We start from the raw sequence: 62,048 nt of genomic DNA on the forward strand, positions 1-62,048 counted from the left end.
GAGAGCGGGCCCAGTTGCAAACTGCTCGAAAACTTACCTCCCCGCGGGATTTAAAGGATGAGTTATGCCAAAGGCTGCTTTACCCGTCCCGAGGAGGAGTGCGGATCCAACCCCCACAGCAGTCCTAATACTTACCCTGACCTCCACTTTAAACGAAGAGTGGGTTCAGCGCTAGCCTGATCCAAATCTTACCTTTCCCTGCATTATCAAAGAGCGGGAGCGGGTTCAGTCTCAAACTGCCCAAACAAATTACCTCCCCGCGGGGTAATAAGGACGAATTGAGCCAATGGCAACTAGTTCCCTCCCGCAGAGGATTGCGGGTCTAGCCTTTCTGCTACCTGAATACTTACCCCGACCCCCATCGCGACGAAAGAGTGGACCAGGCCCACGGCCGCCTAAAGAAGTTACCTCCTTAGGGAATCCAAGGGGTGGGTTTGACTTGAGGCATCTCGATCTCTCCCTAAGTGAGTGCGAGCCTAGTCTTTCGGCTACTTGACATGAACAAAGTCTCCAAAGATGAAATGTCAAACAAGAGGCTACACGATGTCAACGAGTAGGTGCGGGTTCAGTCTCAAACTTCTAGAACAAATGACCTCCCTGCGGGGTAACTGGGTGAGTTGAGTTGAGTCCACTCGAACTCTCTCGCGGAGGAGAGCGGGTCCAACCTCTCTATTGCCCTAACAAGCCGGCCCATGGCCACCCAAAGTAATTACCTCCTCAGGGATTAAAGGGACATGTCGGTGTAAGGTGTCCTGACTTCTCCCCGATGGAGAACGGGCCATGTCCTTCGACCGCCCAAATATTGAACCAAGCAATGCAGACATCAATAACTCGGCAAAAGTGATAGCAAAATCGTGTCATTGGCCAAGGGGCCCAAGTTTGCGAAGTAGAACTCCTACAAAGCTAAAGGATAAAATAATGATGACATTCTTATCTTCCAACCAAGGATTAAATACACAATGCTAAAGGATGGGAGCGGGTCCCGTTCCAAACTACCCGGACAACCTACCTCCGCGCGGACCAAGGAGACAGGTCGAGCCAGAGGCTGCTTTGTCTCCCCACGATAGAGAGCGGGATCAGCCCTAAGGCTACCTGAATAATTTATCTCAGTCATCATTGCAACAAAGAGTAGCCCGATCTATTTACATCCAACTCTGCAGCCACGGTGCCACTCCAGGGGCATAAAGGCGAGTTAGCGAAATGCTACCCGGCCTCTCCCCCGAGGAGATAATCAGAGTCTCCCTAGCACAACTTAACTCGTAAGGGGATTTCCATCCTCCCAAGCCTACGACAATGGACGAAGGCAAACGAACACTAACAACACCTCTCTTCTTCTCTTTTAGATACATGCCAAAATAAAGCACAACAGCGCAAAAATGAGGAACTGGAGGACTAGGTGGGATAAAGCGCATCCAAGAGGTAGACGACAAAAAGGATGAAATCGGCGTAAGGAAAAAGAGGAGAGACGTCAAATAAAGTCACTAAAGGCACCAAGAGGAGGACTAGCTAACATGGGCAAATGAAGGCAGTGCATATTGACAAGTAGTCAGCTAGCGGAGTAGTCAAGAATAGGTTAGGCGCTCGCGGGGTGGACTGTAAGCTCCGTGCAACTGCCATCCCCCTGGCTAACGCCAAGCCCATAATTTCCTGGGGCAAAACTCCCCAAGCCGGCTATGAAAAAAAAGGAGAAGGAAAAGCATAGAAAGAAACATCGAAGAAGAGCAAAATGACAAAAGGGAAACATCGTAAAGCAGTCCAGCACAATAAAAATATGAAACAATTTCATTAATCAAAACTTGTATACAAGCCACAGGGCGACAGTGCATAGGTATATACATTTACTAAAAGGGAAAGAAGAGCAAAATAAAAGAGCAGTAGTGGCACCAAGAAGCTTGGGCATGGTGACATCAGGGATCTTGACAGGAGACCTCGGCATCGGAAGCACCAACCTCAAGAACATCGAGATCAAGATCACCAGGCACGAAAGCAGCAGGCTCGGGCACGGCCGTGAAGACAGGACCTGTAAAAGCATCGGGGATCTCTTTCCTCCTCAACTTGTGGCTGAACGTGAAAGCCTCTTCGTCAACGACGATCTGGGTAAGATTAAGGTCCCACAAATATTTCTCGAGAGTACGCGAACATAGCTGCGGTCTCTCCAGGATGTGGTCCCACATCAACCTAAGACCCTCAGCACACCCGTGCCCTGGACCAACTTTAGCTGCCTTTCAAGGAGGGAGGCGACCTCTTGTACCTAGGACAGGTTGCCCTGAAGATCTGTAACAAGTTGCTCCATCTGCTGGCCATCTTCCGATGACAGTTAAGCTTCTCATTTTTCCTGCTCTCCACCTCCAAGGCAAGACGTACCCTCCTCAACTCTTGCTTTAGCTGCTGCCTCTCTTCCCTCTCGCTGCGAGCACACCAGAGGGCGGTCTAGGTCATCGCGCGAAGGTCCTGGTTTTCCTGCTCAACGGCCTTTTCCCTGTCCACAATAAAGGCCACTAGCTGAAAGGAACCCTGACGACAAGAGAGCCAACATGGAACGGTCAATAAAGGGAATCTAGAAAATAGCGAAGGGAAGGAAAAAGATGGAAAAGAAGTCGCCGAACCTCATAGAAAAAGCCGGACAAACACTTGGCGACCTGGCTAATAGCTTCCACACTGCACCCCCCATTTCTAGCAGGGCCAAAGGGGGGATAACTTCTACCGAACCCTCAGCATCAGACACTTGTGCAGCCACCTTAGTTTGATGAACCCCATCAACAACCTCTTATACACGCATTCTCGCTTGGCAAGGAAGGATTCCTGCACGAACCACCCAAACCTGAGCTTACTAGAACATCCAGAAGGAGATCGCCTTCTGCTGGGCGCTCTGCCTGGGTCAGCAATCTTCACACTGACCCCCCGAACCTGTGCCGACTACAACATGCAAAAGGAGACCACCTTTCACTTGATGCTCCACCTCCGCGACATGGTTAGGGGATGTAGCGGTCGCCACCCTCTCAATTGACGTGTCCAAGCCTCAAAACAACTCAAGATCCTCCCCACCTGCCGCAGAGCTAGAACCCCCGAGTAAACCTCTACCTCGCCTTCAAAGGAGTGACTGCCGACAGCACAACGAGCTGAAGAAGGGGAATCTCGACTGTAAAAACTCCCAGGAGTAAGGCGTTAATTTCACCCGTTTCTGGGAGCACATCACAAGCATCAATTGGTGGGGGTAGCACTACAGGAACCTCAGCCAAAGGACCTTTCATCGGTGTGTCCAAGGACTCTAAGGAAAAAGGTCCTATCGACACCTCCAGGCTAGAAGGACAGCGAGACGCCTCCACTGGCATCACCAAGACGGTGGGACAATGGACCTCAGGCGTAGTTGTTGTCGGCCCTTGCCCCCTTCAAGCGAGGTTTCTTCCCCTTACCCGATTGGGAAGAATTGAAGGGGTGCTTTTGGGCTACCCGGGGCAGGGAAACGGTCACCCTGTCATCAAAAGGCAAGTGACTGAGGGGAGCCAAAGAAAACCTTGTGCTCTCCTCGGAAAGAAGGGATTCTAAGAAGACGTTGTTGGGGTTCTTCTTCACCCATTCCCTAACGACGTCGATACGCCACTACTCGACGAGGGTGGCCGTCGAGTGCACCACCTTATCCTCAGAAACCCTACCCCAGTCACTTCAAATCAGGAGTTTGCGATGGTTCACCTCACCCACCAGGAACTCCCATCTGCAACCAGACACGAAAATGAACTTTAGTGACCAGTTCTTCACCTTATGGTACTGCAACTCTAGTTTGACAAGGGCATGCATCACCCTGAAGCTGCAAACGTTCCCCTTCTGCTGCAACACCTTGTGAGTGAGGAGGAACTCACGGCCAGTGAAGTTAGCTTGCTCTAGGTCTAACTCCAGCAAGGAACATCGCCAGATGATGCTGTAGCAAATCAAGAGCCTCCAAATGTTCGGGTGAAGCTAAGATATGGCTAGACCAAGATGATCTAGCAAATCGCGAATGGGGCGAGGGAAAGGAAGCCTCAAGCCACACGAAAACATGGAAGGAAAGAGGGAGACTCGAGAAGAGTGACCCTCAACGTCAGCGGCACCTTCATAAGGGCCAGAGATCTTGAACAACACCGATTCTGGCACCTGGTAAGCACGGGGCAGAGATGCTAGTGTTGTTGCTTTAACGTTGGAATGCCAACTACTACCCTAGAGTGTCTCCCCCACCGGAAGCCATGGGTTGGGTGGACTTCTCAGAGGTCATTGACAAAGAGGTAGAATATAGTAAAGAAAGGAGAATAAGTGAAAATGATGAGGAGTTGGGAGAACAAGGATGATAGGAAGATTAAAGTGCGGTGAAAGGAAAGAAGACCCTAGTCCAAATCACGTTTATTTAGGAGGAAGGCAGCAGTTAATCTCCCACACCATGTGGCAGAAGGGAGAGGTATGAGACGCTTCAAATCTCGAAAAATACGCACCACGAAGCGACGTGAAGGCGAAGAGTCGCCTAACGCCCTTGACACTGATACAACTGAAAAGACACCATCAAATTTATCAGGAAATGCGCCAACAAAAGTGGAAAGGAAATGATATCAGGATAGCCAAGCAACAGGAAACCATCTCAAACGTCAGAGTCGTGTACACGTCAGCAGAGGGACCCCGACCTTAATGACAAGGTGGGTCTTAGATTAAAATAATTCTCAATGTATGAGTCCGATGAAAATTAGCGAGGTAACTGTAAGGGGGTTTTCTACCCTCTCTCTTGGGCTTGAGAAGGGCAACTAAGGGGAAAAGAAGTAAAGGCCCAGCCCAAAACAAGTAGACTCTTCGGCCTGGCCCACTGGTGGACTCCCCTGGACGCAACCTCCATGAGGGAACGTACTGTAGGGGAATGAGACTCACCGACCTGAAGACCCCTCGAACTTTGTCCAGCCCTTGAGTGCTTGTCCACGTAATGGGCGGAAAGTAAGGGGTCCCTTGATCCTCTAACATGGAAGGCATCGACAGACCACCAAGGACGCCAGCAGGGTGAGGCAAATCGGAGAATCGGGCCACATTAATGGCACTACTACCTGAGCTACAAGCCACATTAATGACACCGTCGTAGAGCCATGTCGAATTAAAGGACTCGGATAAAAGGAACAGTACGAAGGACACAGACTCCATGGGGGTAGACACAATCTGTGCCCCCCAGACTCTTGGTATAAATAGCAACTCTCAGGTACGAGAAACTCTCTTTGATCCCTAAACTCTCTTACTTATTTACAAACTTTCAAGAAACTTACTAACTTTGGCATCGAAGACTCCCTGGCCCCAAGGCCATCCTCTCACAGTAAACCTGTCCCAAAGGCGTATGAAACACGACATTAACACTATCATTATGTATCCTCAACAACCCTCCCTTCACTAATGAGATATTGTAAATTCATCGACTTTATGAACTTTTAAAAGCAACCTAAGTCCAACTTAATTAGAACTCATCGTCAAAAGGATTACTCCGAAAACCATTCCCTCAATCGGTTGTTCATGTTGCAGAATTCTATAACTCAAACTAGAAAATCAAACTTAAAAGAGTAATAAATAGCAAAAGTTCAATGCGTCATCACATCTAAAACCAAAAAACCATCTCAGATTAGTACATCTACTATTCATATTGCAAAATTCTATTTAGAAACTAGAAAATAATGCTTAAAAGAGTTATAAATAGCACAAGTTGAATTAATCATAAAACTTCAACCCAAGAAATTTGGGTGCTAAGTACATCTATTGTTCATTGCTAGAACTATACACTCGAATTTTGGTGATTAGTACATACATTTTAGGTTGAACTTTTTTATACACCCAAAATCAAAATCAATAAATGTAATCCACCAATATACTGGTACATCCAAAATATTATACAACATTACAATTTCAAGTTACAATTATGTTTTGCTAATAGTGATTCTAGTCCACCATTCCAACCCAGTACAAGTTCCATCGTCATACAAAATACTTGCATGGTACATTCACAATAGTCAAGTCTGTGTCTATAGCCAAAATTAAATATTCCACCATTCCAACCAACACATTTAGCCACCATCATTGTGCTACTGTATGTACAATCTCAAAATAAACTTTGTCAAAATGCAAAATCCACTGATCTGTTATATATTATGTATACAACCACAAAACACCACTTCAAATGTTTTGCTCCACTATTTGCCAAAAGAAACTTGACTACACCAAAATGAAGTCTCATTCATGCATTACTATAATCCCAAACCTGCATGAGAAGTGGTTAAATAATTAGTTCATTATTTTTGGCTTAATTATAGCTAATTATTGGAAAGAAATATGCTGGAATGGTGATACTTACTTATGTCAACATTTACATCTTCACTTGTAGGAGAAACATCATGGTCCAAAAGATTATAGGTGTTATGTGGCAGCTAACAAGCAAAAATAAGCATTGTTATGAACCTCCGAATTGCAATTGATATGATGGAATTGATAAGGTCATGATCTAGCAACATACTTGAATTGATTGGGCTATTGAAAGCATATGAAAATCAAGTGCAGTACTTGAGTTTGAAAAAACTTCGAGCTCCATACTTGTAGACAATGTCCTTTGACTTGTTCTCTAAGAAGGCATATATCATATAGTATTATGGTACATTCTATGTACAATATAAATACAAAAGAAATATTTATTTCTATTTCAAGACAACAAACCTCATTTTGACCCATCGATTTTGTCTTCTTTGATTTCTTCCTCATGACCACTTTCTCTACTATAGATTTTTTTTCTTCTAGATGGTGGCATCCCCTTCCCCTGTATTGCAAGAGGGCTAAGCAATTTACCACTATCCATGGAAACATTTACTAGCTCAGGAGAACGATGCCATGACGGTCTATTTCTATCACGCTTTGACCCATGCTGAACTCATTCTAGCCTTAACTTATCCAATTGCCCTATTAACTTCAAGCAATCTTCGTCACAATTTGATGTAGTCGAGACAATTTCAGCAAAAGACTTCGTCAATCTATCATATCTTTGCCCATTGGGGATACTAGTCACGTCATCGTAGCTACTTCGAACAAGTGTGTACTTACACTTTATATTTTTCCTCCACCTGTCAAATATATATTTTGAATGCAACACATCTTTATTCAGCCAAGTCAACACATGTAAGGAATGTCTACACAAAGTACCCTTAAACTCAAATAAGTTACAAGTACATTTTACTTCAAATTCATCATCATTGAAGTACACTAAAAAATTTACCCTTTTAATGAACCTGCCATTCACTTTGAGTTCGTCAGCTACGTGGTATGTAGAAAGTGCACCATCACATCTCACGAGAACTGGGCAGCAATATAATAGACCCCTAAACTCCTCATGGACTTCTTTAAATTTTGCAGTTATGTAGGCTGCTTGAAATTGCCTCTCAATGGAATAGTGGCTTATGCATGGGATCTATGGGTGAAATGAGCTAAAGTCAGTTGCGGTCTCATTCTCAACTTTTCAACTCAAGCATTTTCATATTGATTAATGAATTGCTTCAATGTCATCTTCAAATTAATGTAGTCATCGAAAAATGCGTTCATACTCTCACTATGTTGTGAACTAGACATGCCTGCCCAAAAGCTATTTTTCACGAAGGCTGGTACCCATAAATGCCACTCAGAATATAGCCACTCTAACCATGCATTCTCTTGTAGCTCATGTGTCTCAAGCAACTGTTGCCAACATTCTTCAAATTCACTATTGCTCAAAGTATCATAAACTCACTTTTAAAGGTCCATTTTATTGGCCTCATACTAGGAATATGCTCCGAGCTTCTCGAGAAGTTTCTTCATGATATGCCATAAGCAAAATATGTGGTTGGATGATGGAAATACATTCGCAATCGCATTTTGCATTGCTTTTTCTTGGTTTGTGATGATTGCATCTGGAGCTCGATCGTTCATGCACTTTAGCTAAGATTCAAACAACCAAATAAATGTGTTTGAATCCTCGCTTGATATCAAGCCACAACTAAGTAGAATTGATTATCCATGGTGGTTGACTCCTACAAAAGGAGCAAACGACATTTTATATGTGTTTGTCAAGTATGTAGTTTCAAAGGTGATGACATCGCCAAAATATTCGTAGGCAACCCTACTCCGAGCATTCGCTCAAAAAACATTTCGTCATCATCCACGTTAATCATGTAAAAAAAGACCATAATTCTTCTCTTGCATTCTGGTAAAATAATTTAAGAATGCTTCAGTGCCTCCCAACCCTAGCCAAAGTAGCCTTGCTTCACGGATGTAGTTGCAGGTATTTCTCTTTCCGAATGTCAAATTCTCATAACCGCCTGCCTCAACTACAAAAAATTTGTAGTTTTTGCTCAAACCTATACCAACCATATCATTATACTCCAACTTCCTCTTAGATTGTTCAACTAACTTCTTATGGCATCTCATAATTTTGCCTTTCCGAGACTCAAGATATGTGTGTGTTCAAGTACCAGACAAATGAAAGCCTCTATCAGGACTTATTGTTGCATTTATCTTAGCTTTGCAAACAAATCTCTCCATTGCTCTTGGATTTAGAATATTTGAAGCTGTGCTTATAGATGTGCCCTGGCGGACACACGTGAGAGTGAAATATTTCAGCTTTCCATCAAGATCACTTTTAGAACTTCTTCTTGTCACACCAAAACCAACTTCTTTTGAGTACTTTGTATAGTATTCCCTTACTTCTTCTTTCGATGAAAAATACATCCCAACCTTTGGTTCTTTGACATGAGTATTCTACCTTCCCTTTCATTCTTGTCCAAAATATTGGCTTCGTTATTTTCAACATTTGCTTCCATTCTCTTATGGAAAGCAAATCAGTCTAGCCAAGCACCAATTAGTTTTATCCCCTTGTACGAGGACATCAAATTCATTAACATAAATGTACTAATAGTTCAGGAGCATATAACATGTCATTGTATAATATATACGCAAATAACATATACAAAAAATTGAAATTGAAAATATTGCTAGTTCAGTATTTTAACATACATACTAAAGAACTAATGAACAACATTTGCGTAACGATCTGATTCAATAATTCTAAAGTTGGAATATTGATAAATTTTATTGAGCCTAAATTATATTTAATAGGTCATATTGGATAAACCCATGAATGATAAATTATCGAGGTTGATTAAGAATTTTAATTAGACTTAATAACTAAGTTAAATCTCATTTATTGTTTATTGAACGAGTTAGACTCATTTTAGAATTTACAGAGCGGCTATTAAAAGTTTATTTCAATTTAAAATCATTACTGATTGTAGTTACCTATACAGTCTCAATCATTCTCAATCAACTACTTAATTGTAAAATATATCTTTAATTCAAACTCTAATCTCATCTGCCGATCACTATCAGAGTCCACTGAACTCTTCATCATCCTCCCCCAAATTTCTCTATATATCTTCCCATTTCCTGACATTCCTTAGCATCATGCATGCCCATGTCTAGCATGCAACAAATCTCCAACACCGACGCACGTCCCGGCACTTCTCTATTGCATAGTAAGGCTGTGTTTGGATGTTAAGCAGAGCTCAGCTGACTTAAGTTTTTTATAAATAGTAATGAGTTGAGTAGTAAAGGGAGTTATGTGAGGCCCATCTAAACTGAGTTTAAAGTGTGTTTGGATGTTAAGATAAGTTTAGTATTTTTTATGAGAAATTGAAAAATATTATAGGTCCCACGTATAAAGATGTTTTAAACTAAAAAAGGTTGTTGGTCCCACATGTAAGAAAATTTTGAGTTGGGATGAGTTTCGTAATTTGAGAGTTGGGTGTTTGGATGTTAGACTTAACTTAAAATTATATTGAACTCAGCTGAGCTCAGCTGAGTTTGGGAACCAAACGCAGCCTAAGACTTCATTTGTTTCTCTTGGCCTCTCCCACTATTTTCATTTACTCTCTCTAAGGTTATTCTCTCTCTATCCTTCTCTCAATAGTTTATTAGTTTATTCTTTATCAATTGTAAACTAGCAGTAGAGACAATAAGCAGGTGCCAGCCTAATTTTAATTTTTTGTGTAATCATATCGGGGCTCTCTATCTCTCAGACAAGCTCTCTCCGCCTTTCTTAATTGCTTTTATTCATTTAATTGGTTCAAATTAGATATACGGGAGGCCATTACACTAGCAGGTAGGTAGGCTTAAGCAAGTGATGATGGCTGACTATTAGTAACCTTTTCGTGTAGCCCTCTGTGTCTAGTGAAAAGATTAATGTCATTGTAATGTAATATTATTATAGCTTTTCAAAGAGTATGTTCAAACTTTCAAAACTTTTTTTAAATAAAATATCATTTAAGCCCAATTGCTTTGAAGTCTTCCCCGTAATCTTTTTTTTCTCTCACCCTCTCTCCTTAATTCTCTCTATCTGTATTGGTTACATACGGGCAAGAATGAATATTGTTATGAATTTCACTTAAATTTGCCATTGGACTTAAGATATGGATTTAATGGGATTATAGATCATTTTCAGATCTTTAGGAATTTATGAAATTATAGGTTAATTAAATATTTCTGATTTATAATTAGTTGGTGTGTGCCTTATTAGTAATTTACAGGGCCATACGTCTATTTTATATGTAATCAATCACAGCTAAAAAATGTTGGATCAACATTATGAGGTAAGTAGCATGATCATATCCTTACACGTACGTACGATAAACGACATGTCTTTTATAAAAATATTATGTATGTACCCATTAGAAATCCCTTTTTACGTACCCAAGTCATAATAAAATTATGAAAATCCATGATTTTAAGTGAAGAACTAGGCATTAAATTATTTATGAAAATTAATTATGATTTTATGAAAGGAGTTATGCATCAAAATATTTATAAAAAGTCAAGCAAGATTTTATGTGAAGATTTATGCATTAGAATATTTATGAAAAATCATGATTTTATGTGAAAAAACATGTATCACGGAATTTTATGAAAGAATGCAATTTCATTTTGAAATCTATAATATGACAAGCATGCAAGTATAATTATGATGAAGTATGAATGAAATATGCGATTTCACTTGAAATCTATGATATGACAAGATATGACAAGTATGCAAGTATGATTATGATGAGAAATATTCTACTTAACCTTCGGTCTGCCTATCACACACCACATTCTTGCCTACTCATAAACCCGGTTCATCGCCATGTCACGGTCTGCCCCTTCTCCCTCACTCCTCAATCCTCACTCACCCAGACAAGTACCTCCCATACGAAAACCAAAGTCATCCCTTCTCTACGCAACCCCTCCTAGACGCAGACGAAGACCAACAAAACTCTCCCTTCTCTGCACAACCTATCCCAGACGAAGACCATAGACGCCGTCAATCCTCACTCACCCAGACGAAGACTGAACCCCACCCACTTTCCCTGCTCTACACACCCCTCCTAGACAAAGACCACTGAAGCCCTCAATCTTCACTCACCCAGACGAAGCCCGAAGCCCCCCACCCTCACTCTCCCTTCTCTGTGAAGCCCGAAGCCCCCTACCCTCACTCTCCCTTCTTTGCGAATTCCCCCCACCCAGTCCCTTCAGTCCCCGAAACCCTAGAAGACTGCAACTCCATCTCCCTCACCCCCTTCGAGCCTCTCTCTCTCTCTCTTACCGAGTCCTCTGGATCTCTCACCGTGCTCTCTATCTCTCTCACCGAGCCCTATAAGGATCCCTAGTTTCCTCATTAAAAGTTATACACTTATTTGTTTAATTTTGTTGTTGTTATGCATACACTGATTTGGTTGAATTTTGTTGTTGCTATGCATACATTGATTTGGTTAATTTTGTTGATGTTATACACTGATTTGGTTGAATTTTGTTGCTGTTATACATACACTGATTTGGTTAATTTTGTTGATGTTATACAATGATTTGGTTGAATTTTGTTGCTCTTATACACTGATTTGGTTAATTTTGTTTATGTTATACAATGATTTGGTCCAAGCCATGTAGATTTGAAGCTATCATAAAAGAAAGCGTGACTGTGTGATGTCAATTGACAATGAGCATATTATGCAATGGTCCAATAGTAATTTTAATAGTGTGACTGTGTGTTCGTGTGTATGCTTGTGCTTCTATGCTGCACAGCTTGCTTTACTTTGAAACTTTACTTGATAGTTGAAGGGAAAGATAGAATGGTCAATTGTCCTGGTGCTATCCCAATGAAAAGTTTACCAATTTCAAAGAAGAGTTCGTTTATATTCTGTGAAGTTTTTGCAGATGTTTCAATGAAAATTCTCTCATTTTCTTGGAAAATTGCTCCCCTTCCAGCAATCATTAAAAAAAAAAACAATTAAGACCTATTCAATACTTTTTTTCCTGCAATATCAAGTATTGAGGTTAGTGTGTTTCTATACTTTTTTTTCGTGAACATTTTTTTATTGGTTGTTATGCAAGACTTATTTGTTGAACATTGGTATAGTTTTATCATGTTAAGCAAATAATCCCTCAATAATTAGTTTAGTACCAAAGATTTTCTTCATTGATGGTGTATATATTATATTTCTTTTGCTCAATTAGTACGAAGAATTTCCAATAGCATCTTTAGAGTGTACAAGCTGATTCAGTACCTTCATTTTCACTGTCACCTATTTTTCTCATGTAGGTCAGGTATGGCATCGAGTCAATCATCATCTGTAGTTTATGCATGTCTGAAGTATAACATGGTAACTACCCACTGTCTAATTTGATTCTTGCTTTTGAATCCATGTATGAAGTTGTCCAATTTGCCACTTGAAATTCTTGATTTGTACGCAGGGAGAAGCAATATGTCAATTCTTCATCTGGGTAGATATACTTCAATTGGTAGAAAAAAAGATTCTGACAAGAGAAAATGCAATTCGGAAGAGAGAGGATGAGTTATTGTTGCATGAGTATGAAGTTCAAAAAAATAAAGATAAACTAAGTGAGAAAATGAGCTTCAAAAGCAAGTGGACGAACTTCGAAAGCGGATCGTAGAGAATAGGGGTGCACGTATATTGTTGTGTTTGTATTGGATAATATCTATTGTAATAGTTTTTGGTGCACTCGGACTATAGTTGTAACATGTTAGTTTTAAATCAGCTGTAGATTGTTCAGACCATAATTGTATGCTATATTGTCTATGATTATATTTATGATAGCTTACTATGGATATTTAAAAAAAGTGACCATCTTTCCTAGCGTTGGCATTACTATGAATATATATAGGTTTGGATATTGTCTTTGAATATATAGGTTTGAATATTACCATGCATATTGTCTATGAATGTATAGGTTGAAATTCTTGAATTGTTTGAGTCATAAGACATTTTAGGAAAATTAATTAGTTTGCTTGGGTGCTTTTTTCTCTCTAAAATTATTTCCATGCGCAGCTTCCTTTTGTTGTGAAAAGGACATGCAACACTTGGTATGTTCAACTCCAATTTGGCAGTCAGAAATGCATGATTTTGATATTGAGAGGGAGTAGTATTGTTACCACCACCTCCTTAATTGTTCCAACACATGCATTATAGTTTGAAACAAAACCACGTGCTACCTGCCTTCAATGAAACCAAACCAAGTTTCATTCATCAATTCCTCAAGTACTACTACTACTATGCATAAAAAATAAAGAAATGTCGTTTCACAATCAAGCAATAGCCACAAGAAGTACAACATCATGAACAATGAACATGATCGATCTGCAATTTTGCTAGCATCTCTGATATATGAGGTCTCATTTACAAACCCAATGCTCAAAATTCCCCTTTACAAACCCAATGCTCAAATTTCCACACAAAAACCAAATGCCCATTCTAATATCTGTGTAATCCCCTTTACATACCCAATGGTCAAATTTTCACAAAAAATAAACACAAGTCATGCTCATAGACAAGCAACACCAACTCAACATTTATGAGCAAAGTCGGGGACTGATTTTCACTAATAGTCTCATGGGGCATGCACTCCGTTTCCTGAAGATATTAAAAACGGAAATTAAAAACAAACACATTAAAAATGGAACAACGAGAAGAAAGATTTATAAACATTAAACATATCACACCTTGTCATTGCAAGGTGGAGTTGCTAGTGTGATAGTACTACCTTGGGTTGGGATAACAATGTCGTCAACAATAGGACCAAGTTGTGCTTTCGAGACCTCACCATATTGTAATTCATCGTCTAGTATTTTTTTGCACGTCTAAATTGACAAAACAAAAAATACACATCTATTAGAATTTTTTATTATCATTAAAAAATATGCCTGCAGTATACCATATAGATAATGACTCGTCCAAAATGTACTACCTGATTCTTCAACTCGTGTGTCGATTATTATGATAGCGATAAAGTCTTGGCAAGTTATAGAATGAGTTGATTTGATGATATTAAAACACCGAGGATTAAAATACGAATCTTGAGTGACTAAACTCCTTGTCACTTGAATTTGCCAGCATCTTCATATTAGCTTTAACACATTGAATTCTAGATCAATATTCTTATGTTTTAGTGACCTATGTAATACAATTTTAATGATATTTAATTCTTTTAAATGATGAAGAGTTCCCCATACAGGCATACAGTCTCAAAGTGCACATGGTGGGATATAAACCATCATTTATGGGATTAGATGGGATTATTTGCATTTCTCTTTAAGTAAATTTTGGAAGAATTTATTGTCATGCCCGAAACGTATCAAATAAATGAGATGGATCCAACCACCAGAATGTGCCGGTTTAGAGGAAAATGCTTAAAGATATGCATACAATTAAATACATTATTTATCTAATTTTCTTTCAGCATGTATTTACTTTCCCAAGTCAAAATGACCTAAATTATCATCTATGCAATTCAAGTGAAAATGAAACGGAATGGAGATGCGTACATAGGACAACCCCAACATGCTGCAGTACTAGCTGGTAATCTTGCGGTAGGAGAAACGCCAAAATGTCTTTCAGACAAAGAAGTGTCAACTTGCCCACAGATACATATCACGGCATCACCCAGAAAATTTTTACAACAAAGTATATAGACCCTTTCGGAACAGACCACTTTTGACAACAAGATTTTCACAACAGAGAAGGGAAACATAATGGAAAGAAGGAGAGAAAAACACAAACCCAAAAGGAACATACCATTATCGGCGTCCATAAGGTGAGAAGCAACACTGTAGGCCGTGGGATGAAGCCGTACGAAAGAGAACCTGCAACTGGGGTGAGAAAGCTGGGGGAGGGGGGAACGCAGGGAGAGGGGAAAGCAGGGGGAAGGGGGAAATGAAAAAAAGAAAAATTGATGGAATGTATTAAAACGCACATTTGCTTTTTTTTTTTTTTAAAAAAAAAAAAAATTCACGTAGGCGGTGTGCGGAGGTTGTGCTACAGTAGGAGGTTGTATAGTAAAACTCTTATGATGAACTATGAATGATAAGATACGTAACGACATATGTTATGATATGAAAAATGTACCATATGTTATGGGTATATATTGCATTGCCAGGTTTTACATACTGGTAGTACACCCAATGTGTCTTCTTTATGTATGAAATATTCCACAACCCGCGGCCATGAGGGAAATCAGAATCTACTTAGATTTGCTAACAATGGGTATTGGTCTATGACAAGTGAAAGATAAGTTCATGTTCATGTTATTCACGTGTGTAATTTATAAGTATGCCTATTTTTTTAGAAACCACATGTTTATTATGTTTACTGTATGCTGTGTTGCTTATTGAGTATTCGACTCATTTTTGTATATTTGTATATTTTTTAAACCACTCTAGATGATGACATTTATGAAGATGTGACTACAGGACAAGACTTGACCCAGGGAGGTGAGGCAGAGGCCTAGACAATTTATGTTATACTTAGTTTTATGATTTTAGTTTAATAATTTATTTTGATAAGTATATGAGACTTTATTAATTTTAAATAAATGCTTCCGCAGACTCTCTTTTGAATTTTAAATATTTAATAAAGATGAAATTTATTTATTTATGAGATCTTCTATATCTGGCGCTCCGTTAGAAGAAATTTTTTTGAGTCAAAATTTAGTAGCACACTAGTTCTCTAAAAATTTAAAAAAAAATTGATTTTATTGGAGAACGGGGTGTTACAATTTGTACACTTCAATTTAAGTACATGATAATCAACATCTAAAAATTTAAATTTAATCAATAATAAGTAGCAATTCAACACTTCATTTAAGCAACCAATAATCAACATTTGAACATTTACTTCAACTAAATCATGGCAAATGACAACCTCAATTTCTTAGATAGTGTGATTAAGATAGAGAAAAACCATGTAAAATAGCAATAAACCACGACCATGTCCTAGGGTACCCATTAAAATGAAAGTAAATATATTTACACTTTCATTTTGGCATAAATATCTATATATGTTGGACTACTAGCAATTTAGATGACTTGAAATTTACCGAATTTTTGGAGGAATTAAGAAAGTGCTTCTAATCTCCAGGGGTCTCTTTCTCTCACCCAACCGTAGGCATCCTTCCATTTCCTCCATCCAGAGGGTGGTTGGAGCTTCAGCTCCTCTTGTCTGGCCAAAGTTGGAGCTGTCCATCGAGTTTTTTTATTTTTATTTTTCATCCGTAGCACCAAGATGCGCCGATCAACTGCCTACTGGCCATCTACGACCACCACGCGCCTCGTCAACAACTCTCCAACCGTCGATCTGTTAGACGATCGAAGACGATAGAAGTTCAGAAAATGAGCACACCAAATATCGAATCATACAGAGAGAGAGGGATACGTGCCGGGATATACCTTACAATGGGTTGAAGACAATGTATCACATTGTTGTGCAATAGAGGTGCTATTCTCGAGGTGGAAGCATGAAGGTCACTCGTGGAAGGATGATAGTGGTGGTGGTGTGAGACTTGACCGGCATCGACGACCACAAGGATAGGAGGACATCTTTTAGATCAAAAGCACAATACGTAAAAGAAACAACAATGTCGTGGTGGTCCGAGACTAGACCAACGCTGATAGGTTGTTGTGGTTGATGGCAATGGCAATAGATTGACAGTGGAGAAAAATACACTAATAAAAGATATACGGAGTTGCTAAATTTTAAAAATTTTGTAATATTTATTTTTAAAAAGTGTTGGATTGTTTATGTAAATATAACATAATCGTATTGATAAAGGGTAAAAATATATATTTTTTTATGTAAATTTAATATTTTATTTAATTTTTTTCAAAACGATTGCTTAATCGTTAAGTGAGAGAGAGATGAGATTGACAGTATTACTGTATCCAAACGCCGCCTCAATGTCTCGTCCCGCAACAGAACCAGAAAGTAACTCACTTCGCGCACTCTAGTCAGCTAATGGCAGACGGCGACGACGACAATGCTGACCCTGAATACATTCAGATTCTCCAAAACTATGGGCAATACGCCCAACACGGGGCATTAGACCTCGGAGACCAAGAACGAGCCGAAGAAGAAGAAGAAGAGGAAGAGGAAGAAGAAGACGACAGGGAAGACGAAGAATACGTTCCGTCGGTAGAATTGCATGGAGTTTCGCGCAACGGTCCCATAATTTACGAGGCATTGGAATATGGGCTCGAAGAAGAGGGGTACAAGCGGAGGAGAACCGAAGGAGGAGAAGCGTGTTCGTCGACTTCGCAGGACAACGAGTGGAGTCGGAGTGAAATCGACGGCCTATTTTGCCCTATTTGCATGGAGGCTTGGACCGTCGACGGCGGCCATCATATCTGGTGCCAAATCTTACCCTTGCGGCCCTTTATTTTATACGTCTATGAAGTTTCAGTGACTAAAATTCTGCAATTTTACTCTAATTTTGACTCCTCACACTGCAGTTACTGCCAAGTTTGTTCTATTCGTACACTCGATAGATTAAGTTCCAACTTTTTAGGGTTGATACGGAGGTAATAGGGCAGATGGTAATAGAATTCTCGTTTGGGTTTTGTACTGATAAACTGGGTAATTTGGAATTTTGGATTTGAAGGAGTGTGAAAGCATTAAAAGTAAGTGTTACGAGGGTTGACATTGCATGAGTGTGTGTTGAGGTTTTGTTTTATTTGATAATTAACACGGAATCTTCATATGATATAGTTATGTGGTAGTGTGTCATGTCTCTGAAAGGCTCCAGCAAATCTCTGCCCTTGAAGGAATCAGATGGTTTACATTATTACATGTGTTTATTTGCGTTTTCGTATGTTATTTGTATTTCAGGAGTTGTTGGTAGTGGGCCATGTTGGTCGTGTGTAGTCCAGTAGAGTAATGGGCTTGTTGCTCGAGTCCTTAGGTATTACAGTTATCTTAAGCATGTTGCTCAAGGGTGGAGTCGTGTAGATCGTGTTCTGAAATCTGTTAGGAACCGATTGTATTTATTTGCTCTGGTTTTCAAGTAATGCCATCCAGAAAATTCAAAGTAAATTGCAGTGTGGAGATTTGGTCCCTCGAAGTACCAATTTTCTATTATTCACTAATTATATCAGGGTCATTACAGTGGTATCAGAGCTAGGTTTGGTCCCATGGCGAAAGGCACACGCCTTGCACAATTGGTTGAGACCATTGCTCAGCTAAAAATAGAAAACAAAGAAATGAAAGAGGCACAATCACAGCTGATGGGAGCACAATCGAGACAACAAGGGTTGTTGGAGGACTTGATTCAGCAAGTAGGCAGCCTGGCAAATAGCTACACCCATCTGTGCCAAACACTGACCTGCCCACCACCCTTCAACTCTACCTATGAACCCGGCAGTAGCAGTAACCAAAACACCGATTCAACTATCCCACAAACCGACACCGTTCACCCGAACGCCCTCTTTGAGTCTCAAGGAGGAATTCAAAGTCGCACCATGCGTCTTGATTTCCCAAAATTTGATGGCACAGACCCAACGGGGTGGGTCTTTCGAGCTCAACAATGCTTTGCTTATTACAATACACTAGACCCTAAAAAAATTCACCTTGCTTCCTTCTACATGGAAGGAAAGACTCTCACATGGTATCAATGTGATATGAACCCGTGAGAATGGAATCCCTTGAACCCACAATTAATTTGACCAAGAAACCCAAAATTAAGTCAATGATGGAGAATCTAGACCTGATGAGAACTCGTTTCAAGAACCTAGATTATATTAAAATCTAAATCCGTTGAAGAACCCAGATTACAAAGAGGAATGCCACAAAAGTTGTGATTTACCTTTGATAAGTTTAAAAGTTCAATTAAGAATAAGAGGAGTAAACTCAATTCACAAATAAAATTCAATATTGTCAAAAATTTAAAATGAGGCTATAAAGAATATTTAAACTAAAACCTAATTAAAACCCTAGGCCAAAACAAGACATCTTTTACCTAAAATGCCACTGGATGAACAGTGCCGCAACTACAATAACGCTACAGTAATTTCTTGAAACCCTAGTTCCTAAAAAAATAACTTTTCAAATAAGTAATTGGCCAAAATACAGAGCATTCCCAAAAATCCTAGTTCATAAGAAATAAGAATATGTGGGCCAAACATCCTCAAACTCACTTATTCTAAACTAATAAAATAAATCATTTAACAATTTGAAAGCCTTCAATAACAATAGGCCCAAACAATAATTCTAAGTCATGTCTTCCACAACTTGTATCAAGTGGATCAAAACTGGTTCTCCTTCTTTCAAGCCCATCTTGAGTGTTGGACTCTTGCTAGCTTCATCCCAAGTGGATTGCACCAAGACTTGCATTGCTTCTTTGATCTTTTTGGCTTTTGATCTTGTGATTGACTCATCTGGAACTTGTAAAGGATCTTTAAGACTAGACCCACTTTGGTTTCCATCACAATGGCTATTGGAATCTCAACCAGTCCACACTTAGAATGAGTTTTTCCAAGCTATGCGTGTTTGGTTTTCCCCCGACACTATTTGATGACATGGTGGTGGAGTTTACTAAGCTTTAGCAAAGGAACACTACAGTTGAGGAGTACCAAACTAAGTTTGAGTTACTCTCTAATTGCATCCCTGACCTCACTGAGGACTTTAGAGTCAGCACCTTTCTTAGTGGTCTCCGTGATGACATACGCATCATCGTTACCATGTTTCAACCCACAGACTTACCCAAAACTTTTGGTTTGGCCCTCCTATATGAGGAATAGGTATGGCGTCGAATGTAGTCACACAGACCCTCCAGCCAAACCCCATTGGGACCTAATTATTCACAACAATCAGGAAACAATTTCTTGAGATTACCTGGTCCTAATCAAACCACAACCCCAAAACTCCTTGGCCCACCAATCCACAACACACCTGACCGACCTCCACTCAAGCCTAAACCAACTTTACCCATCCAAAGAATTACCTCAGCCCAAATGAAGGAGAGAAGAGATTGTGGCCTTTGTTACTATGGTGACGATAAGTGGTCACCTAGCCATAGGTGTCGCGCCCCCTAGGTGTTCTTGCTGGAAGGATTAGACAAATATGAGGATGAAGAAGTGTTCGATGAAAATCTTAAGGAGGAGGTTGTGGAGGAGACACAGGAGGGTGAAGTGCTGGAAATTTCACTGCATGCCATCTCGAGTACACCAAAAACCATGAGGTATGGAATGATGGGAAATTGGCAAGCTATAGTGTTAATAGACATAGGGAGTCCTCATAGTTTTGTGGATCTGGATGTCGCGAAACATGCTAAGCTGTCCCCACTTGAAGTTAGAAACTTAGAAGATTGACTGTTATGTTTGCAAATGCAGACCGTCTACCTTGTGAGTGTTGCTGTGAGACAGCGCAATTCAGCCTACGAGTTCACGTTTTTATTTTTGACCATTCATTATTTATTGACTCTAGGAGGTTGTGATCTTGTTTAGGAGTAAATTGGCTATCTACATTGGGACCTATTGTAACGCTACAATGGAAGACCCAAACCATATGGGCTATACTCCAAAAGGACTAGTCAATGATACAATTCGAGCCCCATTGAAACCTTATAAAGAGCAAGAACTTTTCATTCCCAAGCAATATGAGATCCCATATACCATCTACTTTTATCCTTATCATATGGGGTATCACACCTATCTTGTGGGATTTTTCAAAGCTTACCATGAGTTTTAGCTAGTGTGGCCGAACCATTCAATTAAGGGGACTCATCCCTTCTAACCCAATGGTAGAAGGAATGGAGGAATTTTGTGCAAAACAAAAAAAAAATGTCATGGGCTTGGTGGTTCAATTGGTGGGGGCAATAGGGGAACCTTTGTCTACTATAATTCCTCAAGGGTTGCAGTCCCTGCTGAAGCAATTTAACATTGTTTTTCAAGAGCCTAAGGGGCTAGCCCCTCACCGGAGTCAAGATCACAAAATACCCCTAAGGGAAGGTGCAAGCTCTATTATTGTTCGACCACACCGCTATCCCTACTACTAAAAAAAAGAGATTGAAAGATTGTTGAAGGAAATGTTGAATAGTGGAATTATTCGCCCAAGTCAAACCCCTTACTCACCTCTAGTCCTCCTCGTTCGCAAGGCGGATGGAAGTTGGCGAATGTGTGTTAACTATAGGGCACTCAATCAAGTCACAATCAAATATAAGTATCCTATCCCTCTCATTGATGAGCTTTTAGATGAATTATGTGGGGCTGTCATTTTTTCTAACCTAGACCTAAGGTCGGGGTGCCCCCAAATTAGGGTTTTTCGGGATGATATTCCCAAAATAGCTTTTCAAACACACTAGCCACTATGAGTTTTTAGTGATGCCCTTTGGATTCACTAATGCACTAGTCACCTTTCAAAGCCTAATGAACGATATTTTCCGGCCATATTTACGAAAATTTGTGTTAGTATTTTTTGATAACATTCTAGTGTATAGCAAGTGCATGAATGATCATATTTCCCATCTAAAAACTGTTTTGGGTATTCTACACACTCACCAGCTGTATGCTAAGATGTCTAAGTGTCGTTTCGGTTGCCTTGAAATTGAGTACTTAGGGCATAATATTTCTGTAGAGGGAGTCAAAGCCGATCCCTCTAAAATAGCTTGTATGCTCAAATGGCCCATTCCCACTACTCTCTGTGGCCTTAGAGGTTTATTGGGCCTCACGGGGTATTACCGGAAATATATCAAGGGTTATGGTACTATTGCTGCCCCCCTCACTCATCTCCTATGCAAAGATTCCTTCCATTGGGATGATAAAGCCACCCAAGCATTTACCTAGCAAAAAAAACAAAAAAACTACCCCATCTCTACTAGGCCTACCTAATTTTACTAAAACCTTTGTTGTGAAGTGTGATGCTTTGGAAGAAGGTATTGGTGCAGTAGTTATGCAGGAAGGGCATCCCTTGGCTAAAGTAATGGCGTGCATATTTGCTGGGACAGAAATTCAAGATACGCACTGATCAATAGGCTCTCATATATCTGGTGGAACAAAGAATTGGAACCCTAGCACAACAAAAGTGGATATCTAAGCTAATTGGGTATGAGTTCACAATGGAATACAGGGTAGGTCGAGAAAACAAGGCAACAGATGCCTTATCTAGACTAAGTCCCTTGCAGGAATCAAGCTATGCTACCTCCCTGCCCCAACTTGAGACACTATGGCTCACTAGGATGAAGTCAGCTCACTTAGATGACCCACAACTTGGTAAAATCCATTGTAAACTAAAAGAGGGAACACTCACAGATGGAAAACATACATTATGGCACGATATTGTTTTGTAGAAAGGTCGGTTTCATCTAGGTGGTTCCACGCAGCTCCATCAACTGGCCCTACAACAGATGCACGATAACCCATTAGTAGGACACTCTAGATATCACAAAACACTAGCCAGAGTCAGAAATGTTTTTTACTAGCCTGACATGAAGGCTACGGTGAAGCAATATATCTGAGAGTGTGAAATTTGTCAGCAAGACAAGATTGAGCATCAACACCCAACAACCCTCCTCTAGCCACTTCCAATACCAGACCATCCATGGATAGATCTCAATATGGATTTTATTGAAGGGCTTCCCCTATCCCATGGTAACAATGTCATCATGGTCGTGGCTGATTGGTTGACAAAGTACGCACACTTCATCACCTTAAGCCACCCTTACACTGCTAGCACTGTGGCAAGGCGCTTTGTTGACAACATCTTCAAGCTTTATGGTAACCCCAAGTCCATCGTCAGTGATAGAGATCCTGTCTTTATCTCCAACTTCTGGTCTGAATTGTTTCGCCTACAACAAACCAAGCTCGATCTCATTACAGCTTACCACCCACAGTCGGATGGACAAACAGAAATAGTGAATCAGTGTTTGGAAGGATACCTTCGTCGCTTCACAGGTGAACGACCGCGGGAATAGAGTAAATGACTTGCCTGAGCTGAGTATTGGTACAATACGTGTGAACATTCCTCTGCCAAAACCACACCTTTCGAAGCAGTCTTCAGTTTTCCTCCTCCTAAAATCCTTCAGTTCACTCTCGGTACAACCAAGGTCCAAGCAGTGGAAGAAACCCTTAAAGAACGAGATGAAATTTTAAGAGTGTTGAAAGATCACCTGCGGGAATCACAGGTAAGGATGAAAAAATTTGCCGATTTGAAGCGAACGGAGCGGAGTTTCGAAGTAGGTGAGTGGGTTTATCATTGGCTTAAACCCTACAAACAACTCTCAGTCAGTGCTCGACGGAACCAAAAACTTGCTCCTAGATTTTACGGGCCTTTCAAAAATCTTGAGAAGCTAGGAACAGCCGCATACCATCTTCAGTTGCCACCAGAAGCGAGGCTCCATCCGATCTTCCACATTTCATGCTTGAAGAAGCACCTGGGCTCCACTGCCGTTCCACAACAGACTCTGCCTCCAACCAACAACGATGGCTCCCTCCTTCCCGAGCCAGAAAAGATACTGCAACGACGCCTCAAGAGACAGGGAAGAAAGGCGACAACAAAACTCTTGGTGAAATGGCACGGAATGGCCGAAGAAGAGAGGCAATGTGGGAAGAAATTGGGAATTTCAGAGGGAAGTTCAAACACCTTGCGGACAAGGTTCTTGAAGGAGGAGGGTCTCTGTCATGTCTCTAAAAGGCTCTAGCAAATCTTTGCCCTTAAAGGAATCGGATGGTTTACATTATTACATTTGTTTATTTTCATTTTCGCATTTTATTTGTAGGTCATAGTTATTTGTTATTTGTATTTCAGGAGTTGTTGGTAGTGGGCCATGTTGGTCATGTGTAGTCCAGTAGAGTAATGGGCTTGTCGCTTGAGTCTTTAGGTATTACAGTTATCTTAAGCATGTTGCTTAACGGTGGAGTCGTGTAGATCGTGTTCTGAATCTGTTAGGAACCGATTGTATTTATTTGCTCTGGTTTTTCAAGTAATGACATCCAGAAAATTCAAAGTAAATTGCAGTGTGGAGGTTTGGTCCCTCGAAGTACCAATTTTCTGTTATTCACTAATTATATCAGTCATTACATAGTGAGCCCTTCTACTCATCGTCCCTACACCACAAACCATACTTGATTTTTTATTTTTGTTTTGTTTTAGTTTTGCTAGATTAAAAGAATTCTTCTACTCATCTCCATACACCACACATTTGGTAAGGGAAAAGAATATAAAATAAAAAAAATGTGTGGTGAGTGGTGTAGGGATGATGAGTAGAATTTTTCTATGTGGTATATTCATTATCTCATTATTTCTTTTGTTTGAGGAATGCAGTTGTCTTCCTTGCGGGCACATATATGGTATGTCTTGCATCAACAAATGGCTGAAACAACGAAAAAACTCAGGGAAGGTGATCAGTTACATGGTCATGACATGTTTTTCATTATAATCTGGAAAGAACTATTTGTTTATTGGATTAATATTCATAGTTGCCCACTTTTTAGTGTCCTCAATGCAATAGGAAATGCACATTGAAGGATGTAACTAAGCTTTTTGCATCACGGGTTGTTGCTGTTGATGAAGAATCCCAAAAGGTGTCTTCAAATCTTGTTGGGAATTACAATTTGGAAAGAAACTTACTAGCATCTTAAGCTTAATCATGGATACTAAATGTGCTGATTTTGTTTGCAGCGCATTCGGTCACTCGAGGCTAGGTGTGCTTCTCTTGAGAAGAAGGTGGGAATTTTATTGGGAAATGGAAAAAAAAAAGATGGTCATTAATATGGTTTTGCATTTCTAAACTGTTCCCTTAATTGATGGTGGTGGTTGCCACGAGTGGAGGTTTGGCAAACCAACGATTGGTTTGGTAAACTAAACCTATGAAGAAGGGATAATGGTGTAAGGAGCTAGTTTTCTGTGGTCCTTGGTTTTCTTGTGGTGCAGGTATTTAGTTTTATATTGTATGTGTAGGGTGCTGATTGGTGTAAGAAAGAAGCTGAATGGAAAAAAAGAGAAGCCGAGTTGCATGTGAAAGTTTGCCAACTGTCAGAGGTATGCTTGATTGTTAACTATATAAGCGTGTTGGTTGTATCCATTTTAGAGCAAGTTGATACTGGAAGCTCTTACTGGTTTGTGCTCATTATGCTTTGGTTCGTCTTCTGTACCAAATACCTGCAGTCATTGTTTCTGAGCTTCTACTATTTTGTTCTTGGTTACTCAGTTTGATTATAATCTTGTATGTATGCCTAAGCTTTCTGTATCTTTTCATACTTGTGTCTCTTGTTTGTCCAAGCAAGTATTATTAAATTATTATTATTATTATTGTTATTATTTAATTATTGCTTGCCTCATACCTCAATTTCAATTTAGCCAACTTGGCCGTATTGCCTTTCATTTCTCTTCCAATTGGGCACTGTGGTTATCTGCTTCAGGCATTTGCTTATTCAGCCTTGATTTTTGTGCATACTTCATTTTAAGAATCATTAGTTTTATTGCCATGTTCACATAAAAAGAACTGAGTTTAAGAACTGCATCCATTCTTTTTTACTATTTTAATCAATGTAGTTGCAAATTTCTGCCTAGAAGGTTTAGTTTGAAGAGAGTTGATCTTTTTCTTTTGAATATGTTTTGCCTTACTTGTCACGTTTTGTTTGAAAATTTTGCTTGGTAGGGGAAAATATATTTGGAGAAGTTATTAAAAGATATGCAGAGCAGGCCATCTGGAGTAGTAAAAGCTGCTGGGAATTGCCAAGGAAGATCTGTGTTTGGTAATCATCTTTTTAATTGGGAAATCTTTGCCTTGTGAAAATTGAATTTCATGTGTGTATGGCACGTACATGTATACATGAGTGTTTGTGTGTCTAGAATCATATATTTACATTTATATGTGAATATTTCATCATGAATACACACACACACACACACACACACACACACACACACACACACACACATATATTTATATTTATATTTCATATTTTTTTTTTATTGGCACCGGGTGTCCGGGAACAGTATCCCGACTAATCCCAGGGGTGCACAGGCCCTTGGCAAGGAGTTTCCTCCAAGTACACCTTGGGTAATTTTAGGGGTGGCAAATCGTGTTTTCGGGTTGTGTTCGTGTCATGTCAGGTCATAAATATTTGATTATATAGGTCAATTCAAATCCGAACCCGTTAAGCTAAATGTGTCAAACTTTCAAACCCAACTAACTCATTTAGATAATGGGTCGTGTCGTGTCATCCGTTTTAACCTATTTAATAATTAATTAGAAACAACACGACTCATTTAAACCCGTTTAATGTAAATTGGTTGAACTAACACACAACCTATTTGATCTTATTAACATAATTTCACATAAAAGTTAAAATCTATATTTATTAGTTGCCACAATATCTTAAAAAAAATAATACTATCTACAAACAAAACATATTCATATTTTTCAAATTTTAATATATATTAAAACCAATATTACGAACCCTAAATTACAATCCTAATAATAAAAACATAAGAACACTAAAAAATATCAATGTTACAATTGAACAATAATGAACTTGTAATTTTGAAATAAAATCAAAACGGGTTGATTTTGGGTTAAGCGGGTTGATCTATTATTGACCTGTATATAAATTGTGTTAATGGGTCAATCCGTTTTGACCTGAACCCGTTAATTTCGTATCGTGTTCGTGTTGGGTTTACGGGTTGTATCACATTTTGACACCCCTAGGTAATTCAAGGGGAAAATTGTATTTCACATTCTCTAATGCAATTCTATGGTTTGGTCATTTACGTCCACCTTCTAGATTTTTTTTACTTAATGCTTTTATGGTTTTAGATGCATTTTCCCTTCTTTTATGTTGGAGTACCAAAATGCATCTTTTCTCTTCCCTTGCATTGACTTGTGTAAAAGCATTTGTACCTTCAATGATACTTTGCAGGACAAAACTTTGGCTCAGCTCTCTGCGGGCAAGAATCTTCTAGCAGTTTCATATTACAGGTCTGCCATTTCTTGCTTTCCTCTATGCTCTGTTCCTTACCCTTGTCAAAATGCACCTAACGCTACTACATATTTTTGTTCTATAACAAAAATTTTATTAAAAAGAAGATAAAACCTTCAGAACATAACGTGTATGCAAAAGGTAAGTTAATGAAGGAGACATTTCTCCTTCTCAAAATATTTTTTTCATAAATAAATTGTGGGAAGATGGTTAGGTCTAGAGACCGTGACACACTGAATTACACCTACTTGTTTGAGAGGAATGGGCAGGACAACTCAGAGCTTAACTTGACTTGTCATGCTATACACGCGGGAAAGGAAGCAAAGGGAAGAGATATTGCTCCCTCATGTTTTTTCTTTCCCAAAGATTACAGGATAAAATTATCTTATGTATAAAATATTAAAAGAAAACAAAGAAACGGAAATACAACCAGAAAAAGACATCCCCTCTTCATACAGTGATCTCAAAAAAAGAACTTCTTAAGCTGGAGAATGGAAAGCTCAACACCATTGAAAATCTATGTTATTCCTCTCCCAATAAATCATGCTCATTATTCATGGTGGAATATCATTCCATACCAAACTTAAAAGTTTATCTTGGAAGCAAACCCTTCCAGCCAAAATTCACTGGAGTTACCTTTCGGGGATCACCCAATGAACTCTCTTGCAGCACCATAATGAAGCAATAGATGATCAACTGATCTTCATTAAGCTTAGACATTCAACACTGATTTAGATGGATCACATTCCGTTTGATGAGGTCATCCACAGGTATATGATATGATAACTGGTGTGTGGAAACTGAACTGTCAATCAGTTTTCATGTTCTTGAGTGGTCTTTGTGATTAATGAAAGTTCAGAATGCACCCTAGATTATACATGGCTTTTAAGGATAATGTAGGGGAAGGAATGATGCTGGATGATGAAAGAAATTTGTTTGAAGCAAAGTGATTGAGCAACTTTATTTGAGAGGGGGCAAATGAATTAGTGTTTTGAAATGTTTCTTCACACCTCTGTCTCTCTCGCACGCGCACACCTGAAACTTACTTTTGGATTACAGGCATTAGATCTTGATGTACGGGGGACAATTGTATTTATATTGTCTGTAAGTTTCCTTAGCATTTGTAGTCTGCCTGCACAGTTGTCATTTAGTGAAATGGTTGAAACTTGTTAAATTTACATTTTTCTATGCCAAATGAGCTTTCTCTGCAATTTAGGAGCTATCTTTTTGGTTATTAGAGGAAAAACTACAGTAGATCCTACTAAGAAGATGAATCAACATCCGATTACAACCAAATTCAAAAATGGGAAAGAAAGAAATTAACAATGCAAAAGGATTTCACACAAGTAGGCTCTGGGTTATGAAATTTCATGGTACAGCATTGAAAAATCTTGCTTTTTCCCTATTAAAAAATAAAAAATAAAAAATCTTGCCTTTCCAAGTTTTTCCATGAGAAATGTATCATTTGTTACTCTTCACTTCCATCAACAACAACTTGATAGATGGACTGCTGATGATGAAAACATGGAGTTAGGGCCTTTCTTGTTTGATCTTGTAGTTCAAGCTGGTAAATATTTGTATACATTTATTCAGATTGAGATTTATTGTTTCTTATTTCATCTTTTGTATCCTCTTCTTCTTCATTACTTCTTTATGCGGTGAATTGATTCATCAAGTAATTTTGCTGCCCACAGAAATTAACCTTTATTTATTTTATTTCTGTAGAAAGAGTTCTGGCTAGATGGTGCACGCTTAATTGATGTAGATGCTTCTAGCCAAATTCTATTAATTGTGCGAAGGCGGTCTGAGATGGGTGCAACCTCTGTGCTTACAAAAGTAATGTTTCTTGACAAAATTATGGCTTCACTAGCATCATATGCATAATTTGGACATGGTGGAACTTCTCCACAAGTTATTGTAACTATGTTTTTTGTGAACATGTTTTTGCAGATGAGCTTGATGCCTCCACATGAAAAAGAAGATATTTTTCTTCCTTCAAATATGAAAGTTATTAAGGACCTATGCATTTCTCCTTCTAATGGTAGCCTTGTACTTTTTGCTTCATTAGGGCAGAAATTATCTGTTCTCAGGTTTGACCCTGTTTATATAAACTGCTGTTTCATTCTTTTTTTTCATCTTTTCCCTTTAACCCTGTTGACTGGTTTATACCATTTGCTACAGTCTGGAAAGCAACAACATCATCCTAGCCTACGATCTACCGGTAAAAGTTCAACCCATATACATATATATATATATATATGTATATATATCTTTTTTTTAAGTGCATGCTTGGGATTGTTGTAGGTAATAGAGCTTTAAATTGTAGAGCTTTGTTAAAAAGTTCCACTCTTGAAAAGCTGTTTATTGTTTGGTAAACATATGCCTAAAGCACCTTTAAAGTTGTTATGGTGGTTTTCAGTGTTATCTGGAGGTGCTTATCTCAACAAAGGCTTAAAAAAAGTGGGTTTCCAGCTTTCTACCTTTTTAGGTGCTTAAAGCACTTTTTATAAATTTACCAAACATACTATTTTTTCTTTAAAATATTAAACTGGTAAAAATAGTTTCGAGCTTTTAAACTCAAAACCAAATGGGCACCAAGTAACCAAAGATCTGATATCATCATGTTAAGGTTCCATCTTGTCTTATGCTGCTTCAAGAATTGTATCTCTTCATATTTCCAAGCTAGGGTGAACAAGATTATATATGTGTTGAGATTATAATCCTGTGGTTGGTAGATTGTGGTTACTTCTATGTAGGATGCACATTATATTCTATATGGAAACGGATATGCAATGCATGGTGGCGAGTTCCCTTGCAAATTTATTTCCTTGTGGGTGATGAAGATCTATTATGCAATAATCTCTATTATGTTTCACACGAATATCTTGTAGTTGATCACCATTATCCTTTTTCAACATCCCCTTTAGTGCTCCCCCCAGCCAAAAAACAAAGAGAATGAAAGTATCTAGTTCATCAGCTCACATGTTCATCAAATTTTAGAAAATTGCTTCATTCAAATTTGTAGATATCTTTGTTGGAACTAGCAATTTTTTTGGATGAAAAGGGAGATATGTAGCCTTCGTCCAGAGAGAGTCGAAACCCTAGCCTTCATCCTTTTGCTGCCGTCCTTCTCTCGCTGTCGGCCTTTCTAAACCCTAGCCTCCATCCCTCTCTCTCCATCGCTGTCTCTTCTTCATCAGAGAGAACACCCGTGACAACGTCGTCACTCACCCACCCACTCTAGTATGGCGAGTGACGCTGCACCGCCGGCACAAACAAGATCGTTGGCCCTCGGCATCTTTGCTGTGGGTTGTTCGGAGTTGGTCAGCCCTCTGGCGACATGGTTTCTTTGCTTAGATCCGACTCTGGGATCTATGTTCCGTCATTGGCCATCCCTCTGGCATCTGATCTGTGTTTCTAGCACCTCCACCGCCACAGACAAGACCCGCGACTCCAGTAAGGGTGTTAGGGACCCCGGTCAAGTCCCTAAACACTAATACCTCCATGCCTAGGATCTCCTTGTGTTAATCAAGAACTCGTTCCTCTCTTGCTTAGTTCGTGGTCAAAGGTTACCAAGGTGGCTACTTGGGTAGGATGAGGTTAGGTGTTTAAGCTTGACTTGGCGTGTGAATTGGTGAGAATGATGATGGCGTGTGAGGGTTGCAATGGGTGATGGAGGCGCATGGCAATAGATGAAACTAGGGTTGGCGCCACTTAGGATTTAGGGTTAGAGTTGGATGAAGGGAGATGGGATTAGGGCAAGATGTTGGGCGGCTAGGGTCCAATAAGGAAAGATATGGCCGGTTATGGGTGAGGATATGGTCAACTAGGGTTCCTAAGTTATAGGAATCCCAATATGAAAAGGGAGGTGGGCGGCTAGGGTTAATCCAATTAAGGCAAGTGTTGGCCGAGAATTGGACTTGGATTCAAATGTGATGGTGTTTCGGCTAGGGCAAACAAGGATGGAAGTAGGGTAAATATGGGAATGCCGTGTATGGAAGTGGGGATTTGGCTAGGGTTTTATGAGAGTGGCGGCAAATCTATGTATGGAATGTGGACCAAGGCAAACACTATAGTGGGCGACTCTAAATGTCTGGTTGGATCAAATGAGGCAAATGATGGATTTTGCCAATGAACAATCCGAAGAACACAATGTGTTCTCAAGAATAATTCAAGAACAATTCACGAGCAATGCACATAAAATAATAGTATCAATGGAGAGAAAATGGAAGACAATAGAGTGAATGAATAATACTCATAAGATTGATAACTTGAATCACACTTATTCACGAATTGCAAAGTGTGATTCTCTCCTTAGGGATTCACGAATTGCACCCCAAAGAGCCCAAGTGCTAAGCACCGAATTGTATGATCTCAAGAACAAAGCCGTCTAAAAGGAATTTGTCAAAAGATGTGAAAGAAAAGACTAAGGGTCCTATTTATAAGAGTTACAACTTGAAAATTCCCAATAGGTCCCTTGCAAATAAATAATAATTAAATAAATAAAAAGAAATAAGATAGTGCCATGAACCTATCTTGGCCGTGACATGCATGGCCCATGGTGGGCTAGAATGGTGCATGGTGGTCTTCGGCTTGTGGACCATGGCTAGGTGGCACAACATGGCTTGCTGATGGTCATGGCATGGTGCCATGCACGGGCTTGCTGATGGGCATGGCCTGGTGCCATGCAAGGCCTGATGATGATGAGCCATGTGTGCGTGCTGCATGGCCCAGGCTGGTGGCCTGGGCGTTGGACTTCAAGGCATGGGCTAGAGCCATGCGCTGGATGGCATGCCATTGGCCTGCTCCGCAAGGCACAGGCTGGAGCCGTGCGCTGGATAGCATGCCACTAACCTCGCTGGTGTGTAGTGTGGGGCGCATGTTGGGGCGTGCTCAGTGGGGCGCGTAGGCTCATGAGCATGGGGGTGTGCAGGGCCGCCCGCATGTGCGTGCGCTGGGGTGCGTGTGGAGGCTTGGGCGTGCGCTGGGGTGTGCGCAGGGGCGTGTGTAGGCGCAGGCAAGGGCGCAGGGGCGTAGGGGAGAGCACATGATCGCACGCAGGGCCATGCGCAGGCGCGCGCACATGGGCGTGCGGGCACTAATCTCGCTGGCCTGCATGTTCGGCACCCCGTGCGTGTCACGACACGGGCGAAGGCATGCGTGTAGGCTAGCTGTGATGCTGTCCTTGCCTTCCAAGGGCAGTGCCGAGGCTTGTCCCGAGGCCACTTTCCTAGGGGTTTTAACAAAGGGCCTTCCGACGTTGGTACCATCTCCACCGATCGAGTTTTTGAACAGTTTCTTAGTTTTCGCCATGCAAATCTGGTTTTTTCCGGCGTCTCATTCCAACGATGGGGTTTGTTCCGATGACCTTTCATCGGAATCGTCTAGCCTTCTTGATTGTTTCTACAGCTTTGGGATAATCATGGGCATTCTTAAACACCTTTTAATAGAATCAAAGGTGTTTACATTGTCTATGGAGGGTGGAAATATTGTCGTATCATAGAAAGGGGAAGAAAGGTAACCAAGGAGACGGTGCTCAGTCATGCCAGTGCTTGTTGGCTGGCCAGTACAGTGGAAGAATGTCTTTTATCAAAGGGAAGGAAAGACTTCTTCAAGACATATAGGGATGGAATCAAAGCTTTGTTTGCTCATAGGAGGTTGAACGCTTATGGGCACTTTTTGGAAGTAACTGACTATGGTGGTGGTAGGGGGGTCGTGGTCTCTTAGCGATCCCGGAAGGAGTGGAAGGAAAGGGTTGGAAGAGCTTTTCTATGGAGTTAAAACAAAGTTTGGCTAAGAAGGCTCTAGTCCTTGAACCACAAATGGACAAAGAGGTAGAGAAGGGGAAGGAGATTGTGAGGCAGTCCAAGTCGTACATAGAGGTGGCGGTGGGTGTTGTAGGGAAGAGGGCGGCAGCGCATGGAGTTCTGAGTCATCCTTTGGCGGTTGACCAAAAATACAAAAAGGGAGGCATGGCAGGGGAACTTTCAGTGAGACTTGGTCTGAAGAGGGAAGGGGTAAGACGCGAATTACCTGAAATGGATAGCTGTCCAGGAGAAAACGAGTTGCAGAGGTATCTGCATAGTCTGAAAAAGAAGGTAACGGGCGTGAAGGAGGATTTGAAAATTGTTTAGAAAGGAGATTAATTCTTGGATTTCTAAGATATATCAAAGGTTTGGTCTTGGGCCTGGGCCAACGTATGCGGCCCCTCAAAATAGGAAAAAAGAAGTTTGCTGGGTGTAATAGTTTGAGGCTAGACAAAGGGAAGGCCAAACTTGGGTTGGGCCGCAAAAGCCCATTTCGCCTCCCAAACCCGAAATGGAGGCCGAAGCTCCATGGGCCCATGTTTGAGAAGGGCTCCACTTCACTTCTGGACCAGTTTCACGGTCCAACAGAAGTCCTGGGCTTATGGACCCACTTCCGTTACATCGGCCAGAGGAGACCCTTATCTCGGCACCAGTAACCTCCGTCGTCGATCTTGGAGATCCCCATGCCGGCATTCATTCGTCGGTGATGACAACTCTTACGCAGAAATGCACGCAAGCTTCTACGGAACACTTGGGGGAGTTTCTGACTTGTCCCTAGTCATAATGGTGGAGAAGGCGACAGGTTGGGAAGACATAGATTACAATGATGGGACCCTGGTTTCTGGTTCTGTCACGTGATCATGGTGTAACTATTAGGGACCTTGGTCTAGTCCCTAAACACTATGTTGTCTTCGCCTTGGTTTTCCTTGTGATGACCGATTGCCTTAGCCCTCTTGCTTGGTCTTTGATCAATAATGGCAATGATGGATCCTTAGGTTAATGGAGGTTTGGTGATTAGTGATGGTATGGTGTATGATGATGATGAAAAGGGTGAACTAAGTGATGATCTCAAAGGCTTGAGATAGGAGGCACGACTAAGATGGGAGCTCTTAGGGTTGGCGCCACTTGTGTTGTGTTTTAGGGTTTGGATGATGAGTGAGGCTAGGGTTTGAATGGAAGAAGGGTTCCTAAATTATTGGAGGTCCAATAATTTAGGAGATGATGGATTTGGTTATGATCAAAGGATATTGATTGATTGGATGAGTGAGAGAATATAGGAGAGTTCCTAGAATTTAGGATCTCAATATGGCAAGATGACCGGTTGGCAAAGGATGAGAATAATCGGGTATGGTAAGGAAATAAGTTAGGAATCCTAATATACTTTAGGAATCCTAATATGGCGAGTAGGGTTTTCTGCTATAGTCAAAGGAATTGGAATAAGGGTGTTTTAGGGTTATAGCCGAATATGGTAAGTGTGGAATGCACTATGGTGGGCGTATGATGTGTGTATGGTGTGTTTGGGGAGATGGAATGTTTGCAAGAAAATATAGATGAACAAGATGGAAAATATATGAACACTCAAGAACTTTGAATGAACATAAACAAATCAACTTCAATTCACAAATTGCACAAAGTTAAAAGGAAACCTCATATATTGGATAAAATGAATCACATCTATTCACTAATTGCAAGGTGATGATCCTCTCATTGGGATTCACGAATTTCACCCAAGTAGCCCAAGTGCATAAGCACCGAAAATATGATCTCAAAAACAATGTAGCCGTACTCTAGGGAAATTGTCAAAAGATGTAAACTAAATGACTAAGGGTCCTATTTATAGAGATTACAAAGTGGAAACCCCCAATAAGTCTCTTGAAATATAATTAAACAAAATAAATAAAGATAATAAAATAACATGGTCTTCCATGGCCAATGTGGCCCGTGACATGCAATGGCTCATAGATGGCCTAGTGTGCATCATGGCCCACGATTGGGCTGGTTTGGCTCATGTCTGCTGGTGGGCATGACATGGTGTCCTGCGTGGCCTGCTGATGGGCATGACATGATGCCATGCGTTGGCCTACTGGTGGGCAGGGTATGGCGCCGTGCGTGGTCTGCTGATGGGCATGGCATGGCATGGCATGCCATGGTGCCATGCGTTGGCCTGCTGGTGAGCATGGCGTGGTGCCATGCACTTGCTCGGCATGGCCCAGGTAGGTTGCCTGGCCTGGCCTACCTGCCATGCTACAAGGCATGGGCTGTTGCCATGTGCTGGATGGCATGCTTGGTGGGCATGCCACTAACCTTGCTTGCAAGGCATGGGCAAACCGTGCACTGGATGACATACTTGCCGAGGCATGCCACTAACCTCGCTGGCATGCTGCTGTGGGTGTTGAGGGTTGTAAAGTGGCATGCCTGCTGGGCGTTGGGGGCTGTCAAGGGCATGTCAGGGCTGGTGCTGTGGCATGCCTATTGGGCTTTGGGGGCTATCAAGGTCATGTCAGGGCTGGTGTTGTGGCATGCTTGCTGGGCTGCCTTGTGCGTGTCAGTGAGGCTGTCCTAGCATGTTAGCGACAGTGTCAAGGGCTTGCCTTGGCATGTCAGGGGGCTGTCTTGGCATGTCAATGACAGTGTCAAGGGGCTGTCTTGGCATGTCAAGGACAGTGTCTAGGCTTGGCCCGGGGCCACTTTCCTAGGGGTTCTAACAGTAACGCCGAAGGTAGGGTCGGTCGAAGTTGCACATACAAGGTCACTAGAGGTAAAGGGATTGGCTGCCAACCCAGAATCTCCAATGGAGAGTACTAATGGAGTTGTTGAGGAGGCACATGATTTGAACAAGGGTTTATCGTTGGTGCCGTTTGGAACTATGTCAGGCGCTATGTCGGGGGAAGACGTTGTCCCTTTGGTATCTCTTATTCCATTAAACAATATAGATGGATCATCTTCGGATTGGGTTTTGCAAAAGGTTAATGAGATTCAACATATTGTGGGAATCTCACATGGAGGATGTGAAGACCAATTTAATGCTCTAATCACTGTGATTGAGGTGAGCCACTCACGTGATACCAAATCAAGCTTTAAGAGAAGCAGGGAGTTGAAGCGTCTTTTTTGTGCAATCAACTATGATGCTAAGGGCGGTAGCTCAAGTCGAGGGCATAGAGGTTAGAGCGTCTTTCGCATAGAGGGTATTTTGGGTGGAGGTTGGGCTATGAGCAACATTAGGTTGGAGTTGGGGAGGTGTAATTTATTCTAACTCGGGCTTGTTGTATTTTGGGTAGTTTTTCACAGGTTTTTTGGGGCAGTAGGAGCTCTCTAGTATGGGTTAGGGATTTTCTTGTATACATCCAGTGTATTTGGTTACTCCTATTGATATATATATATATATATAGAATACTTATAAAAAAAAAAGATATCTTTGTTGTTTATGAGCATTTCAATTGGTAGATACACAATCTATACCCAGGCGCGTGTGGAGGGTCAAAAGGAAAAGCAGGTCATCTACATTCGAAGTGGGTTCTATGTCAGGTATTGGTGTGGAGACGACCGAAACGGACTACCCCTCACCAAAGGTGACTCGGAAATCGGTGATGAGTTGTGCAGCCAATGCTTTTTTCGTTGAATTGACGGCACTCGCGACGGAATCTAAGGTATTGCCAAGTTTTGGGGGAGTTTCTGCTAATCCCAAAATTCAAATGGCGACCATGGTTCCACCACCCACGTCGAAGGTAACAGGTGTACCTCTTCAAGCATCTTGTTGGTTGACACATAACTTTAGTCAGGGTGGTGACAACATCAATAGCACTGTGGAGGAGATGCGAGTTTTAGGAACTGGTGTAGAGGAAGGGACGTGGTTGTCATTGGTGCCTTGCCAGGGGCAATTTTTAGGGCCTGGTCCACAGTTTGGAGTTGAGACTGCAGAAGATGTTCCCTTGATATCTCTCCCACCAATTAACAATATAACTGATTCATTATCAGATTGGGTTTTGGACAAGGTAAATGAGACACAACAGTGTGAGGATTACATGGAAGGATTCGAGGACCAATTCACAACACTACTCACTGCAATAGAGGTGGGTCATGCACTTGGCACAAAATCAAGATCTAAAAAGAGCATAGAGTTAAAGCGTTATTACTTTGGCAATCAACTATGACGATAAGGGAGGTAGTTCAAGTTGAGGGAGGACTAGAGGGAAGACAGAACCAATTGTATATTTTTAGTAGGCCTGTTCGGAGTTTTCAAGTATTGAGGAGTGTGTTGGGGAATTAACAGTGGCTTGGTGTAAGGGCAAAATCTGGTTTGGTGGGATAGGCATTGGTGCACAGGTGGTGGTTTGGGGCAGGCGCGTCTTTGGGCTTGGGCTAGGGCTTTGTTAGTTTTATCTTCCTAGATGGGTTTATCCTTCTTTTTTTTGCACCCCAACTAGATGTTTTCTCTTGTATACATCTAGTGTACTTGGCTACGCCTATTGGCATCAATAAATTTTGAGTTATCAAAAAAATAAAAAAACAAACTCTCAAGTTCCATATTTCTTCAATTCGAAACTACTTGGGATTACCTTTAGGGGGCATCATTTCATTTAAGGCCAAAACAATTTGGGATGACATCGTTGATAAAATGGAATGGCGTTTAGCGGGGTTGAAACCACTCTATCAATCAAAAGGAGGCAGATTAAATTTGATCAAATGCAGTTTATCTAACTTAAGGAAGCAGTGGATTGTTGTGATAGACTAGTGCTGTATGTGCATGAGTGGGAAACCATGGATCACTTGTTTTTTTTTTTATAAGTAATCGAACTATGGATCACTTGTTATTACATTGTGAGGTAGCTAGAACACGATGGGATGAATACAGGGACCAGCTGAAGATGGAAGAGTGAACATTGGGGGTTATAGATATCTTATAATACCACCATCGATCGATCGATAGAGCGGAATGACCAGAAAAAGAAGTGAAGTCAGAAAGCCTGAACCCACTTTCTCCTGGGCAGCAACACCCAAACCATAATAAATGCAGGCAAGCCTCTGGCCTTTGGGCACGTTGGAACCGCATGAGTTCACCAGTGTGGAGCATGATCCACCAGGTTAGGTGCTAATTAGAGTGGGTCTAGCATGGGTCATGCTTAGAAGTGGACTTCTTAACGTGAGGGTTCTATACAGTAACCCACAAATAGCAGCACTATGGAAGTAACTCCCATATCTTTATTGTGGTACATTTAGATGGTGAGAAATGACATCAATTTTGAAGACCGGGAGAGGACAATGGACGAGCTTAAAGTTTTCTTTTCCAACACTTTGTTCCTCTGGGCAGTTGCGATAGATTTTAATGGATTAGTGCCCATTAATTATTTGTAATTAATGTAAATTCTAGTTAGGCATTTTTCTTATATAAATCTTGTATACTTTGACTATGCCTATTGTTCTATTAATAAAATTCATAATTACTTACATAAAAAAAACTTTATCCAACTTCTCTTCTTATTATCTGCTCTATACTAGTTGGGGTGGCACATCAGATGCACAAGCTGCAGAGAGATCTGTTATGGGGACTTGTGGGAGTCCAAATATTATCTAGTCAGCTTGCCGAAGATTGGTACTCCAGTCTCGGGTGGGGGGTTGGGTGTTAGAAATTTATTGGTTTTCAATCATGCTATGCTTGGAAAATGGCTATGGTGTTTTGCCACTGAGAGGGAAGCATTATGGTGATCAATGGTGGACGTTAAGTTTGGTTGTACATTGTTTGGGGGGGTGGGGGGACTCCAATGAAGTAAATGGGGCTAATGGGGTTTGTGATTGCAAATATACCAGGAAGAAATAGTATCTATTTTAATAGATTCGAGGTAGGCAAGGGGGGCTAGGATCAGATTGTGGTGATAGGCCTTTGCAGGCTATTTTCTCGTTGTTGTTCAGGATTGCTTGTGACAAGGTTACCTTGGTGGCTAGCGCTTGACTCAGCTGTAATGGCTCTAGATAATGGAATTTGACCTTTACCTGATTAACACGTGATTGGGAATTGGAGTCTTGTTCGACATTCATCAATCTCTTCTATTCTACCGGGATGGGAGATGGGAGGTGGTGGAGTGGATAAGATACGTTGGATTCCTTCCAAAACGAAGAAGTTTGAGGTCAGATCTTTCTACCATACTTTACGCCCTGCATGTATTACCTTTACTTTGAAAGGAGTTCATAGGAACAAAGCTCTATTGCAGGTGGCATTCTTTGTTTGGACGACTGCATTAGGGAGAATCTTTACCATGCACAATCTGGGAAGGATGAGAATATTAGTATTGGTGTTGCATGTGTGAGAAGAGCGGGGAAACAGTTGACCATTTGTTGCTGCGTCGTGAGGTAGCTAGATCAGTTTGGGCCTTGGTATTCAAGGTTTTTGGCATTACTTGGGTGATACCTTAAAGAGTTGCAGAATGGTTAGCTGTTTGGAGAATTCAAAATGAGGGCAGCTGCAGTGTGGAAGCTTGGAGAAAGTCTCTTTAATATCTGATGTGGCACTTATGGAAGGAACGAAATGTTTGACATCTCAAAGATTGCAAGAAGACTATGGGAGAGCTGATTTCTCTAGTTTTTTAGCATGATGTGTGACTGGATGTAGCTCAAAGTCTCTCTGGCTTCCCTTATTTATTTTCCATCTCTCCTAAAGGGTGGATTATCTTGTATACACTTGATGTATTTGGGTTGTGCCACCATGCGCTCATAATAAAATGTTGTGAGCCCAGCAGTTAGATCCAGAAATTTGATAAGTAATTAGGTGCATTGAAATATTTGGACACATTGAATTGCATGCCATGACCCTATTGTTTACAGAGTCTAGGAGTCAGGATTAAAAGTTGGGTCTGGTCAGGTAAATCTGGTAAAGCCGGATCAAAGTTTTTTAGGCAAGAAGTGAAAAAAGACCTGAGATGGATTTAAAAACAATTAGTGCAATCAGTTTAGCAAGTTCTAAGAAAACTGGAAACTGCCCCTTCACCATATTCAGTAGCGCCTTTATAAAACCAAAACCGAGGCTTGGGTTATGTTCCTTAGATGGGCCAAAAAACGCCTAGGATGTTGGTCCTTACATTTTGAGAGCATGAAACCTGGGCAATTGAGCTATTTCATTTGAGTATGTATTACTAATATTTTGAAATACAATTAATAACTTTAGTTAACAGTCATCACCTTTGAGGCGAGAATGGGGATTATAGCATGAAAGTTTTAACTTGAGTTTAGCTTAGTCCAAGTTTGGCGTGGCTTCTCTAATCGAAATCTCATTCTCCATTTTAGATTGTAATTGGGGTGTTTCAAAGCCACATCTGGGCCTGCACTCCAAAGGACTAGTCGAAGGTATAATTGGAGCCCATTGAAATCATTATAAAGAGCAAGAACTTCTCTCTCCCTAGCAATATAAGATCTCATTCACCAGCCATACTCAATACGGGGTACACAATCTTCGGTACACATCTTCCCCTTACTTTCTTGACTTTCCAAGTTGGGCCATTCCATCATAGATGGTATGGTTTAAGTCCCATACTCCTGGTTGAGATTGACTCTGATACCATTTGAAATCCCTAAGGGAGACTTGTAACACCCACTTCCCATAGGCTAGAGATGTCACGTGTTTTCATAAATATAGCCAGACTAGTACCATTTGGGTGCCTGGTGGCGGGCCGAGGACTACGGTGGTGACTATTCGACCTCCTCTGTGCCATGAAGAGGAGGATGGGTGAAGATCAGGCATGGCTTACCGGAATAGTGCAAGGAGGAGAGAAACCTTTGGCCGGTTGTTTCTAGGTGAGTTCTAGCGATTACCGGCGAGATGGGCTTGGCTGGAAGGTGCTTCGGGGTGGTCTGGGTGTGAGTAAGGGTCTGTTGTGAGCGTGGTTGTTGTGTTTTGCAGAGTTTGCCGGGGAAGAAGAGATATATATATAGATGGGAGAAATGGTTGGACGAGTTTGAATTGAAGTCAAATGATGACCGGCGCAAAAATCTCGACCATGATCAATTGTTTACATTGTAATTTGGTGAAACCGGTTGGCTGACTGATTTTATTTTTGATAATACGGTAGTTGTGGGTTTGATTAAATGTGTAAAATTGACTTGGTCAGTGGGTTGGGATGCTAAGAAACGGAAGAGTTCCATAGGAAAATGAGAAGTACATTTCAAGGGAACTCAGTTAGATCAATGGATAAGAGTTTGAAATTTGAAAACATATTTAACATAGAACTGGGAGTAACTAAGATTATGCAAGGGACTTCTCTGAGTGATGATTCTAAAATGAGAAAACTTCTAATGGCTGATATTAAATTCTAAAATGAGTCTGACTCGTCCAATAATTACCTTTGGGCTTTTAGAGAATTTCTTAAGCCAATTACTAGTTAAATAGGGTTCAGTTGGTTCATAAAATATTAAATCGGCTTAAATCCAAATCGCTCATTAAACCTAATCTAGGCCCAATAAGATTATCCATATTGCATCTCTAATAACATTGGATCGGTGGTTACAAGACCCAAGCCACATTTAATGTCCTACTCCAAAAGGACTAGTCAATGGTACAATTGGAGCCATTTGAAATTACTATAAAGATTAAAATTTTCTCCTTTCCAAGTAACATGGGATCCCATTCACCACCTATACTCACTTAGTATGGGTTATCACATAGATTGTGCCACCTCAGCACTAGTCGGGATGTCTCATTCAAGTGCTTAAAAGGTACAGTTTGTAGTTCTAGGTTTAATATTTGATAAGCAGTTTGTAGTGCTATGTTGATGATGCAAGGTTTGGTTTTTAATTTAGTTCTTTTTCGTAGCTGGTTGAATGTGTCAATTATTAATCTTTATGTAACACCATTTTCTCTTTGTTTCTTTCTCTACACATGCCTAAACATTTGTACTTCTGGCTTTCTATATTTTCATTAACTAAACAGAAGAATATGTACTTCCAGGCAGCTGCTTGGTCATGTTCATGGGATCTCCAGAACTCGAATTATATATATGCTGGACTGCAGGTACGACTAGTGTGTTTTTTATCTTGTGGACCGTCGTATTTTATGCTGATCTGTTACTTCCTTTATTGTAGAATGGCTCCCTTTTGGTGTTTGACGTGCGCCAAACTGTTCGGCCTGTTAATTCCCTGAAGGGGCTGACATGCAATCCTGTGCATACCATTCATTCACTTTTACACAGTTCAACTCTTCTGCCTGGTGTTAGATCTGTCCTATCTGCTTCGTCAATTGGCCTGTGTCACTGGAACTTTGGTGGAGCTGAAGAAGGGTACGTTGTAATCATTGTATGCATGTAGCTTTGAGCTTTCTCATCTTTCTAGCTCAGTTATATAGTCATGCGGATAAACTGATATTCATTGAATTTATTGAATATTTCACATTTCACCTTTGTTTAGTTCAAACTGATTACTCATGATGCAATCCAGAACTATTTTTTCTCCCCATGTTTTCTGAAAGTAGTCTGTTGTCACGCTTCTAATGACTTTCTGTGTTTTAAATGTGTATACATCCAGGAATGATTGTTTCTTAATTATCATTTTGTTCTTTCTTTCATCTGTATTTAATTCTTCAATGCACTTGAGACTTTTGTTCTTCCCTGTTTTTCTGTATGCATTCTGTTGTGTCATACTTCTAATGACTGTTAGTGTCTTAAAGGTGTTGAGATCCAATAATGGTTTCTTCATTACCCTTTTTGGCTTTTTTCGTCTATATTTAGTAAGCACTTTCATCCACCCTTAAATTTCTTTAAATTCTCTAGGTAGGAGTGGCTATAATTCTAAATGAATCTATTATAATATCGATCACCAATAGGTCTGATTACCTTTTGAATTCCTAGGTTTAAAGTCTTTTTATCAATGAAATATCTAGAGCTCCCAGCTGCACAGTAAAGGCCACTTAGAGGGCCTCAAAGAATCTAAAAGCTTTTATGAGACAATATTGGAGAAGGTAGTGATAATTGAAGTTTTATTTAGTTTGAAACTTAAATGTTCTGTCTTGCTTATATCTCCCACCTATAAATTGAGCATATAAATAGTTTAGTTCGAAATTCTTTAGATTTAAGTGTAGATGCGATGAAGTTTATCGTAGGTTGTATTTTGCATATTAGTGCTAATGTTCAAATTCAAATAGATCCTGGAAAAATATGGGTGTTTTTATTGTCATATATTTATGTAGTTAATGTTTCTTCGAATTCCAAAATATCTCAGTGTTTCCATGTTTGTTGGTTCACATGGGCACTATGTCTTTGGTTTCATGCTGTCGTTCAACCTTGTGAGTGGTAGTCAGACTTTCAATATACATAATGTATTCTTCTTACATTAATACAATAATAATTTTTTTCTTTTATTTTTAAGTGCTTTTATTTATCAATTTAGATTTCTTTTCTTAGTTCCAGGTTATTTATTATTCATTTTTGAAATATTTAATTGTTTGCTTGATCAGAACTCACTTAGCAACTTTGAACCTTGACTAAATGCATCCAAAACCTGGCATCCATAAATATTTAATTTATGGTCATCACCACCTCTGGCATTTTTTTTTTAATTCATCTATGGTTGAGTGCCTTTGCAATAAAAAATGGGTAATGATACCCTTTACTTTACTACTGCTCTACTATCCAGTTATTTTTTTTTTTCCTTTTACTATTTGAATCTAGATTAAAAATTTCTGAACATGACTTTTTTGCATAATCTAGAAGAAAATAAATTCAATCAACCAACGTAATCATGTAATTTAATTAAAAATGTATTCAATTTTATAAAAATTGACTCAGAGCAAAAGAATGTCAATTTTTATAAAATTCAATTTATTTTTAATTAAATTAGATGATTCGTTAGTTGATTGAATTTATTTTCGTCTATATTATGCAAGAAGGTTATGTTGTGAGATTTTTAATCCGAATTCAAAGAGCGAAAGGAAAAAAAAGAAAATTTAGTAAAATAGTAGTAAAGGAGGTGTAAGTGTATCATTCCATTATACTTACAGTCTTCCCCTTAACTAATCCTAATATTAGTCTATTATTTACTTCTTCAGGGCTGATGAAGGCCATATATTATTATATAGCCTGTTCTAACATTTTTCCTTTGATTTCTGTGTAGGCCATTTTTGGTTCCTCAAACGGACAATCAAGGAGTTTGTATATCCCTTGCTTATTCTCCCAGCAGCGATGACATTGTTGCTTCGTATCGTCCCAAAGTTGAGATGTCAAATATGGCTTTTACTCAACCTGCACTAACTCCTTCCCAAGTTATTGGTCAAGGAGTACAAGGCTCCCACATTTTCTATAACCGAGTGGGAAGCAACTGCTTTCAAAAGTTGGGTTCTGCATCTGCCAATGTAAATGACATTCGACTACCAAAAAGATCTGCAATTATAGACGTGGAAAGCCAAAACCGGTTGTTTGCATCTGGGGATGAAGTAACGTGCGAGTTGATCTTGCAAGAGTTGCCATCTTTTGCAGCTTTTCAGCATCTTAAAATACAAAAGCAGCATATTTGTGATGTGAAATACACACATGCCCTGGGTCAAGGTCTACTCAGTTGTTTAGAAGAGGATAGATTGCAAATTTTCTGTATGAAGCTCTCATGAGAAAGGTAATCTCGTTTATGAAATTGTTTGTCTGAGTTAAGTTTGATTAAACATCTAGAATATTTGTGTTCTTTGACTGGGGTCAGTCGATCCTAACAGAAGTTTTCTATTTGAATGTCCTTTCATCTTCCAAACCTGGCGCTTCTCACCGGGGATGATCCTTAATCTTTCTTTGTTCCCTTGATTCGTTACCCTGTTTCTCCTTTAATTTTTATTAGTTAATGAAGATGGATCGTAGTTTTTGGATTGAAGCTAAGAAGTTCGTGATTCGTAGGAAAGGTGGAAACTCTTTCTGTATTACTGAGAGGAGCAGGATGGCAAAGGTGATGGAGGATTGTCTGAGGTTATTAGGCAATAAGGAATCTTTTCAGACAAAAAGGGAGGGTAATAGAGTTTTTATGGTTCAAAAGTGTCAAAATGCGTTTGGGAGATGGAATTATTGTGATTCCAGAAGGGAGGAAAGGTGGTGGATGGGCAGGTTCTGTATGAATACTTAGAGAGATGGTTACTTATCAAAAAAGTAATTAGAGAGATGGTTGATTATAGAAACTCTGGTTTAGTTCCCGAAAACAACGTTGTTTCTTTGAATGGTGGTGGTGAAAAAGATACCAGAGGTAAGAAGGTGATTTTGGAGACATCTTTGAAAGGTGTTAATCTATATCAGGAAGCATCTTACCTGTTGGCCTTAATGAATCCTAGGTAGGAGGTTTCTTGTCCTCAAAAGATTTATGGCAATGGCAGTGGTAATTTCAGGAAGGATGAGTCGGTGCTGGATGGTAGCATAAGGAATGATGTTTTGTGGAGGAAGCAGTTTCATGGAAGGAAAATTGGCTGGCCTTCAGAGTTGCTGCAAAAAGTTGGAGGAGTTGAAGGGACTCTGTGGCATGGGCAGGAATTAATTGCTTGGAAGGAGAGGTTGGAGTCATCGTTGAAGAAGGTAGATGAAGGTTTGGGTGTGTTTATGGGCTTGGGCCTATATGTAGTGGATAAGGTAGAGGGAAAAGGGATGGTGGAATTGAGGAGTGGGCCTAAGTGTCTTAAAAATAATAAAGTTGATGGGATGAAGCATGGGCTGGATCGAGGCCCAGTAATCAGGCCTGGGCAATGGAGGGCTAAGCCCCTACGTGAGAAACGGGGCTCCAAAAGTTTGAGTGGACTGGAGGCCCAGCCCAAGGGCTCGGTGGCTCCGACAGGTCCTTCGACGTCACAGACAAGGTCGTCGGCGGCAAGTGAGTCTTCGAGAGGCTCTCCAACGGTGGCTTATCCAACGGCAAAACTCCTTTTACACGGATATGAGAATCGGCAAACTGAGGAGGCTTAGAACAAACCCTCGATGGCTCAGATGGTTTTTGCATGTTCATCACAGAAAGAGACGATGGTGGTTGTCGAATCCTCTGGGGGTTCTCAGGTGGCGAGTTTAACTCCGGCGAAGGGGGGATTGTTGATTTCCTCTAAGGCCGAGGTCTTGAGTGGAGATTCTTATGTCGGTGTTGGGAAATTCTCATCTCAGCAGTTACCGACACCTATGGAGTTATATTTTGAAGATTCTGAGTAGGTGTTAGAGGGGGTGGAAGTGGAGGATGTAACGGGAGATGTGGAACTGAGAGGTAATGTCTATTTAGGAGTATGTTTCTGGGGTCCCTTGCACCCAAATGTATAATTTAGAGCTGCAAATGGTTCTTGGTGGGGAGGAGGGTGCCGAGGCTAGTGAGTTAGGGGAGCTGAGGGTAGGGGTGAAAAAAAACCAAACCGAACCAATGGGTTCCGTTTGGTACCGGTTTTATTTTTTTTAAAATCGGTCAAAATCGGTTTGGTTTCGGTTTTTCTTTTTCTGACACTGAACCGAACCAGATTGACTCATATATATATGTATATTTTTTAATTTTAATAATATATAAAATATTTTTTATATTATGTATAATTTTTATATAAAATAATTTTATATTATATGTTAAATTACTAATTAATATAATATTAAAATTTAAAATCCTATTATTCATGTATAATCATAATCTAATAATATAAAATTAATATAACATAAAATTAATCTTATAAATCTTAATTTTTTTTTTTGATAAGTAAACAATCTTAATATCTTATAAATCTTAATATAACATTTGATATAATATTATCATTAAAAACTTTAATTTTATGACATAAAATTGATATAACATAAAATTTTAATATTAAACATGTACATTTGATCATATGTTATGAATATAAACTATATATATATTAAGGATAAATACATTTTATAGCATAATAAATTATAATATATATTTTTTTTGATACATACATTTCTATACATTTGATCATATACACTCGTATAAAAAGTGTATGTAACCATCATATTATCACTAAAATATATGTAACCAAGCATATTATCACTAAAATATATAATCAAAAACTCCAAGGGGTTGACCCAAGTGGTGAAAGCCTTGGTCTTGGGTATCACTCCCTTCAAGGTTCAAGGTTCAAGGTTCAAGGTTCAAGGTTCAACACCTCATGGGTGTAAACAATCATTTGAGGCCACACCCACTAGTGAAAAGCCAACGATTTAACCAGTTCCGTATAGGAAAACTTCCGAGGGTGCAATACACGGGACCAGGGATTACTCTACAGGGGTGGGTCCGAAGGGCCCACTAGCGTATAACATACATATATTATCACTATCATATTATTACTAACATACATAATCAAATACTATATCACTATATGATATTAATTTATATATATACTAATACTAATACTATTAGTAATCTACTATATATAAATAACTATATAAATTACTATAATATTAGTAGTTATACTAATACTATATATAATGGGCCATAATGTGCGTGGATTACTAATAATATATATTAGTAAGTATACTAATATAGATTATAATTAATACTAAGTATACTATTAGTAATTCAATATATATAAATAATTATATATTATCACTATAGTCTATAGTATTAGTATAACTACTAATACTATATCACTATATTATATATTATAATATATCACTATAGTCTATAATACAATTATAATATATATTATAATATACTTAATATATCACTATATTATTATATACTATAATATATATACCGGGAAAACCAGACTGAACTGGTAAAACCGGAAGTACCGGTTTAGAGGTGAAATCTCAAAATCGGTGTATACCGGTTCGGTAAATTATGTCTAAAACTGGACCGAACTGGACCGGTTATACCCCTAGCTGAGGGAAGTTTGATGCTGAATTGGACCTGATCCTTTGAGTTCTTTCCATCCTGAAATTGATTGGCCCAATAATTCATCTGATTGGGTGTTGAGGAAAGTGGATGAAATTAAGGAATGTGTGGATCTCTTGTGTTGGTTCTAAGGAACAATTTAGAGCACTTTTAATAGCTATTGAGGCTGGTAAACCTTTTTAGCTAGATCCGCCTTAAAGAAGTAGGGAATTGAAGAGATTATCGTGTTCTATAAATTATAATACATAGGGAGGAAGTGCCTTTAGAGATAAAGGCAAGGAGAGGCTTGTTTATAGTCATCAATGAAACCAGTGATCATCTATTGGAATGTGAGGGGGCTGAACGACTATAGAAAATGTCTTTGGGTAAAGAATTTGATTCGAAAATGGAGGGCCGATGTTTTTTGTTTCCAAGAAACCAAGCTGAAATTGGTTAATCAAACAATTGTCAACAGTTTATGGTGCTGTCAATGTGTGGGATGGGTTGAATTAGTTTCGAAAGGGGCTTCGGGTGGTATATTTGTTATGTGAGATAGGAGGGTGGTGGAGATGGTAGATTATTATGTGGGAGAATTTATGGTGGCTTGTTGTGACACCCCATATGATAAAGATAATGGTAGGTGGTGTATGGGATCCCACATTGTTTCGGAAGTAGAAGTTATTGTTCTTTATAAGGTTCTAATATGACTCCAATTATATCATTGACTAGTTCTTTTGGAGTATAAACCATGTGGTTTTGGCCTTTCATTAGGGCGTGTAGATCCCATACACCACCTACCCTTATCCTTATCATATGGGGCGTCACAATCTCCCCCCTGACATCCTCGTTGGGCCAATCTATTGTAGGTGGCACGGCTCAAGTCCTACATTTCTAGTTGGGATAGGCTCTAATACCATTTGTAATGCCTCAATAGAAGGCCTAAACCATATGACCTATACTCTAAATGGACTAGTCAATGATATAATTGGAGCCCTATTGAAACCTTATAAAGAGCAAGAAGTTCTTCTTCCCAAGCAATGTGGGATCCTATACACCACCTACCCTTATTCTTATCATATCCTTGTCACACCTGTTGATTCAAGAGTATGGATGATGGAGTTGAATTGGCTTTTGCGAGGCATATTGTCCTAATGTGGATATTTGTAGGAGAATTTTATGGGATGAAATGGCGGGTGTTAGCTGCCATTGGGATGTTCCTTGGTGTTTTGGAGGGGATTTCAACATTACTCAGTTTCCTACAAGTGAGTGGGGGATAATTATTTCTCTAATGCCATGAATGCCTTTTTAGATCTGATTTTTGAGTTTTATTTGATTGATTTACCGATGGTTGGTGGGGATTTTACGTGATCCAATGGAAGGGCATGGTCTAGGCTAGACAGATTTCTGGTTTCGGCTTCTTGGGAAGTTGGTTTTCCTGATTTGAGCTAGAAATGGTTACCGAGAATGTGTTCTGACCATTATCCTATTATGTTGGAGTGTGGAGGCATTTTTAGAGGGCATACGTATTTTAAATTTGAAAATATGTGGTTGGAGGATGAGGATTTTGTGGATAGGGTAAGGTCGTGGTGGTCTTTGTACTCTTTTTCTGGTATCCCGAGCTTTGTATTGTCTGGTAAACTTAAAGCATCAAAATCAGATCTGAAGAAATGGAATGTGGATGTGTTTGGGAATGCGGAAAATAAAAGGAAACTTTAGATGCAGCAGCTGCAGAGTTTGGAGGAGAGGGAGTTGTTGGGGGACATTTCAGGTGAGGAATTGGAGAGAGAAAAAGCAGTGGTGGATGAATTAGAGAAGATCTCTTCAATGGAGGAAATCTCTTGGAGGCAAAAATCCCTAGTCCTTTGGCTGGAGGAAAGTGATAAGTGTACAAAATTTTTTTACTGTATGGCAAACTTTCATTGAAGAAATAATGCTATTGAGGCTCTTTATGATGGTGAAAACATCTCTAAGGTGTTAGCTAATCGTATGAGTATGGTGTTGGGAAAAATTTTCTCGAAATCTCAAAATGCCTTTGTAAGGGAGAGACAAATTTTTGATTCAGTTTTAATTGCTAATGAATTTGTGGATAGCAGAATTAAATTAAATGAATCTGAAATTTTGATAAAATTGGACATGGAAAAGGCATATGACTAGGTGAGTTGGGATTTCTTCTTGTTTTGGGGAGAAATGGTTTTGGGGAGAAATGGTGTATGTGGATCAAGTACTGCATTTCGACATTGAGATTTTCCATATTGGTGAATGGTACCCCAGTTGGGTTTTTTAATAGTTCACGTGGTTTGAGACAAGGAGATCCGCTATCTCCTTTTCTTTTTGTTCTTGTCGTGGTTGCGTTGAGTAGAGTGATTGAAGTGGCAGTAGAAGGAAGGTTCTTGCCGGGTTGAGGTGGGTAATGAGGATCGGAATAGCATTAAATTATCTCATCTTCTTTTTGCCGATGATACTTTAGTTTTTAGTGAGCCCAACCAAGAACATATTTGATCTTTGAACCCTTGTTATGTTTTGAAGCTGTATCAGGTCTCTGGATTAACCTTAACAAGTCTGAAATTGTTCTTGTCGGTGCAGTAGCCAATATTTTAGATTTGGCTAATATTTTGGAGTGTAAGATATCTTCATTGCCCCTAAAGTATCTTGGTCTTCCATTGGGCACTTCTTATGAATCTGTTTTGACATGCGATGGGCTGATTGAGGAGATCGAGAGAAGGTTGGCTGGATGGAAAAAGTTACACTTGTCTAAAGGGGGATGAATTACTTTCATAAAGAGTATGTTGTCTAATCTCCCTACATATTTGTTTTCACTTTTCCCTTTGCCGGCAGGGGTAGCAAAAAGAATTGAGAAAATCTATCATAATTTCTTATGGCGAGGTATAGGAGAGGAAAAAAAGTTTCATTTGGTGAGTTGGAACAAGGTTTGTCAACCGATCTCTTGTGGGGGATTGGGGGTGAGAAACTTGAGGATGTTTAACAAAACACTTATTGGAAAATGGCTTTGGTGATATCATGTAGAGAGAGATGCTTTATGAAGGAATGTCGTCGCGGTGAAATATGGGTGTGGGTGGAGGGATTGGTGTTCTAATGAAGTTAAGAAGAGTGTATGGGGTGAGTTTATGGAGGTTCATTAGGAATGGTTGGGGGGAGTTTTCGAATCATATTACATTTAGGGTGGGGGAAGGGAAGATGATTCTTTTTTGGCGTGACATTTGGCGTGGGGAATCAGCTCTTAAAACTGATTTTCCCTTTCTTTATAGGATTGCAAGGGATCAAAATGCTGCTGTGGCAGATTATCTCCAATGTACGGATAATAATATTCTGTGGAATGTTGATTTTATCAGAGATGCAAATGATTGGGAAGTGAATGTTGTTTCTGCGTTTTTGAGAAGAATTTATAGTTCAAAAGTGATGCAGGGAAGAGAGGACAGTTTAATGTGAGACCATGCTGGAAATTCTAGGTTTTCAGTTAGTTCTTTTTATAAGGCGCTTACATGTCAGTCTGGCTGTGCATTCCCTTGGAAAAGCATTTGGAGAGTGAAGGTACCTACTAAGGTGGCATTTTTCAGCTGGGTGGTGGCTCTAGAGAGAGTATCGACCACGGATAACCTTAGAAAACGTGGTTTGTGTATAGCTGATTGGCTTGTCATGTGCAAGAATGATGGTGAATCTGTAAATAATCTCTTCATTGTGAGGTGGCAGACTTTGTGGAATGAGGTTTTTGGTCGGACTGGTATATATTGGGTGATGCCTAAGGAAGTTGTGCATCTTCTTGCATGTTGGTGAGGTTTTGAGGGAAGGCAAAGTGTAGCTGCCAGATGGAAAATGATCCCTTTGTGTTTAATGTGGTGTTTTTGGCTGGAAAAGAATGATGGATGTTTTGAAGACAGAGCATTCTTTGAGTGAACTTCGGAATTTTTTCTTTTCTACTTTGTGTTTGTGGGCTAAGATTTTTGTAAGGAATATGATTATGTACTGAATCTGTATTAGCCTTTTTCCTGCTTTCTAGAGTGTAGTAGGTATTTCCTTTGTATACATCCTGTGTATTTGGGCTGTGGCTATTCTTGGTAGTAAAATCTCTTTTTAATTATAAAAAAAAAAAAAAGAAGTTTGCTATGTGAAACATCCAGTTTAACACTCACTACTTTCTAATAGGGCGTTTTGTTTTTATTTGTAAAATGAGTTCTTTTTTGTTCTGCATTTGATTTCGAAGTGCATTTGTTTTTTTAATTATTTTGGAAACTGATCCTGTTGCTGCATTAGTATAATTAAATTTGCAAATTGATTGTATAATTTTTTTCACAACAATCTGTGTACATGGTTTGCTATCTTGGTCATGGAATTTCAAAAAGTAACCCTTTTGTACTGCCTTTTTTTGTTCCATTAGAAGTAGCCTTTTTTGTTTTGTTTTGTTTTTCGTTAGTTTTAAAAACAATAATGGAATTCTTCCCTACCAAGCCTCCTTGAATGCGAGAAGTACTACTTGGCTACAAACAGTATGAATGAAAAAAATAAAAAATTTCCCCCCTGCTTAGGTTCAGGTTCAGGTTCACTGCTGGTTGTGATGTGGTTGGTTTTATGCATAATTTGTGTTAATCTTTGTTCTCACTTGACTTTTGCAGGTTTTCGAACTTCCTTTCTGAACTTGTTAAGAGGTAATGATTGAACTTCTTTGCTAATAGCAATATTAGAAGACGTGTAATTTAGGTGCATGTCAAGCCACTTTTACGAGAACGCTTTGTGAGGTTAACTTATATTGAAATTGTTTTGTCGCATGAAAATTAGATGGTCAAGGTTCAAATGAAGCTTTTGGGTAGCTGCTTAGGCGATCTGTTTGTGCTCTGTAAAGTTACTAATTGTTATGTAATGTCTAATGCCTAGTGATGTTGATCAGAATCCACCAGTCATGTATTTCATTGGTCTAGGCTATCTAGGGACAGCCTGGTACAAATTGAGATTTAGATCAAAATTTAAATTAGTCCATTTTAGTTATAATATAACGAGATATCAATCATTATATTAAATATTTTCCAATTTCTAAAACTAAAATGAGGCTTTATTTGAACTTTTCAAGTGACTTTTGAATTTTATATTTAATGTTGGAGATTAAACATGGACAATAAACTAACTAAATCATAGGAAAATGAAATAGAAATGCAATGGAATGGAATAAAATTTAAAATCCAACTTTATTTTATTGATCTAAAATAATATTTTTCATCATAAAATAAAATAATGAATATTAAATAATACTCTTAAAGAACTAAAATCATTTAAATAAAATGATTTTCTAAAACTATATTATTTATGGGGCTCCAAAATATAGGCTCCAAAATATAAAGAGGCTTACTTGAATTATGAGCTTGGTTCAATAATACTAAAAACACCTCATTTAAAATAATTTTTGAACTTATGAAAATATTTTTAAGACTTTAAAACACTAGGCTCCATTTAAAAACCATATGCTAAAGTTAAAACACAAATTCGAGTTTAAAACGTGAAGGCAAAAGTCGTGACCAATCAAAAGGAAAACGTGCAGTTGGTCACATGAATAAGGTGGAGTCCTAGGCAATTGCCAAAATGCCTTGACCTATGGATGGCCTGGCTGTCCATGCTCGCTAATCTTTCCCTGAGAAACCGTCCTAGACAGCCAAGTGATTCAAAACTTTCTTGGTCAATTAAGGTTTAAGGTTTACCAACTAAAGAAACAGGTTACAAGGTTGAAGGAGAATCGTGTAGTATAAGGGTGAAGAAAGGGTTGTTTTCCGTTAAGATGCCAGGGACAGCTTCGGAGGTTGAGCATTCAGGAGCTTGGTAGGAATTAGCAATTACAGTTCTCTGCTTTACCGTGCTACGATTTTTGTTACTCTGTAAGAACATTTTAAAATCCATTGATTTCATCCAATGTTTTGACTTCAATTATTTCAATTTATGCACTAAAACGCAATACTTTGGTACTAGTACTTATCACTTATGGGTGTAAGGTTTCAAGATTACCAATATGTACATGCAATAAAATTTTAGCATATACTCCCAATTTCCTTTATGGTAATTACACTAATGACCGATGTGTTGTACTTTTTCTTATGTGCAAATGTCATTTATTTTATAAATTCATTTATTTTCAAACATGTCTGGTCGTTTAGTTGTTTGTTTTTATGGATTGTTTATGGGTTTTACAAATCCCATATACAGACATTGGAAAAAGATTTTGATACCGGTATCTAAATATTACCAGAGCGGGATTTAGCTTCAATGCTTGGGGAATTATAGGATAAAACATTAGGAAAATGCTAGGGATTCCGTTCCTTTTTTTTTTTAATTTCTTGTTTACTTAGTTATTAAGAAAGTGTTGTTTAATAATATTGTAAATTTTTTTTTGAAATATTTAGAAGTGTTAAAAAAATGATGTGAAAAAAAAAAAACTTAAGTTTTTTTCACATATTTTTTTAACATTTTAAATATTTTTTAAAAAAGAAAAAAATTCACAATATTATTAAACAACAAGTTCTTAATCACTAAGGAAAAAAAAAACTAAAAAAAAAAAAAGGAGCAGGTGCTCCCAGCAGTATCCCTAACATTGTCCAAAACATTATGAATCATACCTTGGAAATTAGTAGCTTATAGTTTAGGTTGTTTATAGCTTAAGTTGTAATGAAGTTAGGTATAATAACGCGGATGATTATGAACTATTTTAAAGCTTTGTTGAAAGCTTATCAATTAGGGGAGGGACTAATGTATCACACGCAGAATCTTTAAAATATCCTGATCTTTGATTGCCGCTAAGGTTCTCTTTGCAAAGAGTTTGACTCTATATTTCCCGCCATCGCCTTGTGCGCCCCAAAAAAAAAAAAATCTCTACTGATCTTCCCCTTTGCTGTCAAAGGTCCAAGTAAAGACCAACCGACCTACACTTTCACCCAACCACTACCATCTAAGGTTTGCTCTACCAAGAGACAACTTCAATGTCATTGCCGCACCATTGAGCTTGAAGGAGTGTGTTGGAACAAAGAAGAATCAGCTACACCGAAACAGAGCAATAAGGATTAATCCAAGGCACCGGGGGATGATGATCAAGAGATTAACCAATTGAGATCAATTCTAGAGTAATGTTGAGAGTCTAAGTAATTGTAATATTCTAGTTTTTGAGTACCTACAATGCTTGACAAAAGAGATAAGAGGGCTTTTAAGGATCGGTAAGAGACAAAAACAGTTCTTCTCGGTACAAGCAATTCCGCATACTGATTGCGCACTGAAAGTGACATGGCAGGGGCATTTGTGTAATTGCAAAAAGAAATAAAAAACTAAATACGAACAGAAGAAGAAGAAAGAAAGAACTCAGCTGCCTTCCCTCTATCTCCCCTTCCCCAAATTCCACCCTATTTCGCCATTTTCATCTCCGCTGTAGAATGGCCAGTCTCCTCCGCGACCCACCTCCTAAGCAAGCCTCACATGGTCGTTTTCGTCGGTCTCCCTTTCTTGCAAGCCTCTGTCAACAAGTTGTCTATCGTTCTCTAAATCTCAGTCTCTCAGATTCACACTGCCCCCTTCACAGCGTCTCTCTCTCCAACTGGATAAGCCTCTATCTCACAATTGTCGCTCTGCCCCTCTCTGCCTCTCTAATGGATCCGCCAACTGTAAGTTAAACACATGTATCTTCAACGTTTCACTTTTTTAATTTAGTTATTTTCATGGCCTTTCAATTTTATTGTGTCGCGCTGGGGTGTGGGTATTAAAACTGCACTTAATTATGATGAATTAAGGTAAATTGAACTGGCTACGTTTGGGAGTGAGCCTGCGACTAGTAGTAATCCACGCCCTGCCATTTGTAGTTTGAGATTTGAGACAATCAGAAAGATTCAAATCGCTAGGAGCCAAAAGGAAATGAGCTAATGATTTAGGAGTTGAGATTGGCTCCATAGAGAGAGAGAAACTAACAATAGGAACCAAAAAAACCTTTTCTCAGTCTGAAATACGAATGGGAAGAGGAAGCCCTAAAAGAAGTACATGATATGGTACAAGAGATATGATTTTCAAATGGAAGTTGGCGCTTATTATATAGTATATAGCATAACTTCATATATTACGAGAAACTGAACTTTGTGAATAAATTATGAAAGTACTGAATCTTACATATATTATTATGAGTTTCTTCAGATTAATAGATTATGGTTGTCTGCATGTTTTGTTTAGGCATGTGCTTGTTTAATATATATGTACATAATATCTATGTTTATATGCATATGCTCCAAATTTCTTAAATTACAATAAATTGTAAGATATATAAATTGCAGGCATAGACCCATGTATTCTTCTTCAAACGGTATACTTAGCGTCGATCCAGAATTTATCAAAAAGGTATATAGAACCATTACTATTACAAAACAAAGTAAGTTGCTTCTGAACTAACTGGTTATCCCATCTTTGATACGAAATATATTCTTCTCTAGCTTTACAAAAGTATGAACGTGGCCACTTTTGGTTGCTTTTAAACAGGTTGATCTGGTTCTCTTTTGCCATGTTCATAATTATGAGAGGACCTGCTCAGTTTACTAAAATAAATGCATGGCCATGCCTAAAAGGGATAGATTGGGATTGATACATATGATCACAACAATTATAGTGCCCCACTGCATGCAGTTATTGGTACGGCTGGCTTTTCCTTGGACAAGGTTGCACATGATGCGTATTGGAGGTTTTATTTTTGAGTAAGTTCAACCTCGTCAACAGTCACCCAAATCCACAATCCTGGGGTCAGAAGGAAGGAAGCTGTTTTTTTTTTTTTTTTTTTTTGTTAGAAAAAAGTCATACTAGGCTTTTCGAGACATGTAATATTTGTTGTAATATTTGCTTACTTTGTGTTTCATTTGCTGTAATATTTGCCAGTTATGAACTCAATTCAAGAACTACTATTTCTCATTTCAATGGAATCTCTCCAAAACCATGTGCACAAGCTGTTTTCATTACACAACTTTTCATTACAATTAATGTTAATTTAATGAATCTACAGCTACCCTTTTTATACATCATAACCAAAACACTTGAGAAGTACCATTACAGTTGATACATTCAAAAATGATCTACTCCATCCACTTGAGATAGACAATATTGTCGACTATGATCTGAGGTGGATGAACATTTGCTTTCTTAGAATATTCCTATGCGGTTGAATCCAACACAGACTGCACCAAGTGAAGATCATCTTCACGGCAACGAAGCAAAATAACAAGCTCTTTCAGCCTGAGCAAACTCTGACCAAATGCTGAGGTGTGACAAGAGAAGAAAGAATTGAGGGCCATTGTAATTTATTTCAATCAAACAGTTCAATGGGAGAGAGTGTTCTCATACATTATCTCCCTTTTTGGCTTGCGGCTGTAACTTCACAAGAGACTTTACTACAAATTTCTTAATTGCATGAACTTGGTGCAACTTATTGTCATAGAAAAGTAAGGTGTATACTTGTAAAGGATCTTGGGATTTCCACCCCATTCTATACATTTCAAAACAACTCAACAAAAAAATCAACTTAAACTAGACTGCCAAGGAGTTCCCTAATGGCTATTACCTGGTTACCCTTGTGTGCATTTGCGATATTTTCATCAAGAAGGGCCAGTAAGGATCTAATGAGTTCATTTCGCTCAACCATCTCCAGTAACTGCAATGCTACTGCCTTCATCATATAGAAGATTAAAGAAAAGATTCCTTTTTGCAACTCCAAACAAGTATATATGGATCGTCTTAAGCACCACCGACAACCATTCAGCTGAATTGACCATTCAGAGATTCTAATCAACATCAAAATAATGCATTTATTAGAGAAGATAACAAGTAAATAACTATCAAGCTGAAACTTCAACTTGCAAATAGATGCATGTATATTTTATTTTCAAGTCGCTTCACAAATGAGTGCTTATTGAAGGTATATATGACAAAAAACCAAATGCGTGCTTCACAAAGGAGTGCTGATATTTTATTTCATAACTTGGTGGATTAATTCAGGGAGGGGCTTCTAACTAATGGGTGTGAAAATGGACAGGGCATTGATTGACCCTAGAGTTTGGGTCATGGATGGGCTCTTGGTACATAGTTGGTATCACAGTCCATGCTTCCAAAACAAAAAAGCAAACTAAAAGCATTGATTCAATTAAGCAGTTAGACTTTGAGTACATATATGCATGAATGCACTCATCAGAGAGGTAGGCTCAAAAAGATGCCCCTGGAATGTTAGAAAAGCACCTTGCCAATGAAAGCTGCTGAGCCTCCTAGTCTTGCGCTCCCAACAACAATTTTAGCAGATGCTCCACCAGCAGCTTTCTTAAATAAAAGTAGCAGTAATTCGGATTTCAACCTCCAAAGTGAGATTAATACAACAATTTGGCCCCGTAAAGTAGTTTCTCTCATATTCCCAAAAAAGAACAAAACCAAACTTCGTTCTTTTTAGAAGAAGCAAAACTTAAATCATTTTTACGAGAAAGACCAAAGCTTTCGATTTCTATACTTCCATAGTGTTTTCTTAGCAAGCAAACACCTTTTTTAAAAAAATCCGTCAATATCAATGGTATCCTCGGAACCAATTAGTGGGTGGTCAAAGAAAGAAAAATGTGAAAGCTGTGAAAAAGAAAAGTATCGGAGGAGAGACTTTGACGAGCAACGTTGTTGTAGAGAGAGTGGCTGATTGTAGGATGGACAAGATTGAGATGGAGGTTGAGCTTGTTGAAAAAGGATGAAGCACAACGAAGAGCCATCGTTGGGTTAAAAAATCAAAACGTACCGTTTCGGTCTCTTCCTACAAAGCACTTCAAATTTTGTCTCCCCCGCCTCACTCATGCGCAGCGTTTCATTAAATCACATTCCATGTCAGCTTCGGTGTACTTCGGTGCGCAAAAATGCTTGAAAGATGAGTTTTCCATAAAAAAAAAGGATCTATGTAAGACAGAAGTATACACAACTTGTTTGTAAGTCTTGAAATTGCAATATATGAATAATTCATGCCGCAGAACCAAGTGTGGATTTCAAGATTTATTTAGACTAGTTTTTATACCTTGGATTCTCATGTTAGTTTATGATGCGTTTGGATGCATTCATGGATTTGAGCATGAGAATTTTGATTGGAGTTCTTAAAATCCAAATTTCTTATTTGAATCATATTTAAAACTTGGATTTGGGTTTGCACCGTAGTCATACAAAATTTAGCTTTTTCATAATCTTAGATTTAGGCTCGGTTTGGATAATGAGTTGAGAGGAAAATTGAATAAAATATTCTTAGAATATTACTTTTTAATATTATTATTGTCTTGAGATTTAAAAAATTTGTATTGTTTATTATATTTTGTATGAAAATTTAAGAAAGTTGTAATGATGAGATGAAATAAAATAAGTTGAGATGACTTCTCAATCCAAACAGCCTTAAAGTCATGGTTGACTTGAAATCCAAGACTCCATTTAAATCTAGACCCAAATTAATTTATCCACGCGTAAAGCTTTTCTAAAGGAAGAGATTATGTTTTCAACATAATGTAATATGTTTATCGCAATATGGCAAATCTCATTTAAATTTCTCATTTGAGTGTAGTTTCTTCAAACAACTCAAAATTAAAATACCAACTTCTATTCAACAAACATGACGTGGATGCATTTTTCCATCTAGGCCAGAAGCCAATAATATGGTCGAATGTCCACGATGGTGTGATGGATGGACGCTCATCCATAGTTTAAATAGTAAATAAAGTGTGAGACAATGAGATTTACGTAACTCGACGTAAAGCTCTACGTCCATAAATATTTGAAGGTAAAATTTACTATATTTGATAATTTCACATGCTCTTGTGACTCATTTTATTCTCAATTATAGTGGAGAAAATGTTGAAGATGAAGAGCCTCTGATGTGAAGTATGTGAGTTTTGAAGAAGTCTATGCCTCATCATGCCTTTTCCCTCTCCCTTTCATTCCCTTCCAGCCAAGTCTTTGACTTTAAGGATAAGTTTGGAGAGTGAGATGCGATAAGAAATTTGTCCATAGTAGTAAGATGTTGTGAAATGTTGTGCAAAACATACACCAACGATGACAAACTAAAATAAAAACATGCACGATCAAACACAAGATACACAATATACGTAGTTCAGTAAATTACTTACGTCTACAAAACTGCATAAATCTTATTAACTAGAGGAGATTACAATTACTTTATCTTAACTCACACTCTTTAGGGCTTTTTGCTCTCTCACTCAATATGGACGCACTTGACAATTGTTTTATCTCAAAATATGCTGATAGTAGTACAAAACAAGTCAAATATGACATATATATATATATATCAAACAGCATTGGAAACTCTAATCTGGCAAAATTTGCATTCTTCGCTCAAATGGAGTGTCAAGCGCGCATCGAGTGAACAATGTTGGCTCGAGCGGGGAGTCGAGCGGGGTTCGAGTGAAAACTAGGGTTTATGTCTCGTTCGAGCTCACTGTCACATGGGACTCGAGCAAACTCACTGGTTCAGCTTCACTTGAGCCCAGTGTCGAGCGCACGTCAAGCAAACACCTGTTTCTTGATTTTCAGCTCCAAAACTAGTCCCACATACACCCAAACATAAGATAGTTTGGGAATAGTAGGAAGATAGTTTGAATTAATATTTTATGGAATTTTGGGGAAGGAGAGAGAAAAAATGAATAAAAAATATTATAAAGTTAAAATATTGTTATAATATAGTTTTTAATATTATTTTTGTTTGGAGATTTGAAAAGTTGAATTATTTTTTTATTTTTTGTTTGAAAGTTTGAGAAAGTTGTAATGATTAGTTTGAAAGTATTTATATTTGAGTGATGTTTGAGAAATATATGAGATGAAAATTTTGAGATAAAATATTTTTCCAAGGGTGGTTCTATAGCCACACTGGGAGTTACTGTTAGTTATATTCTCATTTTGTTTTTTTTTTTCTTACATATATTTTTTAATATTTTTAATATTTAAAAATAAAATAAAAAAATACAATATTATTAAAAAAGATATTTTCTTAATCACTAAATAAAAAGGAAATTAAGAAAAAGAAATTACAGCATAATTCTAAACGATATGAATGAGCATTAAGAATAACATTTTTCTTTTCCAAACAAGCCGTGGGTCTTAAGTCACGTCTCCCATTTTTACAGCCTAATTTCTTTAGGTCCTCTCAGTTTTGTATTTTGTAAGGCCTCTTTATGTCCCCTCAGGCCTAACCTGTCAAGTCACTTGCTTTAGTCTTTAATTTCTTCCCTTGGAGTGGGGTGTCCTAATACACCGTTGGGCTGGGCTATAACCAGTGGGCTTATCACATTTTATTTTTTATATAACAATCCACTAGAAATTTAGTAGATAAATTTATTTAGACTTTATGAATATCATGAAATTCCGAAAAGATTTTACAAATCAAGCGACTGCCTAAATTTTAGTCTGTCAGCATAGTTAGCTTCCTATCCGCTATGGTGACAAAAGTGCCGTTTTAATTTTTTGAGATACTTAGGAGTATGATTTTGAGAAATGAATTGCACTATTAGTTTTAGATGAATGTTGAGGATTTTACGGTCCAATACTATGTTTTTCATTTTTTGGATGAAAAGTGCTCGAAAATGCCTTTTCAATTGTTCAGGGCACTTAGGAGTTGAGTTTTGCGAAACAAATTCTACCACCAGACTCATATAATTATTTAGAATTTTATGGTGCAATATTTGATTTTGCCATTTTTTGGTGAATAGTAACACTCGAGATAGCGTCATGGGGCATCTGATTCAAAAGATTGTCAACTCGCTGTGTGATTTTGTCCAAATCAGTGTAGAGGAGTTTTTAATGGACACTTGGCAATATCTTAGCCACACTTTGTGAAGAGTATAGGACACTTGAGACTAAGAGAAACCATGAGATGGAAATGTGAAGGAATGGAAGGAAAATCAAGCATTGTGATCATGCCACCTAAGCCAAACACTATTCCATTCAACCAAACAATTTGTGGCCAATCAAATGAGGGTTTCAACCCTAATGAAACTCCAAACCATTGAGATCCAATTGAAACTCCAAAACTATGGTGGAAGCCCAAACCCTAAATGGCCAGCTTTAGCTTAAGTGATTAATCACTTGATTAAATCACTTTCACATGCTATTAACCACTCATGTACATGATA

The 62,048-nt window shown here is 39.0% G+C and overlaps 1 protein-coding gene and 1 long non-coding RNA gene across 2 annotated transcripts; both read left to right on the forward strand.

Moving 5' to 3' along the window:
* The first annotated feature begins 17,252 nt into the window (after positions 1-17,252).
* On the forward strand, positions 17,253-52,676 carry LOC109007435 (E3 ubiquitin-protein ligase RFWD3). The gene is made up of 14 exons (XM_018987109.2): positions 17,253-17,728; positions 24,633-24,708; positions 24,803-24,892; positions 24,990-25,034; positions 25,269-25,349; positions 25,969-26,065; positions 27,233-27,291; positions 29,018-29,128; positions 29,243-29,382; positions 29,474-29,513; positions 42,032-42,094; positions 42,166-42,359; positions 44,188-44,682; positions 52,518-52,676. The coding sequence occupies exons 1-13, from the start codon at positions 17,337-17,339 to the stop codon at positions 44,675-44,677; spliced, it is 1,878 nt and encodes a 625-aa protein (XP_018842654.2). The 5' UTR covers positions 17,253-17,336; the 3' UTR covers positions 44,678-44,682; positions 52,518-52,676.
* A 2,562-nt stretch (positions 52,677-55,238) lies between these two features.
* LOC109007437 lies at positions 55,239-56,861 on the forward strand. Its single transcript, XR_001998779.2, has 2 exons — positions 55,239-55,532; positions 56,190-56,861. It is a non-coding gene; the product is annotated as an uncharacterized LOC109007437 (long non-coding RNA).
* Positions 56,862-62,048: the final 5,187 nt, after the last annotated feature.

Source organism: Juglans regia, chromosome 3, assembly GCF_001411555.2.
Source record: "Juglans regia cultivar Chandler chromosome 3, Walnut 2.0, whole genome shotgun sequence".
Lineage (NCBI taxonomy): Eukaryota > Viridiplantae > Streptophyta > Magnoliopsida > Fagales > Juglandaceae > Juglans > Juglans regia.

Excerpts from the sequence above, each read along its gene's own strand:
- LOC109007435 (XM_018987109.2), top strand. The coding sequence starts at position 17,337 with ATGGCAGACGGCGACGACGACAATGCTGACCCTGAATACATTCAGATT. Across the intron at positions 24,709-24,802 it reads AACGAAAAAACTCAGGGAAG|TGTCCTCAATGCAATAGGAA; the intron begins GTGATCAGTTAC and ends CCCACTTTTTAG. Across the intron at positions 29,129-29,242 it reads CAACCTCTGTGCTTACAAAA|ATGAGCTTGATGCCTCCACA; the intron begins GTAATGTTTCTT and ends ATGTTTTTGCAG.